The sequence below is a fragment of the Thalia democratica genome, chromosome 5, assembly GCF_965202585.1.
Source record: "Thalia democratica chromosome 5, ktThaDemo2.hap1.1, whole genome shotgun sequence".
Taxonomy (NCBI): domain Eukaryota; kingdom Metazoa; phylum Chordata; class Thaliacea; order Salpida; family Salpidae; genus Thalia; species Thalia democratica.
This window is the reverse complement of record NC_139169.1, coordinates 70,299,704-70,371,792: the sequence shown is the minus strand read 5'-3', so window position 1 is coordinate 70,371,792 and position 72,089 is coordinate 70,299,704. Positions and strand designations below refer to the sequence as shown.

At 25.1% G+C, this 72,089-nt stretch overlaps 2 protein-coding genes and 2 non-coding genes across 4 annotated transcripts; 3 read left to right on the top strand and 1 right to left on the bottom strand.

Annotated features, from left to right (window-relative positions):
* Positions 1 to 21,890: 21,890 nt before the first annotated feature.
* Positions 21,891 to 36,100, bottom strand: LOC145836823 (glutamyl-tRNA(Gln) amidotransferase subunit B, mitochondrial-like). Its single transcript, XM_082944595.1, has 11 exons — positions 35,951 to 36,100; positions 32,208 to 32,321; positions 28,846 to 29,020; positions 28,137 to 28,259; positions 27,615 to 27,728; positions 27,100 to 27,181; positions 26,146 to 26,256; positions 25,699 to 25,813; positions 25,252 to 25,385; positions 24,518 to 24,638; positions 21,891 to 22,404 (listed from the first exon to the last, which is right to left on the bottom strand). Exons 1-11 carry the CDS (start codon positions 36,098 to 36,100, stop codon positions 22,129 to 22,131), a joined length of 1,515 nt encoding a protein of 504 aa, XP_082800721.1. The 3' UTR covers positions 21,891 to 22,128.
* Positions 36,101 to 47,729: 11,629 nt separating this feature from the next.
* Positions 47,730 to 51,418, top strand: LOC145836822 (protein unc-93 homolog A-like). Its single transcript, XM_082944594.1, has 6 exons — positions 47,730 to 47,826; positions 48,010 to 48,174; positions 48,597 to 49,064; positions 49,339 to 49,503; positions 50,572 to 50,797; positions 51,148 to 51,418. Exons 1-6 carry the CDS (start codon positions 47,730 to 47,732, stop codon positions 51,416 to 51,418), a joined length of 1,392 nt encoding a protein of 463 aa, XP_082800720.1.
* Positions 51,419 to 69,268: 17,850 nt separating this feature from the next.
* Trnai-aau (transfer RNA isoleucine (anticodon AAU)) lies at positions 69,269 to 69,342 on the top strand. Its single transcript has one exon. It is a non-coding gene; the product is annotated as a tRNA-Ile (tRNA).
* Positions 69,343 to 69,603: 261 nt separating this feature from the next.
* On the top strand, positions 69,604 to 69,677 carry Trnan-guu (transfer RNA asparagine (anticodon GUU)). Its single transcript has one exon. It is a non-coding gene; the product is annotated as a tRNA-Asn (tRNA).
* Positions 69,678 to 72,089: the final 2,412 nt, after the last annotated feature.

The window sequence follows — 72,089 nt, the reverse complement described above, 5'->3', positions numbered from 1 at the left end:
ACATAATATAAATAAAGCTAACTTACAGACCAAAAATTTAATTATAAACTAAAACAGTTTCTTTAGAATTAAAAATACATTATTGATTTTTTAAGTTAAACAAGTTGATATTGTATATGAGTTAATGTACTGACATTTATAAGCTGCTAAAATAGCGTTACATAAACTTGACTCTAAAATACTTTTACAGTTGTTAAAAAATCATGAGATCTGTCATGTTTTTTTATACATTGTTTTTTGTGCTTTTCAAAGCGTATCATTGAAAATTTAAATTCTAAAGCATGCAAATACACCGTAGGTATAGCGTGCAAAACTTGTAATTGTTAAAATTTAATCGTATTACTTTTATAATGCAGCACTATTTATTATTTACACGATTTAATCTACACTTTTTCAAGGGTAATTTAAATTTCTTAGATCGCAATAATAGTACCTTTTTTAGATATCACTCTGGAAGTTTAAGTATTAATGTAAAGTATGTTAGCTCAATGTGTTTTTATAAGATCATACGTAACTCTATTTCTTTGGAAATGAGAACGTTTTTGTAAAAATTTGTAATATTTATTTGTAACTTAAAGAAGTAACTAAATTGCATAAATTACACACATTAACATTTTTACTACTCAGTTTCAATAAGTTTATAAACAGCATAAATAAATAGTTTAAACAATTAAAATTAATAAAATTGCAAATTTAAAACTAATACTGGTTTTAAACCACTTAAAAACTATTTAAAATGTATAATAAATTTTAATTAAACTTCCCTTATTATATAAAGTAAAAGTAGCTGAAACAAGTAAAAAGTTATGTCACTACTAACTATATTAATCTTGATATTTGATACAACTTTTGTAAACTCGTTTTGTTTAAGTACTAAGAATTAATGTTGTTTTAAAAACCATTTGTAATCCACTATTTTAAGCAAAACTCATTGACACCAATAATCAAGCTACTATATAGGTTAGGAGCAAGTATTACTTCGTAACAGTTGTTCTTGGGATACTTTTTTATTAGTCATTCCATTATTTTAAACATTTGTTTACATTTCACCAAAATTTCTCAAGTATGCAAAATAAATTTACCTTGAAATCATGCAACGCTATCACAAAAAAGTTCAATTTTCTGGTTTTTAAAACTTTGCTGATTAATAAATTCTAGAAATATAAGTGTTAGATTGTTTTATTTGTCAACTGTGACTTTTTTTAATTAAAATACTTTGCGAACTTTTATTTATTTGTTTGAAGTGATAAAAATAAAACTATATTTAAAGTCTTGGTTTGCATTTAATTATAGATAAATTATTGTAAACTGAAAATAAAATGACTATTTTTGTTATTTTTAGTTTTTAGTTGATAGTTTATTTTACTTGCATTTACTGATCTTTTATTATCGTACAAATTGTTAAATGCTAGTTTTATGCTTTTTTACTTATTAAAATAAAAACTTTTTAAAGTATTTCCTTATTCTTTAAAAATTTAATAGTTGGTCATTGTATAACATGTTAAGCATAGTAATTAATTAAAAAAAGCTCATATTTAAATCTTTACAGTAGATTAAACTTCACGTAGTTTAATGAATTTATAAAGCAAATTACAATACTCTGCCAAGTATAATGTTGTTGTAGTAAAATATATGCTTTTAAATAAGTTTAAAGTTATAAACTTTTTGCAAATTGTTTAAGTTATTTCTTACATAATTTTAAAAATACTTTATTTTTATTTACTAAGCTTTTATTAAAATTTTTAATATTTAAATTATATAAAGCTACTCATATAATTTACAACGATGAAGCTTTAAAATAAGTACACTCAATTGTTAAAAGTAGCCTTATTGCATTCTGTTTTTGATCAGCAGTAATTTTAAATTCGTGAAATATAACCGATTATACAATGATAATAATATTTAACAATTATAATATTTGAACTTGTACAGGAAAAAGTCATTGTTCGTTTGTTATTTTCCTATGGCATCAAATAAATAAAACAATCGAATTTTTTTTACGAATATCTTGTTTGAAAGTTTGTATTAAAAAGTGTTACACTACCCTTTTACTTCATTTTATTTTTAAGATAAATGATGATCTTAAAAAATACTAAAAAATGTTCCATATAGTTCACACGTTGTTGCTATCATTTTGCTTTAAATATCGCCTCACAACAACTTGACTTGCAGCAAATCAGTGTTTTTTTCACTTGAAACTTGCTTACGTGAATTACCTTTTTTTTCTTTCTTTTTTCAGCAACTTGTCTGTTATTCAACTGGTTTTAAAAGCATTGAGCCTTCGGCATTAGCATTTATTTCATGGTAAATTCCTTTTCAATGGCCTCACATTTAATTAAATTTTACATTTGTGTTAATGGATTTTTACTATGTTCTATTACTATTTTTCTTGCGAATTAGTTTAAGAGATTTCATAAAAGTTTAGTCTTTCTAATACGTATATTTTTTTATTAATCGCCTGATGATCTATTTAAAAGTTCAATATACTTTGTTTAAATACTTTTTACAGATAGGTATGCCATAGTATTTTTTATGATTTTTTTTAAATTTTTTTAACACAGTATTTTAATTTTTTTAAGTTTTAGTTTTTTGAAAGCTGGTAAGCCGTTGAATAAATTCTAGTAACTATCAATAAAAAGCATTAATTGAAAACAAAACAATACTATACCAAGTAAAAAATGGTAATCATTAAATTTTACCATTCTTAAAAAATGTGAAAAAAACACTAAATTTATCATATTTTATGGTTGTTGCTTGCTTACTGAATAGTAGTTTAAAGAAATAAAAAAAACAATAAATAAACACAAAAATCATTTTTGTTTCCAATATTCGAAACTGTTTTATTTCTATTTATTAATAAGTAAACAAAAGCAATTTAACAACACTGGTTGTGTAGCAAGGTTTACAATTTGAAAAATTGTTATTGTTTTATTCATTATTCTGTTTGTTTATACTTTTCCATCCCAAAATATCTTGCAGGTGTAGTCAGAACTTGACGCTTGTTTACGGCAGTTTGAAATTTTCACCAAATTTTAAAGTTTAGTTTTGAAGGCTTCCTAAAAACAAGTTTTAATAAATAATTTATTTAAGAATATCGACCGCTCCATTTAACAATTAAAACTATTTAACTATAACAGTTTCTAGACTTTCTTAATTAAGAGTACAATAAAGTTTACTGTTTAATTAGTAGTGTTGAAACTTTAATATGTTTTATATAAATTAATCTAAATTTTTTTAATGAAAAAATTAGTAGATTGTTTGAAAGAAGCTTAGCTAATTAGTATACTATACAAAAAAAATCTGTTCAATTAAAAACAGACATGTTCTTGACATTTACGTTAATTAAAACACTTAATCTTTTAACACTCTTTGTTTAAAACTATGTGCTATTCTTAAAAACTTTCATTAGGTATGTAAAATATTTATTTATTTATATTATTGAAAGAATCCACATGTTACATAACTTGTTATTTTTTTAATGATCATTTAACTCTAAAATAGTTTTTGCTAATTTTGTAAATAAATCAATGTAAAACCAACTAAAAATTTTTCTAAAAGTAAAAAGTTTTAAATTCATGTTATTCTTATTATCTTTGTTTATTATAAGTAAAAAGTCCGAATCACTTTCTAAAGTTTGGAATCTCATAAATCAAAACCTTCAATAAACAGTTTTGTTTACTTAGGTTCATGTTACTCGATAAAACTCGCTTTGATTTATAATACTTTGCTTCAAAAGCGCTTAGAAGTCACCAAGTTTTCCCATCAAGATTTGAAGCTTTTAGACCACGGTTTTGGGTTATAACCTATAACTGTAGATAAATCACTTACATGTAATACTTTAATCTTTAACAAAAGGATTTTTTTTTAGCTTTTCATGTAAAAATTCATATTAAATACTTATATTGAAAGAAATCATAAAGTAGATGAATGTTTGCTGTTATCAGTTTATTTCAAAATGTTTTATAACAACTCTATGCTGTTTAAATACAGTTTTTAGCATAAACTTTACTTTGGTAAGTTAGCCCAATAACTATATTTTTATTACATAGACATAAGTCTTAAGTAAACATTAAATATTTTAATGTAATCTTACTGACCTTTAATTTATTTTAAAAGTAAAAATTAGCCTATGTTAGAATCAATTTTAGAGCTATTAAAAGTAGTTAAATATTTAATACTACAGAGTATACCATACAGTTAAACTGTTTTCTTTAAGCATACTACTTTCCTTAGACTGAAGTTATTAAAACATTAAAATTATGTCACCTTTATGATAAGGTAATTTAGTTTTTGTATTTGAGGACTGTAATAATAATATTTATCTTAGAAATGAGAACAATCACAAGTGTTTTATCAAAATCATTTTTGTGAATAAGAATCACGTGGAGTAAATATATAAAAATCTAAATTAAATTTGGGTGAATATAACGCAGTATTTTTGTGTAGTTATAATGTTTAAAACGACATTAGTTTAATTGTAACCATATTGCTACTGTATTAAAATTTATATAACACTTTAGATTAAAGATATAGACAAAAGGTTTATAAAGAAGTTTCTGTAACTAATGGCTTGCATTTCAGTATTAGACGTGCATAGTTCTTAAAATAAACGACAAATCAAAGTCTTTAAAAACAGTATTATAATAAAAGTTTTTATGGTAATTTGAATATAGAAATTAGACATGAAGTATTAATCATTTATTTAAGTCGCGGTATATATTCAAGTAAAAACAAATTTTTGTAAATTTTAAAAATTATTTTTACGAAATAAAAAATTTTATGGTACTTTCAATTTAGAAATTAAACATAAAGTATTGATTATTTATTTAAGTCGCGGTATGTATTAAAGTAAAAAATAATATTTTTTGTATATTTAAAAAAATATTTTTACTAAAATAACGAAACAATAGAAACAAAGGCTAGTTAGACTTAATAAAATGTAATAAGTTTTTAAACTTTATGGTTCTAAATGGCTTTTAAAAATAGTACTTTAGGTTTCTTAATCTGAAGATACACATTGTATTGTATGCATACTATGTTGGTACTGTTGATGAAAATTAACTAAATCTTAATTAACTGACATGAACAAAAAAAAAACGAATGTAATTAGGTTGTATTGACTGAATAGATAATGTACAACTGTATTGTTTTTAAACGGCTTAAAATATTATTTGGTATTAACTTTGCTAAAAGTATAACATAGTTTATTACAGTCTTTTGTCGAAAAAAATATAAACACATTACTAATAAAACTTTTTAAAAGACTTCAATACTATAAATTAATTATTTTCTTCAACATGCTGAAAGGTTTACCTTTTCTTTTGCTTTTTTTAGTAAATATTAAAATAATTTATTTGTCAACTTGATATATTGTTTAGATTATACTTAGGTTATCTAGGGTCTTATGTGTAACTCTAGATATCCTTAAAGCGTTTTTATTTGTTTAGTTGAGCTTTATAAATGTTTTGGTTTAATTTTATTAGTTATTTGTTTCTGTGTCAGTTATATTTACGTAACAACTGTATAAACTTGATTTTTTTTTCTCAGCTAAGGCTGCTTTGAATTAACATAATTAATAAGTGACTTAATTTAAATTTTAGGTATACTAAACCAATAAGAAGTTTTTTTTTCAAAAAATTACTATACATCATAACTATTGTTTACTATTTCAATTAGTAACGAATTGTTTTCATGGAAGCATCTTCAAAAAAGTATTGGAGAATAGTGGTACAATATTTTACTCATAAAACAATTAATATTGACCAATTATTGTTTAAAACCACAGTTTAAACAATTACTTGTTTTTAACTTTTATGATTTTTCAATTTATTTTACAAGCAACCTACTTTTATTAAAACTGATGAAAGCACTTAAGTTAAAAAACCGAAACTTTTTGTTAATACTGACATTATAGAAGGGTTAGACATTTCCAAACACATTGCCTATAAAGGGGTTTAAAAGAAACATTTTGTCCTCATATGAGATTATGATAAAATTAATGATGTTGTTTTTAATTATAATTTTAGGCGTTGTCGAAACAGCAGCAATCAAATATCATATTTAAATAAAAGTTGTTTTTATTTTTATTTTTTTAATTTTTCAATATCAGCAGCACAACACTAGGTTTAATATTTATGTTTCAAAGCTTTTGATGACTATTGTGAGGTTTTGACGATAAAAATAGTTATAAATAAACATAATACACTAGTTTACTGTTGTTGTTTTATCTATTTTATTAAATAGTTTGCGATAAAATTTATATTTTTATTTAAACTTGATTAAATATAAAGCTAATCAAATTATCAAATTAATATTATGAATATATTTTATCTAAGTTATCCAAACATGTTTATTATAACTTATTAATACAGTGTTGGAACATTATAAATAATTGTTAAGTTAAGTTATTTGGATAAAAAGAATTTTAATGCAATTTTATTACTTTAACAAACAGGTTTTGATTTATGTATCAACTATTTTCACAATAAAGAATGATAGGAACTGGTTATTTAATGTAACATTTTTGTTTGCCCCCTTAAACTACTTTGTAGATGAACTTTTATACTTAACTTTTTAGTGCGATACTTTTTGACCTATATCTACTTGAGCTTAACGTACGATCTTTTTAAAAGTATTGCAATCTTTCAATAATAACTTTACTAGTTCAAAAGTTAGTAAAAAATCTTTAGAAAAATAATAATTTTTTGAAAATGTAAAATAAACGTATCTTTTAAAAAGAAAATACTTTTTGACTTGAATCTACTTGTACTAAAAGTACGATCTTTTTAAAAGTACTATAATCTTTAAAATAAATTTACCAATTCAATAGGTAGTAAACAATCAGTCTTTATAAAAACAATAATCTTTTGAAAATATAAAATAAACAAATCTTTTAAAATAAAACAAAACCTTAATACCAGTAAACTTTAAAACTAATTGTAACATTATTATTTTAGTCAGACATTAAATAATAATTTTTTATTAATTTTATTTAGCTTTAGTTTTATAAAAACATGTTTTTTACAAAGATAACACACGATAATGACATAACTTTAAAATATTACGACATGTAACATCGGTAATTCGCTAACAACATTTTATTTATATCATGTTAAGATTGTATCTAACATATCAAGGATTTTAAATGTAAATCAATATGTTCTTGAAGCACTTTTTTGTTGAGTAAGTCCATGAGAACGTTTTAGTATAAAGTTTTGTTTATAAAACAAACATGTTTTACTGCTTTATGTGTCAATTACTTTAATTCAGCAAATCGTGTACTTCTATTATATATATTTTTTTTTGTATTGAATTCTTTATCTTTTATTTAAAGCTTTATTTAGATAAACCAACTTTTTGACTTATCTGAAAAACTCTAAACACTTGTTTATAATTTTTTAGTTACTTCATTAAATATTGAAGTTCATTTAAAATAAATTCTTAAGCACACCTAAAAAACATTTCTATGAAAAACTTTATAGAAATAACGGAAGGGACATGCGAACAATGTTTCTTTAAAAACAAATTTAACATAAACTGGTTATTGTTCTAAACCACAATTAAAATAATTACTTCCACTTATTATCATGCATGTTCTATTAGTAAGTTTAAAACACACGTTTTAATACAATATGTGGTGAAACCAAAAAACTAGCAAATTTTATAAAAAACTTTTTTTTTGAAACAATTACATCATCAAGATATTTTATTTTGCTGCAAATCGTTCCGGTTTATTATTATCGTGAGTGTTATGACAACCACCATGTAAAAAACAGGTCATTTTAGTTTGCTAATAACTGTTTCAACAATGAATAATTTAAATGCTAATGAAAGAATTTATATAAAATTTTATTTTGATTGATTGGTAGAGCAGTTTCATTTATATTTTAAAGTTTAGTTTAAATTACGAAACCATTTACTATTATATTGTCATTTTAATTTTAAGTTGCTGTCATTTAAAAACTACTTATAAGAATAAAAGTAATTTATAACTATTTTTATATCTAACCGTCTAACTTTTCTTTTAGAGAAGTTCGTAGCTTTATATTTTTTAATTTACTTAATAAACATACGTAAAAATATAAAGTTGCTTTAATCTAAATTTAAATAAATTTTATTATTTTTCTAACTCAAGTCTCAATTTGCATAAATTGACTTTTGTAAATTGTTACTCATTTACCATTAGCTAATTTAATTGAGCTTTATTCAAGTTAAAGTTCATAGATTTTTAGAATGCTGATTATTTTACTATCATTATATTAATTTACCAAACTAAAGCTACTTTAATCTACTTTAACTAAACTTAAGATTGTTTTAATTTGTTGGGGTTGTTATTGAATTTCATGCATTTTAACAATTGTACAGTTTTGTCATAGTTTTTATCTTATTAGCATATTAGTTACAGCATCCCATAGTTTTAAACTATTTTTAAAGCTACTTAATTTAATTTTGCATCTCAAATTACCTTTTGTTACCTTATATAACCTCTGCCTCTCACAAACTGCTTGACTAATAGAATATTAATGAATATTTTAATGAACAGACTTACTAGTCGAAATATATATTATATACCAGTAAGTTTTAACAACACAGCTTTTACTTATATTTGAAGTAAAGCTATGAACTTAATGCCCTTAAAAAGTTTGCGATAAAAATAGAAAAATGGTTAAATATATTTTAATTTTTTATTTCTTTACAGTAAAACTAAATAAGTTAATTTTAAAGTCCTTATTGAATTCGTTTAAAAAGTTATGTATTGTTTTTTCGATATTTTAAAAAATCCTGTAGATTTTATACATGCAAATCTAATAAGGACTAAATCAAGTAAGGTGTGGTAAGTATTATTGAACTTTACAAAACTGATAATAATATCATTATTATATTCACAGCATTCTTTTAACAAATAGTAGTACTGCTGCTTAAGTAAACCATTCTAAAACAATTTTTAACAATGTAAATGAAAAGTTTAACTGTTTTTTCTTCTCTAAAAGCTTAAAAAAAAAATTTAAGTAAAATTAATATGAAATCCTACAAAAAAACCACAATTATCTTTGTTTTTCATTTACATTAGTATAATTTTAAGAACTGTTTAGATTGAACTTAATAAGATACAACTTTATCTTACTTTGTTTTTTGAGTTGAATAAACTTATTATTTTATAGTTTGTTTGAGAAAAATTCAATAATTGAACAAAATATTACTTTTTAAATCACAGCTGCGGAACTTAACAATGTATTTAAAATTGTAATCATATTAACTATGACGTGTAAAACGATTAAAAGAAAAACTTACTTGTAAAATATTTTTGTTTGATGATTTCATTAATATATTTTTAGTTTTTTATATGAAATAAGTTTCTTTATTAAATTAATTTTAAATTATAATTTTCTTTACATTCTTACTTTATAAGTAAAATTAATAAAATATTTGGTTAAGACATAAGAACAATAAAAGTGTCAAGGTTTTTTAAGTTATAAAAGTATTTTATCTCTTATTTTACGGCATTTTGCAAAGAAACCTAATTTTGTTTTTGTATTAACTGTGATTAAAAGACAATTTTCTTACCTGCAAAAACAATGTTTTTAAATTAACAAGTTAAACTCTAAAGACTTGCAGACGTTGCTTGTAGAACATTGTTATTTAAAACTTGTAAATTGTTTATTATTGTTAAGATTGACGTCACAAAATAAGTAATAAAGTTTATGACTACACATAAATTATAAAGAGAAGAGTTTTTAAGAAACTTTTGATGTATAAAAACTAAGTAAGCTTATATCTTAATTAAAATAGACTGGCTAAACAATATCAATTTGAATATAGTTATAGTCGTATTTTTGTTAATATTCTACTATTACTAATTAACTTTTAATTTTAACATATAATAAAAAGTTTTTTAAATTTTAGAGTAGAATGTAGAAACATATATGAAGGATAAACTTGTAAATTAAACAAGCTATCGATGTTTTTCACTTTTTTAACAGTTGTTTTGCGAATAGTGTAAAAACACTTACTTGATAACAGTTTAGCTTACATATAATTACAGATAAATATTTTTAATTTTTGTTTTCTATGTTGTTAATACTCAAGCTGTAGTGAAAGATGAAGCAAAATTGACTCTTTATTGTTTAAAAAATTGTAAAAAAATGTTTATGTTAGCAAAACTAAAAGTTTTTCAATACCGTTATTAATAAAATAAAATAAGTCCACAGATAGTTTGTTACTCATTAAAGTTTCAATAATAACTTCTTAAGAACTATTTTAACTGTCTATTAAAGTTTATTTTATTCTATTTATAAAATTAAATTCAGATTTTATCTTTGTGTTAACTTAAATTTCAAAATCTTCGTTTGTTTTATTTAAAATCAATTTTATTTTGCAAATTTAAATTGCATACAACATTAGCAATATTTCTTTACTTTTAATAGCGTGAAACAGTCTTTTTTAAGCTTGTCAGCAATTTACTATCAAATTTACTCTTAAACTAAGTATTTTTTTGCTTTCAGAAGCCACAATTTTTTTTTTATTATAAACTATTTAAAAGTAGTGTTGTAAAATTTAGTTCTAATACATAAAGTGAATTTAAAAAACAACTAGCGTTCAAAAAATTTTAAAAATTGTTTTTTCTTCTAAAGTTGAGTTTTGGAGAAAAATTGCAACACTTTTGTTTTTTAAATGTTTTAAAAATTATAAAAAACAACAAGTTTGCAGTTTTTGATAACAAAAACATATTTGATTTAAGAGTAATTTTGATAGTAAAGTTCTGACAACCATAACAATAAACTAACTATTTAGATAAATCTTTAAGAAATAGTTTTGATTTAGTAAACTTTAAATGAATTAATTTATTTTACTGAAACTTGCAACAAATACTATTTGAAATTGAAGTATAGTTCTGACATTTTATTTTGTATACGTCAAACAAGCTGAATTGTAAGAAATATTTCTTAAATTGTTTCCGTATTGCCTTTTTTTGAATATTGTTAATAAAAAATGTGAGGCTTAATAGTTTGTTGACAACTATACGTTGCGCTTTTTAGTTTCACAAACTCAATAGTTAAAAATTATGGCTGCTTTAATGAACATTCAAACATAAATAACGGTAATAAATAAAATGCAGTAATTTAGGCATCCCTAAAGAAAAACGATTTAGCTAATATTTTCAACATTTTATGTTGAAGCGTCTAGACTAGAGCTCGGCAGGTCAAAAAGGAACGTTTTTTTATTTGCTTTAAAAAACATATTTAAATTTTTTTGAACAAAAAAAAATTAGACGATAGAATATTCTTCAAATATAATACTAAAATTTATTTTTGTGTTTTCGAAAATATTAGTATATTAAACTAGCTGAATAAAATTTTTAAAGTGGCCCGCGGGCCACAGTTTGCCGACCTCTGGTCTAGACTATTTGCTGAGCATAATTGCTTTATACTTGAGTGACAGACAGACGTATAACGACACTTTATCCAATAAATTCATATCATTGCATGTGAAAAGCAGATTGTTTTTATTTATTTTACAAACGCCTTATCAGGTTTTAAGAAAATTTAAAGACAAATTTTGTTTAAAAATCTGCTGCTTATTTTAAAATTACTAAAACCGATATTTTTTAAACCTTATCATTTAGTTAGCTAACATAAATCAAGAAATTAATTACTTTCTAGTATTATCTAATAGAAAACATGTATTGAATTGAAATATCTTTATTTCAAAACAAATTCATTATTTTTTATATGTTCAAGTAGAGTTATTGAAAGTATATATTTTAAAATTTATTTTTGCTTGATACATTGATTTGATAAAAAAAAAGCCTATCAGTATAATGTATTTGTGTAGTTACTAACATAAACTTGTAAAATATTTTTTTAAATCAATATTCATTAATTTAGTCATATAAATTTGTTCAAACAAACGTGTATAATTGAGTAAAGCAGTAATAATGTAATATAGTTTAATTTTTTTAATACATCATTAAGCGCAAAACATTTTAAAAACTTGAAAAAAAAAACTCTTAGTTGTTCAGCTATCTTTGATGGTCTTGAATAATATTGTGTAATGTTATTATACAAACATTATATAACATATTGATAAATAATCAAAATATACTTTTTCATGCCTATAACCATCTAAAGCTCTCATCTAAACTTAGAATTTATGATATTTTTAGACTACTGTAAATACGTTTTGTTCAGTGTAATTTTATATAATGAACTTGTTGTTTATGATAAAGAAGTCAGTTACCAGTAAAATTTTATAAATATTGGAAGAATAGAAAGTGTACAGATGATCTAGTAAGCTTTTTTACATAATTATTCTCTTTAAATTACTCTTCTAAAAGTAGAATTTAAAATAAGTACAAGGATCGTGTTATATAATTTACTGTTTTGCTTTAGAAAAAAGAATTTTTTACGCTTGTTTACCATCTAAAGACAAGTTATAGTAGAATTCAAGTGTATTTATCAATAGTGAAATTTTAAATACAACCTTATAAAAAGTAATTTCGAAATCTTGATAATGTTGTAAAGGTGTTTACTTTCGATTTTGACACACAAATTACCTGCGTTAACATTTCTTATCTAATTAATTATCGCTATTAAGTTTAATTAACGTTTCAATTCTTATATGAGTCAATTGGTTAGCATGATTGTATAAATAAATAAATAAAACCTAATATGACCCGTTGTTATTACTCATGATTCATTTTTATATAAAATAAAATATAATTTAACTTACTTGTAATTTTATTACTAAATCTTAATAATATATTTTTTTAATAAATATCGTTTTTAAATTCTTAATCTGTGTAATATTTTTTTTATTTTTAAAAGACAAAAAGAAAACTTTTAGTTGTTAATAATCAGTATTGTAACAAAATAAATGTACTTGAGCCTTAAAAAGCTTTTAAACTAAGAAAAAACAGGAAATTAGTTTAACTTTCTCAATTAAGTTTTAGAATACTTAGTTATAAAAGTAAATCATTCTTTTAAAATTTGTAAAAAAGGCATGCTTTAATTGTGTGAAGTAAAGTATTGGTATTTGTTTTTACAAAATTTATGTTATCAATGCCAAATAACGGAACACAAGTATTTTTAACACTTTATAAAAGTTTCTAAAGTTGTTTAATATTTGCTTTATTAAAAGCTGAAAAAGTAATTTAAAAACTAAAAAAGTGCAATGCTAATTAATTGTTTTCTCGCTTGTTTTAAGAAAAATGTCAAAACTTCACTTATATTCAATTGATAATGGCAATCTTCAAGTGGTTTTATGAAATTTCACAGAAGTTGCAAAAAGCTACAAATGTTTTAATAATAATTACGTAACTTCAAACGAGTGTTTTCATCAATATAAACTATTTATTTCCTTTCATCTCTCACATATAAAAATATCAACCTGTTTCAACTCAGAAATTTTAACCTGTTTAATTACATTTCTACACACATCAATCGCAAGTCGGTTAAATTGTGTGAAAAATATTAGTTTGAGGTTTTATTTGACGTAAATAAATAATCTATATCAAGCTATCATTCACTGAGGATTAAATTGAATGCAATCTGTCTTTCATTTTAATTTTCGGCAACAATGTTCTATTTGTTTAACGTTATTACAGTTTTGCTTTTTTTGATCATTGCATCATTTTTTAAAGTTCAAGCAAAGTTATAGCATTTTACAGTTAAAGTTAAATTGTATAAATAATATTAATAAAATAGTAATACAATTAAAAGTTTATTATGAAATAGACCTACTAACTAGTTCTACTAAAAATTTACTATTGACATTTAATTGACGAACTTACGTATAAAGTGTTTAACTAACGAGTCCTTTTTTTCAAAACTAATACTGATGGCTTTTCGATATTTGAGTCTTTCATTTCGATAGCTAAAGTATTTTTTATGATTTTTTTAGGTAAATTGGTATTAGTTCGTAGTAAGTTAATTAACATGTGCATAATAATAGAAACAGCCTTATTCTGCACAAGTTTAAATACTTAAATAGGCTCATGTTTGGTTTTTCTGCAACAACAGCTAAAGGATAACATTAATACATAGTTATTTCCGTTAAAAAATTTTGTTCTCACGTTAATACAAACGATGTATACAGTTAACAGTGATCTTTAGTACTAATAACAATGTTGTATATGTTTTACAGCTTACTGTTTACAAAAAAATATATATTGAAGTAATTTACTGTACACAGCTTTTATTAATGTGGAAAATCATTATTATAAAGTTAAAAGAAGGTTAAATTCTAAAACTAGTATTTTTTTTCGTGGTTCAGAAATTTAGGTTTCAATTTAAACTTTGGACATATATAAATTGTTGTTTTCTATAAAAAGCTAAAATTTAGACAAAAATCATTTGAAATTTATCTTATAATCTTAAGTTTTAAATAGGTAGGTTTAGTAGTTTTTGAAATTTATGTTTTTAGTGTTTTCCGACAAAAGTATTTTGTTCGACTACAGTTTTGAACTTACAACTTATGATTGAATCTAACATTAGTTAAGTGAAATAACTTAAAACTAAGACAAAATCCTGTTGTTCATTAATTTTTTACTTGTACAAGGTTTACTACGTCTGAATTTCCCTGTAACACTGTGAAAGTATGAAAATATTAGTACTCTTTTCTTTTTTCCAACTAAATTGTTAATAGTTTATTACACATTGTGTGTAAGTATGTTTCCTAAATTATATAGCTAAGCAGTTATAAATAAATAAAAAGATAAAAAAATGAGTTTTTATTAATTAATTTAAAAGCATTACTACTGTACTTCAATATCTTATATGAGTATAAGTGTTTTAATAGTTTTATATTTAAAAGAATAAAAGTAAAAAACAATTTTTTATGGTTTATAATATTGTTACAACTTTAAAACGTTCTAAGTACATTAAAAGTAGTAATTGATGAAAAACCGAGAAAACTTTTATTAGTAAAACTTTTGAATCGAGAATGAAAACAAACATAATATAATAAGTAGTTATTTGCATGAGAATCACAGGAAGCAATTTGAACTCTGAATACGAGTCGAGCGAAAAAATTACAGAGTTTATACCGTTTATAGGGAGTTTTTATATGTTGATACATTTTAACTTTTTAAAGTCCAAAACTTACACTTTTGGTGAAAAAAATTTATGTTTTTATGTTTTTCTCAACAATAAAAAACCATAAATAAGTTTTTAATCGAAAAAAAAAAACTATATTCCACTCGTATTAATATTTAGTATGTTTCTTTTTCAAGTTTTTCTCAACTTTAAAAATACCTGTACAATAGACAAATGTTTAATAAATTTCTACAAATTTGTAATGTGATGATTAATTTTTTTTACTTTAATAAAAGAAGTAAAGTGTTTATAAATAACATCAAATAAAGTAAAAAAAAACACATTTAACTACTAAACGATAAAATAAAAAACTACTGATATGTGTATGTTAAGTTTTTATTTAATTGCTAATTTATTTCATGATTAAGTTTGTATGTGATTATTTGTGTTGACTATAAAAAGTCTCATTTTAGTTTATAATATCTTTTTTAAATAAATTTATAGTTGATCAAAAATCTAAAAATTTGTCATGTTTTATTATATACTTGTGTTTTATGCTTTTAAAAGCGTATCATTGAAAATTTAAATTCTAAAGCATGCAAATTCACCGTAGGTATAGCGTGCAAAACTTTGTGATTATCAAAATTTAATCGTATTATCTTTTTTAATGCAGCAATGTTTATTATTTACATGATTTAATCTACACTTTTTAAGGGTAATTTAAATATCTTGGGATGCACTGAGTGTACCTCTATTGATTATACTGATGGAATTTTATTTTTGTGTAAAATAACTAGAATCATTGTGTTTTCATATATTTAAATGAGTGACATGTGTGTGTTAAGACAATTAACTTTTTCACGCTGCGATCATTCTTCTACAAAATCAACTTGTAATTGGTATTCATCGGCTATAAAAAGCACAAAAAGACTTTAAAGTTTTGCCTTGAGGTACGCATCTATTAGCTTTGTTACTCATGATTTTGGCTTTAAAAGTATTTAATTTAAATTGTTTGCGACCTTTTATTCATCTGTTTGAAGGAAACAAAAATAAATTAAGATTAGTTTACATTTTGTTATAGTTTAATTGTATATAAACCGAAAACTAAATGAATATTTTTATTATTCTTTAGTTAGTTGTTAATAGTTTATTCTACTTGCATTTACTAATTTTTTATTATCATACAAGTTGTTAAATGCTAGTTTTATGTTTTTTATTTATTACTAATATTAAATCTTTCGAAAGTATTTTCTTATTCGTGTTATTATTATTTAGTATTCAGTCAATTTTTCACAAGACAAGCATAGTTTATATAAAATGCTTAAACTTTTAAATTTTTACGGTAGATCTGACTTCAAGTAATTTAAGAAACTTATAAAGCAAATAACAATACTCTGCTAAGCACAATGTTGCTGTGGTAAAGTATATGTATTTCAACAAGTTAAAAGTTTAGATATTATTCTGCAAACAGTTTAAGTTAATTTTTACATATTGAAAGACACTATTTTAATAATAAATATAAAACTCTCTAAACTATTTACTTATTTGTTAAAAACTAAATACTCGGTCATTGCAGCACAAGACAAGCATAGTAGTTATAAATAGCTAACTATTTTTAATTCTATGGTAGCTTAAACTTCACGTAATTTATAGAATTTCTAGAATACATTATCATTAATATCGCTGCTAATAAAATATGTTTTTTTTCAATAAGTAAAATTTCTAAATCGTTATGTAATTTGTTTGAAATTTTTTGAACTTTTTTAAACACCGCTTTATTTTTTATATACCAAGCTTTTTTCAAAACTTTGATATTTGAAATTAAAACAAATCTACTCATATAAATTACGATGATAAAGCTTTAGAATAAGTCTACTCAACTGTTAAAAGTAGCTATATTGCACTCTGTTTTTGTTCAGCAATATTTTTTAATAGTGAACTATAACTTGTTATATAAAGACAATGTTTATATATCGAACATAACACTCAAATTTGTCCAGGACACTATCAATGTTTGTTCTTAGTTTTTCAACGGTATTAAGTAGATAGTGCAGGGGCCGGCAGGGAGTGGGTGCTTGCGGGCCAAATTTCGAATTTCAAAATTCTTCGAGGGCCGCAGTTTTAGTGTCAGTAAATAATCTATCAGTTTTAGTCACACTAATAAAAACTTTATTCATTTTATCATACTAAATGACTTTTAGCTATACATAAAATGACAATTTAGATTATACATATTTAATGGAATATAGTTTACATTGACTAAACTACTTAAGTCTTACTAAACTATTTACTATCTTTAACAGTTAATTAGTTTAACTTACTATTTTTATTATTTTACTTACAACCTAACTCAAACCGAGCTTGAAAAACATCTATACGCCACGTTTATAAATATTTAACATTATTGACCATTTTTTCATATTAAAAAAATACAAATTGTTGATAAAAAATTATGCGTTTTCAATGGTTTTCCCTTCTGAAAAATTTTAGTAAATAATTAACAAAATGAATTTTGGACCTATTTGTATTTAAAAAACACTAAAAACAAACTTCTAACATAATTAGTGCTTAAATGATTTAAAAAGTACCTTTTTAGTAAATAATTAGTCTTTTAAATGGTTAAAATTTTAAAAGCAGAAATATCTGAGTTACATCATACCAGCCTAAGTTTATTAAAAGTTTGAAAGCCAAAAACTTGCTTAAAAAAAGCTTAAAAACTTATGTAAAATTACATAGTTATAAAAACTAAACAATATTTAAAGATACTAGTAATAATTACAATTAATAAACTACTTTACAGTCATAAATACTATTCTAAGAATTCTAAGATATATTTAAAGTATTTGAAATAAAATTTTACATACACCTGAGTTTTTAAAAAGGTTTAACCTAGTGTGAATTTTTCAAATTTTCAAACTAGGATGTTTATTTGGCAACCCTGTTTTTAATAAAATTCACGAAATAAAGAAATAACGAAATTTATCAACCGTGAAATGAATATATACCGCAAAAAAATTATTGTTATAAGTAAGCTTGAATAGACATTTAAGTTTGATAAATATGTTTAACAAAAGTAAAAAAAAAATATTTAGCCATTACGGAAATAGAAGCTTATTGTTTATTGAGCATTGTAACAATAATCTATTGCTTTATTTGCATAGAAAATATTGCAATTAATAAAGAAGAAATGTGAAATAAAAGACGAACTATAAGAATTACAAAACATTGGTTAGGAGTTATTGCTAGAAACGAAAAAACAAAGCGCTTAAGTTAGTTTACAACATAGCAAATGATTACCTTCATTAACTACAGACTGATCAGAAAAAATTGTTAAGGCAAATTATAAACTAGCAAAAGTTATTACTTAAAAGGAGACACCGTTTAGAATTGAAAACTTATTCAAATTATGTTTGCGGTAGTAAAAACTTTTTGTTTATCAATTCAGATGACAATAAAAAGTCGTATTTAGGAAATATCTGAAGATTATAAAGCCGCATAAATCAAATTAAGACTTTAATCTATATGTTAAGATGAGAGCACTGATACAACAAATGCTGCTTATCTGAAAATATTTATTAGAGGTGTTTTAACTAACTTAAGTATTACTAAAAAAAATATTTTTAAATGAGCATCTCTGTACATTGATTTAAAGTAGACAGAAAACTTCTATATAAATAAACTTTGTTAAAACCAAAATGACTAAACCTTATTTATTATTGTTATGCTATTTTAATAGTTTTTGTGTACATTTAAATATAACATATAATGGTAAACATCTATAAGAGAAACTTAGATACAAACCACATGATAAAAAATACCTAAATTATAATTAAATAACATTTTAGTTAACTACTGTGCATTAAGATATTGACTATAACAGTTTCTGTATAAGGTTTTAAATACAATAAAAGAACAATATACTGCAAAACTATACAAATTTGATTACCTACAAGGGATGTTAAAGATAAGAAAATTTAAGTAGTTTGTCATTTTATTCAAAACTACTATTATTACTTATCTTCTAAAAACTTAATTTTTCCTGTGTTGTATAAAACAATATTTGTGCTAATTTTAACCCCGAAAAAGAATGTAAACAGTTCTAATTTTGCTTAAGGTTTTTAAGAAATTTCTTCCAGGTTTTTGAAAATAAAAGTTTTTTATCTAATTTTAGTATAAGATTAAGTTTAAGGAAACACTGTCTAAAATAGTATAGCAACAATAAAAAGATACTGTTAAGCTACTTTAAGTGTGTTTTTTAATAAAAAAATTGATAAAAGCATAAAAAATATTACTATGATAAATTTTTTGTGCATAACAAGTTTCATTACTCCACATGTAAAATCCTTTAAAAATTTAGGGATTTTTAAAAATTCTCAAGTTCGAGGTTTTTCCAGATTTTTTAGCCTAAATTGACGAATTCCAAGTTTTTCTAGAATTCAAGGTTTTTCGGCAACACTGATTGTTCACTTTTATGTGCATACAATAATATATATAAAAATTCAAATTATAGCAGCTGCAAGACTTAAAGCTTAACATATATTATAATTAAAACTAAAATTGTGAATTGAACAAAACATACGTCACAATTTTACCTTACAACCGTGTGGCAATGTTAAATTTTTTATTTGCTTAAATTGGAACTATTTTAATGAAAAACAAACAGAATAACAAATTTACCATCCCTAGATCCAGTTTGTATTAAACAGGTAGTTCCAAAAAGGAGCATCTGTCTACATTAGTATGCAACGAATAGAAATTATTTACATTTGCCAAATTTTTTTTTAATGAAAATAAATACCGAACAAAAACCATTTTAAATAATGTCATATATATTGATTTAAGAATGTCTGTACACACTTAGATATTATATGTAGAAATATTATAATAGAAAACTATGCTTAAACTAGAGTTAATCTAATTTAAAATAAAAAAATGGTTTGAAAATGAGCATCTATGTACATTGATGTGTATATGAATTAATTTAAAATGCGCAGAAAACTTCTAGAACATCAAAATTTGTTAAAATCCTTAAAAAAACCTTATTTCTTTATATCTTAAATGTTTTTGTGTACACTCAAATATAGCATATAGTGAAAAAATATATAAAATAAATTAGTATAAAACTTTAGATGTATTTTACAAATTAAACAAAACACCTAACCTGTAAAGAAATTACAATTAAGTTAGTTACTGTAAATTACTTTTGTACACAATGGAAAACATGTTTTTTATTTCTATTTACTAAATAGGTATTGTAAAATAACTAGCGGAGTCTAATTTGACTTTTCTTTATCAGATCATAAGTTGCTATTGTAAAATAAAAGTTATTATGAAACTGAGAAAAAAAACACTGCTCAAATTCTAATCTGTATTCGCACATTTTTAAGCCAAAGCCGTAAATTTTTTTGATTGTTACAAAATATTATATTGGGACTTGAAAAGAAAATTATAAAATAAAACAAATTACAGAAAAAAAAAATAGCCTAAAATATATTTTTGCTCAGCGGGCCACATTTACATGCTCGCGGGCCGCATTCCATTCAAAAAATTAGCGTGCCCGCGGCCCGCAGTTTGCCGACCCCTGAGATAGAATAATCTAATGATTAATGATGTAATAGTGATTATATACTTTAACAACATAAGTATATACTTATGTGTAATTAGTTTTGTTAATTTAAGGTTATTTTTTTGTATATACCTTCATCAACAGATTTAAAAGATAAAAAAATTTCACACATAATTTAAAACTTTACTTAAGTATTCAGATTTTGGTAATTAAAAACTTTATTGAATTTTTGAAACCATATATATTGAAATGGATAAAAAAACCTATAAGTGAACAAATAATCACGATCTAACTATTAAATACAAATATTTATTTAAAATACTTCAAACTTATGTTAAAAAATAACTATTTTTTCTTAGTTTGACTACTTAGAATTAAGTTAAAAGTTTTTAAATTATTAGCATTTCTCATTTGTCTGATTCTCAAATTAAAATTGTAAACAACAGTTTAAAGTTAAGTTTAAGGTAAGAAACTTTGTTAAATAGTATAAAAACATTTAAAAAATATAGTAAAGCTACTTTAAACATGTTTTTTATTAAAAAAATTTTTGATGATGACATTTTTTTATTATTATTATTTTTTTTTTAATGGTAGATTTTTTGAGTCAAATCGAAATTTTACAACTGAACATGTTAAATTTTTTTAAATTCCAGGTTTTAACAGGTTTTTTTAGTGGTTTTTGTTCAATATTTCAGGTTTTTTTTGCCTAAATTGTCAAACTCCAGGTTTTTCCAGGATTCCAGGTAAAGTGGCAACCCTGTAGATTTGCAGTTGTTGTTTAATACAAAATATTCATTTATTGTCATGCCCAGTTTTTTTTTATATACTAGCCGTAAGTATTATTTAATATTAGTATTAGTTAGGTTATTGTTATTATCTATTTACTATGGTTTATAGTGTAGGTTTAAAGTACACTATAACCACATAACTATTATAAGTAGCTAACACAACATTGTTTAAGTTAGCAGCGCTTCTTTCACTTTAAAAAAAATATTTGAGTTCTTTTCTAATTTTTCTAATTTAAAAAAAAAAAAATTATAATAATAAAGATCAAATTAAAAAAAAAATTATTAGAAGTTAATGTTTTCATACTGCTTTTGATTTTTATTGTTTTAGAATTTATTAAATTTACAGCTATACACGTACAACTTGAAGTATAGTAAAACAATTAAAAAACAACAAATATTTAATTAAATGTACTAAAACTTACAAATTGCCTATGCCAGATATTAAAATAACACTAATCAATTTTAACAAAACCGTAACTACACAAATGAAAACATGATGTGTTAAAGGTTTGAGATTTCCTCATCAATAAAATCTCATGCAAAAACCGTTTAAGTTATTTTAATTTCAAAACCATAATAAAAGTTAGTGAACAAAAATACTTTATAAATCAAATTCGACTTTATTAGACAAAGAAGTTTCATTATAATAAATAAAAACTAGTTGCGTACAAATTTTAATCTAACAAAAAATAAAAAAAAATTTAACTATAAACCAAAAACAATCACTACAATTCGAAATTAACTAGCAGTATTTATCTAAGCTGAATGTGTTTAATTTTTCTTTCAAGTTCATTCTAACTAGTTTAGCGTGGGCGTTGCCATCGGATTTCGAATAAACCTTCTTGCAAAGTCTGCCCAACAACTTGTCCGACTTCTGCTCAAACTTCTTTTGTTTCTTGGCCTTTCTGGTTACGAGTACCTCGTTGATTTCTTGCAAGTTTTCTCCAATCACTTCTGTGCACCATTCGTCTATTTTGTTTTCATCGTTTATTTTGTACCACTTGTTTTCCTCCACAATCTATTAAAATGTTTTTGTGTTGGTGTAAACTAAAAAAATAATCTTCTTAATAGTGTGCTGGTATCAAGAATGTTAAAACTTGTAAAGAACAATATATAAATGATGCTGTAACAAAATTCAACAACATTTTTGATAAGTAATTTTCAGGTTATTAGTATTAACAAAGACCAAGCCAATCAAAACATCGGCGAAAGTCTGCAGAGCAGAAGCCTGGACTTTCGTATACCGTGACACAGCTCAAGTTTTTGAGGTTGTGACTTACTGACTGATGAGTCCTAATTAGGAAAAAACCAGTCTCAGTCTACCAAAGGCTTGTGGTCTGATGATCGAATTGGTATGATCAACCCTTTTATGAAGAAAAACATACTTTAACATTGACAATAACCAAAAAAAGACAAAGTTTTAAAAGGAGTTCTAAAAGTTGGAAGAACAAATTTAAAACAATATTTTTCATTATAACTTATTACTATCTTTGTAAAAGTTCCTTCCTCCCTATTAGTTTACAGTATTATTGTAACATGTTTATATTTTGATATTTTTTGGTGATGATATTATACAAAAAATTTGTATTTTGTATCAAACATTTATAATGGTGATAACTTTTTGGTAAGTTATATTTCCACGTAAAAGAGCTCAACTGAAAGCAGCAAACAATTTCAAATTCATAGTTTTTTATTCAACACAGTGTTTCATACGTAAACATTAATATAAATTATTTATTCTACTTTACAAAATTTATAAAAAGATTTATATTAACATCAAGTTGAAAAATTTCTTACTTATTTTATGTAAAAATTTATGTAAAAACAAAAAACCTAAACATGGAAAACTTTAGAATTGTTCTTTTTTTCTGACTACAGATACGTATTATTGATTAATAAATTACCAATATAGTTCACAATCATAATTAAGAACTTATTTGACATTGTTAAATATTGTTAAAAAATAATAAAGTTTTTGTTTAGGTTTTCCCCAGTTTAAGAAAAAAAAATTTAATGATTTTACAGTTTTTTTGTTTAGGTTTTCTCCAGTTTAAGAAAAAAAAATTAATGATTTTACAGTTTTTTTATTTAGATTTTCAATTTTCATAGTATTCCACACATATTGATACTAACAAATAGTATGTACAATATAATAATACGACAACTTTAATATCTTAACTAAGGCGTTGATAAAAAAAAAGATTTATTAAGATATAGTAATACTGACTTTTAACAAAATTTACAAATGCTAACAGATATCTTTTAACTTTTGACCGATTTAAGCTTGTTCCAGGAACTGTAATCTAGTACAGTAACCTCTCGGATCTTTACGCACTCGTGACGTTACGCACTCTCGTTTAGTTACGCATTTCAGAATTCTACAAAATTCAGAAAGTTTTTTTTTTTTCAATATTGCACAAATTAGGTTTAATGTATATTTTTAAATTAAAATATGTTTCTGAATGCTAACACACATCTATATGTCTTTAGACTTTGTAAATTTATGTTCCTTGACTAATTGATAAACATTTAGTTATACCTCAGTATATCAGAAGTTTTGTTAACAATAAGAGATTAAATCAAAATTCTGGAATAAAAATGACTGTGTTTAATAATAAAAGTAAAATTAAATAATGAGAGTTTAAAACACAAAGAAATAATACAGCAGTCTTGCCCTATATATTAATAAACACCATTTTGTAATTGTATAGAAATTCTTAATTATAATTTGGAGTTTGCTAAGTAGAATAGAATATAAATGTCACATATAAATAAAGATAAAGATAATTTCTACTTATTATTAAAATAGTAAAATTATTTCTACTCGTATTATCATTATTTTATAGAAATTCAAATCCTTTTTTTTAATATATGTATAGTTTTATCTGTTGTTTTCATATTTATAAATGAAGTAAACAAATAGTTAAAAGTGGGAAAGTGCCCAGTCTGCTTTTAACTTAAAGCAATATTAAAATACAGCCATTATAGTGAGTATATTTGGTACCTCTTGTTTCTTTACGATCTCTCATATCTTTATGCATTTTTCTGTGGACACAATGTGCGTAAATAAGCGAGAGGTTACTGTATACTTATACTGAAAACTTAATCTTTTTAAACGATTAATATCTAACTTGTAGTGGAGTCTTGTCGGAATTGAGTGAAAGTTTGAAAGCTTCACCACAACTTCTGCCGTCTATTTGGTATGTGTGAGCCAAATTCAGCAAGTCCGATAAATCATCAGCTTTCAATGGGCTGTTTATGTAGAGATAGAAATTATTTTTAGGACATCATAGTATTGTTGCAAAAAGTACAGTTAATAAAGTAAAAACTATTGTTTGTTATTAAATATCAAAATACACTTTGTATTGCACAATTCACAACTTACATACCATATTTTTTTTATTATAACTTTATTTTTAGTTTGCAAGGATAAATCAGCAGGAAACTTTTTTATTATATTTTGTACCTTAAAATTATAGTTTCAAAAAGTTAAAATTTTCTTCGCAACTTAAAAAAATATATATATAGCTGTTCAGAAAAATCTACAAAGTTTTTATGCACATATAATTTAAAACGTTTTCAGGTTCAAAACCTTTCTTCAATAAATTTTCATAGACTATTAGAACTAAAAGCCTCAATGCGTTTTAAAATTATATGTGCATTATAACTTTGTGGAGGTTTCTAAATAACCATTTGTTTCTTATATACTTGATGCCGTAGAAAAATTACAAACAAATATTGACTGTGTCATGGACAGGTTTAAGCGTTATATTCAATATATAAATCTTGCCTTGGTTAATTAAAAAATAACAATAAGCTTTTAAATAATGAACATACATAAATACATATTAAATGTAAAACTTACCAAGTTTTGAAACACAATTTATGTTTTTCAAGATAAGGCAGCAAGTTAACTCTGACAAAATCAAAAGTTAATTTCTTATCGAGTGCAGGCTGATGCTCTATCATGGCAATGTAGTAGTCTGCCATACGGTTTTCCTACGAAACATATGTTTTGGACTTTTTAGATTTTGTGAAACTTTTATCTAGTCACAGTAAAACACTTAAAAACTTAAAACCAATTTAACAATAATATAAATATCTAAAAAAAAATTTTGGCATACAGCATCGAAACAGTCAAGTAAACCCCTTAAAAGGGTTTTTTTAATTTAAATAAGCAAAACATATTGATTGTAAATCAAAGTATCTTTGTATTTGTTCTAATTTTAAATGAATGTTTATTTTCTTTAAAATAACTTAGTTTTTGTTGATTAAACAAGTATTCTTAATTTAAAAGCAAAAAAAAACTTACCAGAATAAAATCAACAGCATCTTTACTTAAATTAAACTCAACAAACAATTTTTTTCTGTATTCAGTTGGTAACTTATTCAAGTTTCTTCTTAAATTATCAACATTGACTGCATTTCTAAAAAGTAAAGAGTTTAAAGAAAAAACTTTAATAAGCTTAATTTATTTTTAAATTTTTTTTTAATACATTTGAATACAAAAAATAATAATTCTAAACTTACACAAAGATACAACTGATAATTGGACTTTTTAAAACATTTTTGGAATCAAAGCAGGAGTAAAAAAAACTCTAACTTAAAATATTTTTTAAGTCCACATACAAGTTCTAATAAAAAAAACTAGTTGAATTTTGTAATCAGATTGAAATATTAGTACCTACCTAATCAGATATAAACAATTAAATAACAAACTGCTTAAGAATAAAAACCAATTTAAAACAAAACAACCAACTCATTATTATGCATGGTACTATCGTTATGTAGCAACAAAGGAGGTAGATTTCCATCATACATGAATCTGTAATCGTACGAAGTTTCCTTTTTTCTCTGACTTTTGGTTGTTCTGTAAGTAATATTAACAGTTTAATTTACAACAAAAATAACTGTCTTTTAAATACTATGCAAAACAGATGTAGTCGTTTTTATACTAATTTTTTTTAAAGATATGCTTACAGTTGCTTAGTCCTAATCAAAATGTATTTATTTCAAACTAAATTTAGGAGTTGAAGCTAAAAAGATATTACTAGTTATTACAATAAGTATTAAGGAAATAGAGAGGTCCGACACATTTTAAAAAAAATTCATTGCCTATTATTTAAAAGCTTAAAGGATAAGCTACAGTTCAATTCTTATTAAGATGTTAATTAGTGACAGAAGCTTAGTTCAAACTGATCATAGTAAAATTATATAAAACTATAAAAAAATATTGAAATATTTGACTTACATACAAAAGCACCTTATTTTCTTTTCGTTTAATAAAAATAACCGTTTGTTCAAAAAATAAACTCAACTAGACTACTTTTTACAAAAAAAAAATAGAGGCTAAATTATTGTAAGATCTGTAAAAAGTAAAATTACCAAATCTGGCCGAAGTAGGACTATGTTTTTCAAAACTTTGAAACTTTCCTAATGTGTTTGAGAAAAAGGTTAAATGTTCATGGTTCATATTTAAAAAATAAATCTTAATTACAACTATTTTTTTAAGTTCAAAGTACTTAAGGCATGGCTAGAAAATCTTTGATTTTTAAATATATTTTTTATTTCATTTTCAAACATTTCTCAACAAATATTTAAAACATTTAATTAAAATAATATACAAACAAACTCTTAAATAAGTTTGAATCTAATTTAATAAATACTTTTTCTGAGGGTTATAGTATTTAAAAAACATATTTTTAAAACTCACCCATCACTAGTCAGACCTCTTGTTTCTTGCACAACTTTCCCACCATTTTTTAATATTCCTATTTGACGTTCTATTTCATAATCTATAAAATACAGCTTCATAAAACTTTCTACACTTTTATGTTTAAAATAAAAGCAACACTGGTGGTCTAAAAAACTTTTTAACTGTATTAAGATCTTGGATAAAAACTTATGAGTTATTTGTAAAAGCTTCTAAAGTTCTTCAAGCTCAAATAAAAGCTCGTTTAATTATACAATATTCAAAAAACATAAAGAGAAACAGTATTATAAACAAAGTATTCGAAATAAATTTTTGAGACAACAGAAATAGTGTACACCGTATATTATTTTAAACAATGGTATCAACAAAAATTAATTATTTTTGATTAATATGTTGGTAATTGTTTAACTTTTGAACTACTACAATCTTGACGTTTCTCACTTATAATAAATGCTATTTTAAAGTTTGTTAAGCACTTAACAAAAACTAACTAACTGATAATTAAACAAACTAACCAATAGCCTGCTTGATGCCAGAAAACCTGTTGATATTTTTCACTTCAGTCCTCGTGCCAAGCTTATCAGTGTCATCAGAAACTGAAATGTTCGCATCAACTCTGAATTCTCCTTCTGTTGTTTAGCAATTGTCAAATGTAAACCTCATCAAGTCAAATAGTACAACTGTTTTATAGATTTTTTAATGCCTGGGAGAAGTTATCAGAAGATGAGTATAAACATCATACTTTATAAAAGTAAACTTATAATTTATATGTATTCTAAAGACCTTTTAAAAGTTTTTAGTATTGAGGATATTTTCTTTAAAAAATAAGCCTTTTTTTTACTTTTTTTTTTGTTTAATATAAATTTTAATAATGACTGTTAAAACCTTCAAAGTTATCATTTACTATTTGTTTTATAATGGTTTAATTCAATAAATCGAACATAAATCAAAAAATGAAGTGTTGTAACTTACATAAAACTTTTACTTTATTTTACAAATTGCAACTTTGTTCATTAACTTATTAGTGTACATCAAACCTTCCATTTTAGCCTTGCAAGTTTCAGCGTACTGCAATATGAGCATCAGCTCCCTGACGAACGAGCAAGCTTCGTCTGACGTGCGAAACGATGGTGACGTCACTATTTCAACTAATCCCACTCCTGTGTGATGTAATAATTAGATTTTGTTGATGGCCCAACTTGAGTGAGGGTATGTATTTAGTTGAAAATTTATAACTCATAATTATTAATTTGTTTAAAACTAACATGAATAAAGTAAAAATGAATGTATTAAAATGTTTGTGTTAATTTTTGTAATAAATAATTTTCTTTTTTATGTTTTATCATATCTACATTACAAAACGGCTTACAATTACATTAAAACTTTTGTCAGAAAACCTTACTCTGTAGTATTTTTGTGTTTAAGCACGATAAATTATTTAAAAATCTTTTATAAAAACTTAAATAAGCTTTGAGGTTTTAGTACTTATACTTTAGCTTAAAGGTTTAACATTTTTAAAAGGTGTATTGGATATACACTTTTAAAAAGGTTTTATGAAAATACTCTCTAAAACTTAAAAAACATCATAGTTTGAGAGTATAATGCTTTTCTTTGTTGTAAACATACATCAAATTTAAACTTTACAAATTAAAATAAGTGCTACTTAGCTCATTAATCTGCTTTTAATAAGAAAGCTTACAATATTTTACAACACAACAAACAAACTTAAAAATTCATGCAACGAACCCGCTCTGTTGAGGCAGATCAAAGATTTGTTGTTTTCGTGCAAGGATTTGCCGCTGTCCTGTTCAATTTGCACCTGCTTGATGTCAGCTTTCTTGGTCACTTCATCACTTGTCATGTACTCAACGTACCCACCATTGGCAATCGGGTGCCTCTGCTGCGTTATCTGGTATCCTTGCTGTGAAAAATATTTACACTTCGTTTATTAAATAGTCAAAGTAGCATGGCAAACAAAAGTCAGTTGAACTAGTAGTTTGTATCTTAAAGGTATCAAGTATCGTTGTGATTTTTTTAACTTGATTCGATTAACAAGTACTTTAAGTGATCAAAATCTAAGCTATTACTATTTTTTATACCATTATTTATGATGACTACTTGAGAGCCTGTGGCAAATACCAATAAAAACTAAACACCAGGTTTATATCTTAATACTTGTGCTGATTGTTGTAAACTATATTTGTTGTAAACACTGTAAACACAAATATTACAACCAAGCCTAAAATAAACTTTTGGGTTCTAGTCTGAGTATATATTTGTTACAAAAGTATACATTGTTTGTTACAAATGCATGGTAGATTTAATTTTTTATTTTTTTATTATTTTTATAAAATTTTTTACACATCCAAACAATTCTTTTTCGTTACAGGTATAAGGTTTCCACTCTTTGAGTTAAAAAAAACCATACTAAGTAACTAAAAACTGACCTGAATCATCCTGAGTTTTTTCAGGTGCTTAAAAAAAAATTTCAACTTTTCAAAGTTAAAAAAAAAAAGTTTTTTTATAAAATTGGTTATGAAATAACTAAGTATTGCAACTATGTCAAGTACATCTCAATCAAAATCTAAAATAAACCGCCTGAGATTTAAAAAAAAATTAAAACTATCCTGAGTTTTTCCATAAAAAAACAAAACTTTTCTGATTCACCCTGAGTTTAAAACAAAATTTCAAAAAACTCTGAGTTTTCCTGAGTCATCCTAAGATTTCCCTAAATTATCCTGAGTTACCTGAGCATCCTGAGTGTGTGGCAACCCTGCAGGTAGAAAAAAGTAAAAAATAACATCACAACAAAGTAGAAAAACTATATTGAACTGAGTTGCTTTTCAATTCAAAATTGTAAATGAAAGATAATAGTTCTTTTGAAAAGAGTTTTATAAACTAACTTTCTAAATATTTTAATAAATATGAACTTATAAAAAACAAACCTTGGTCACAAAACAAAAAATCAATTGACTGAATTTATTTTGTTAAAATAAAAATGATAAGATATTTATCTAAACTAATTACTATAAATTACAATATACTTAGTTTTACTAAAAGTTTTTATTTATTAATGTCATATTATTAGCAAAACTTTTAGTTAAAACTTTTATTAAAGGTTTTATTGGAAATAATTTAAAGCAAAGATATCAATATGCAACTTAGAGTGGATCTGTTGCCCCTCAAAAATGATGTTTTTAGTAAACCTTAGCTTTTGGTGCGTGCCAAATCACATAAAATGACAGTAAAAAAATAGCTTACTAGCTTTTACCATACTTAGGCTTTTTTTTATTTTTCTCAAACCACCCTATGTAAATTGTATGGGACCTTAGAAATTCAATCTTCAAGTTTATATCTGAAAATTTTTACACAACCATCACAAAAACTCATTCAACGGGTTTTAATACGATTTGAAGAAAGTATAATGGAGGCACTTCTTGATTTTCTCATAAAAAGTAACAAAACATGATAAAAAGTACAGAAAATCAAAAAATTACTTCATAAAATTTTATACAAATTGTCTTAAAATGCATACAATAAGTTTTTGTAATGGTTGCTACATGTACAAAAAAAATCCGCCAAAAACATGAAGGTTTAATTTTTAAGGTCCAATACAATTTACATGAGGGTTGTTTTCAGAAAAATCTAAAAAGTGCAAATATGGTAAAAGCTAGGAAGCGCAAATCTTTTTGTGCTTTTTTTTATGATTTACCACACATAAAAAGTTGCACTGAGCTTTACACTTAGATTGGAGCAACAGATGCACCCTTATACGCACAGTTTATTTTAACCATAAAGTTTTATTAAAAATTGATTTAAATAATTTCTTGTAACTCATGAAAAAAATAATGATAGAAAAAATAAATAGCATAAAGAATTTAAAACAGTGGTGATTAAATAATGTACTTAAAAAAACTATTTTAATATCACAATAATATTACAAATTTAGAGAAACAGCAACTTTTTAAATAACATAAACTGTACATTAATTCATTGTTGATATAAAAAGGTTCTAGATCAGGGCTTCCCTTGGAGGCCATGACAGATACCTAGGGGGCCACGAGCAGCAAAGGGGCAGGAGGGGGGCCATGAGCAGTGAAGGAGCCACTGGGCGGCCATGAAGTCATAACTTGAAACTTACACTAGATATTTCCGAGTTGCAGATGAAGAGCATAAAAAAGGTCTTAGGTGTTTTTAATGGTAGTTTAGAAACTTACACTAGATATTTTCGAGTTGCAGATGAAGAGCATAAAAAAGGTCTAAGGCGTTTTTAATGGTAGTTTAGAAACTTACACTAGATATTTTCGAGTTGCAGATGAAGAGCATAAAAAAGGTCTTAGGTGTTTTTAATGGTAGTTTAGAAACTTACACTAGATATTCTCAAGTTGCAGATGAAGAGCTTAAAAAAAAGGTCTTAGGTGTTTATAATGGTAGTTTAGAAAATTACACTAGATATTCTCAAGTTGCAGATGAAGAGCTTAAAAAAAAGGTCTTTAGTGTTTTTAATGGTAGTTTAGAAACTTACACTAGATATTCTCAAGTTGCAGATAAAGAGCAAAAAAAAAGGTCTTAGGTGTTTTTAATGGTAGTTTTTGAGTAATCTTGTTGAAGGGGGCCATGGTTTTTCTACTTTTTTTAAAGAGGGTCATTTGCAAAAAAGTTTGGGAAACCCTGTTCTAGATTAATTTAAAAACAAACTATTTTTACAAAAAAAAATAAATCCTTTTAATTTAAAATTTTAACACCAAAACAGAACTGCTTTAAATTAATCTAAGTCTCTTAAGAAAGTCTTTTCTTTAAATTTACTTGAACACCTTGTAAAAAATTAAAATTTCATTTGTTGTAATTAAATAAAAATAATAAAATACACTGAAACTTATTTTTTTTATTAATAAACGAAAAAGAACTGTTTTGAATTAATCTAAGTCTCTTAAGAAATTCTTTTCTTTAAATTTACTTGAACACTTTTTAAAAAATTAAAATTTCTTTTGTTGTAATTAAATAAAAATAATAAAAAACACTGAAACTTATTTTTTTAAATTAATAAAAAAATCACTAATATTTTTAAAAGCAATTTAAATAATAAATATCTATCTATTTCAACTTACTGGCATGTCACCATAAAAATAGTGTTTTCTTTCAAATATTGACCTGTAATTTACTTGACAGTTTAAAGCAAGACTGGTAGCAACTGCTAATTCAACACTTCGCTTGTTAATTACCTAGAAAAAAAAATCTTCTTGTTAAAGATAGTATTTTTCAAACAAAATACTATTTTTTTTAAGTTTATTTCAGTTGTAAAATAATTAAAAAACGATTATAATGTATAAGAGTTACATAAAGAAACTTTGAATTAACATAACTTTTTTTATACTTTGCAACATTGTCAGAAATTAGAAAAAGCTTTTAACATGTAGCATGGTATTTACACAATCTTTTCTTTATACTAAAAACAGTTGCTGTGACAAAAACGGTTACATGACAATTCTAATTTGGACAACTCAAATTACGACAATTAAAATTTGAACAACTCAAATTAGGACAATTCAAATAAAAAAAAATTAAAAGACTCTATCTCAAAAATTTATATAAATTTGAAAAAAAAATGCCTATGTAGATCTTATTAATATTGAAAAGTGTAAAATATTTTTCAAGATATTTTAAAACTACTAAAAATAACTATATTTTTACTTTAATAAAGCCATATCTCAAAAAATGTTTAATGTTTTGCACAAAGAAAAAAAAATAGCCTGTTGATATTAATATGATTTACATATGCATGTTTTATTTTAAACAAAAATAACATACATATTTTTAAAAATTTTAGTCGTTTCAAATTTGTATTAAGAATTTGAATAGTTGTGCACCCAACTAAAACTATCAATCAAAATAAAAACCTTTAAACTAATCTAGCTTATAAATATTAAAATACAAGTCGTTTGATTATAAATAGTTATAAAAACAGTTCACTAGGCAGCTAGGTTAAAATTGTTCTTTGATTTGTTTAGTTGTGTTTATGAGTTTAACAACTTTTATATTATGTTTTATAAAATAATTTTAGACCATAGACAGGGCATCTACCTTCACATTCACTGATCTGAAGCCTTTTTGAATGCATACCAGTGGCAACCTTATTGACGTTATAAGGGAGTAGAGCAACGCAAACTACCATACTACAAATGATCTGCCATAACTACATGTTCTGTTTAAATGTTTTTTCTTCAATACTAGCATAACAACATGGTTTAATAAAAATAACATTTGAGATAGTTCATTTTGCTCTGCACCCCTCTTGGTGTCATCTAACATTGCACTTAGTTTTAACTATAAACCATTTTTTATAGATAAAAGAGTTTAAATTAATTTTTGATATATTTTTTTTTTGAAAAAGCTGTAATATTTTAACTTTGGACATTTTTTCTTCTCAATTTTTTAAAATTTAAAACTTATCTAAAAGTATATCTATACTTTTATTTTTGAACTGTAGACATCATATTTTCAAGAAATGTTTTTTAACCAGTTTAAAAGATTTCTTTAGTTATATTTTTTGATATTCATTAATATTAAATTTAGACAAAAATAACTTACAAAAGTAGCTAATAAAAAAACTAAAACTTTACTTGGTAAAATTATTTTAATACTAGTAACTAAAAAAGCATATTATGTATTTAAAATAAAGGAGAAATTAATTTGTTTGCAAAAATGATGTTGTTAAGGGCATAGGGTGGTCCATCTTTATTTTTGCAAATTAATCTTATTTTTATTTAGTTTTATCTAAGTTATTAGACATTTTTAACCACTTAAAAATATTAAAGTAATTTTTGAGATATAAGCAATATAATTCAGTAACCTCAATACGCTCCTAATGTATTGGGCACAAACCAAAGAGGCAAAAAAAAAACTATCTTACTAAGAACCAATATTTTCTTTTATTTTTTAACCAATTTTCATCAAATTTTTACAAAAAGGAAATTTTTAAATTAAAAAAATATTTAATGCAGCAATTTTTTATTTTGAAAAAAAAAAACTAATGTTTTTTTACAAATATTAAAACCACCTATTTTTATGTTTTTTTTTTTATCAAAGGTTTTTTTATATTTTTAAAACTGCAACATTAAAAGTCATGTAAACTATATAAGGCACATTTTCTGATAGTTTGAGGTCTCTAGCTCAAATAATAGGAGAAGATAGATTTTTAGTGTTTTTTTAATAACCTTTTTTTTTTATGTATAAAAACCTATTAAACTTTTATATTTTGAATACTTATATCTTGAAAGTTAAGTGCAGTTAAGTGTCAACAGATATCGTTAAAAAAAAACCAAATACACTGATTGAAAATTAGTTTGACCCCTTCCCCCAATGGAATTAAGTGTAAAACTAAAGTAGTATGTAATGGATACCAAATTACACCTGATAATTGTGTTTGATAATACAGATCTTGAAAGAACAAAAGAGAAATTTAAATGTGTAGCGTAAGAATATAAAATAATTAGTAGAATAGCAATTCTAAAGACTCACACTTGCATCATCACACTATGTTATTAATTATGAAATAAGACAATAAGAATTCAACAGGTGAAAATATATTAACTAAATATTGTCTGGGTATATATTTACCCTCAGATAAAATAGTATATAAATATGATAAATAATTATAAAATAGTTTTAACAATGAGTTGTATAAAAACACGCACCAATCATTGTACCAACAACATTGTACCAATAATATAAACGCAACAACTTCCTTGCAGACAATGCTAGTATCAACATGTATTTTCCCAGAACTTTATTTTATTTCATTTATTTATTTATTTTCATTAATTATCAATGTTAAAATTGTATAAGTTTTTTCTTATGTAGAGTTTTTGACATTAGTATTTCGTGCATGGTTTTCTATATTGTTAGTGTTACAACTTTATGATCTTTATATATAATATAACCACTCATTTGTAATTCCTAGATTATATATGTAGTATAGGTAGCATTTAATAGTTTAAGTATGATTGATTAATATTCATCATTTTTAAGTTTTATTACGGTTTATAGTTGGAATTGAAGATACACTAAAACCATTTCATTTTATTTATTTAAGTAAACCACCATCATTTCAGCAAGGTTTAAAGTTCATTAAGTTTATGCAAAACAATAAACAAAAAGTTTAATCTTCTTTTTTTGGAGCTTTAAAATATTCAAACATATACCAACTCAAATGGTAAAAAGCTAGATATTATCTAAAATACAAAAATGTTTAAGTTTTGATGATGGGGTATGTATATTATAAATTACAAGTAGTTGTAAGAACTTAGAAAATTGATAAATAATCTAACTGGTTTCAGTATAAATAAAAAATACAAGTATATAACCCAAACTATTTATTTTTTAGTTTTTGTGTTCAGTGTTGTTTTGTTTGATGTTTGTTTTTATTCAACAAATTTACCAAGGATTAGATTTTTAAATTTTAAGTAAAGTGATAATAATGAATTACAACTATTGTTGGTAAACTACAATTTAATATTTATTTACTACAGATTTTTTTTAAATTTTCTCTAGGCTTTTTAACTTTCTTCCAGATTTTTATAACATAAGTTTTCTCTCCCTTTTAGTGCAAAATTAAAATTAAGATTAAAAAACAGTATAATGCCTAAAAGTATGTTTAAAAAAAAACACCAAATACAAATATTAATATAAAGCTAACTATATAATTTCAGCTCAATATTAGAGTGACATTATGCTCGGTAATTACTGAACATTTTACTACTATAAAATTGACTTTAGTTTTAAAAAAAAATTGTATATATATCACATGCACCAACTTCTAGCAAACAGTAAAATCAACTAACAAACAACATACAGGTAAAGAACCAGGCATTGAGGCATCAAGGTTGGATACACATGAATTTGTGGGGGCCAAAAATTTTTTACCAGCCTTTGAAAACAGCTTCGAGCTGGTGTTTAATTGAGCATGGATTTCAAGTCCAATAACTGGAAACCATTTTTTCATTATTAATCTTAAATTTGAATTTATATTTTGTAATTTGAACAAGAACACAACATATCATGTTCATAAAATATTACATTAGTAAGTTTAAGTACTTCCCCTAGGCTAAAACTTTTAAACTTACTCTAAGAAACAACTTCAAGGAGCTATGCGTTCACGAATCAAATTAAGGCAGGACAACCCAAATTAAAAAAATAATATTATTTAGAACCACACCTGTAAAAATTTCTAATATCTTAAAATTAAAAATAAAATTATTTTAAGTATTTGTAAACTACATAAGTTTAGTTTTAATAGTGTTATCACATCTATTTGTTTTTTAAGTAGCGTTCATTAATATACTAAAAAGTAGTTTTCTGGTCGGTGGACGAAATAAACTGAAAAAAAAAATTGCGTGCTAACAAAAAACTTCCACAATGACTTTATAATTTGCCAAACAAAGTAATACAAAAATTTAAATTTTTTACAAAGCAAATTTATAACCAAAATGTTTGATTTTTTAAACAAGTAGTTTCTACTAAAAACGTGTCAAAAGAAAATAATTCTAAAAACATAAGTTAAAGTTATGAATTTAATAAAAGCATTAAATTGCAAATGAAAATAAATAAATCAAAAATGTACCAATAATACTAATAGTAGTGCAATAAGTTAATAAAACGGTACATTGCTTCCTTACTTATTTGGTTCCTTACTGATCCGGCCGATTTTAATCGTTAAGCAGACTCTTTTTTAATTTAACTAATATCAGAGCTTTAGTACAGAGGTCGGCAAACTAAGCCTATATAACAATTGAGGCCCTCAAAAATTAAATCAGCGGCCCGCGAGCTCCTTTTTCACAAAAATGTACATTTTAAAATCAATAAAAAAATTTTTTAGTACTTGTATTTTGTAACTTACAGTTAGGCTCTTAATAAATACGTTTATTAGTGCTATAATATTGCTGTGCTTAGCATATTTTTGATCTGAAATAATGTTTTTTCTACTGATTACTAGAACTTTTTTTAAATAAATGCGGCCCGCGAGGGATTTTTCCTAAAAAAATTGGCCCGCGAGCTACATAAGGCTGCCGACCTCTGCTTTAGTATAAATAAATGTATGTTTTTATTTTAATAACTAAGCAAGCAGTTTATAGTAACATAAAAAAATAATGTTCTAAATTAGTTTTTGTGCGCTATACAAATATCAGAGCTACTCCGAACATCCATTTTTTAATTACAATAGAACCGGATTATATTTAAGAGTGTTGTCAGGACATACCCTAGCAAGCATTAGTACAAAATCGGCCAGATGATACAAAACAACAAAATCCACACCAAAGAGTAAATTTATTTCCGTGAATTTTAGCTGGCAAGAAAGTTATGTCAAACAAACATTCATTGTTTTCTTTTTCAAAGATAGTTCTAATATTAGTTCAACTGTTCACAATGTGATTTGTGTAATAAAAGTAATTTTAAATTTTAAAAGTTTTGTCTTTTTTAATTCTTTAGTTCGTTGAAGGTAGTTAATTAATATATAGCATAATAGCTTAATTTAAATGAACTAGTTGAATACAGATTTTTAAATTTAAATAAAAGTAACTTTGAATACATTAGATGAAAATAATCTGATTTTTTTTACTTTTTAAAAAGAAAGATAAATTTAATTTAGTAAGGCTTCAAAACACGAATTTTAAGTATTATTTTTACTTATTTTTTTTGATATTATAATTAGCTTTTGTAGCTATTAAAAAATTGTTTTATTTTATTTTTATTTCAAACAATTGTTAAATTAAAAAAAAAGATTTAGTTAGTTTATGAAGTGTAAAGGTATTTCAGATTTTACCTGGTGTTTAATTTTTTAATTTAGCGTGAGAAAAAAAAAAGAAATAAAATAGCGCATTTTTCATGATTTAAACTTAAATTATTTCATTACAATAATGTTTCATGATCATGATAATAAAATGAGAGAGTAACATTTGGAAGTTTGAACTTATGTTTATCAAAAGTATCAAGAGTTGCTTACACCAGCATTTCATGATCATGAAATAAGCCAATAAGAGCCTAACGTTAATGTCCTTGGAGCGTTAGGTTTTATTTTGTATTGCATTTAAATACTTGATGTTGATCGTTCTACATCAAAGCGTAAATAGATATAAGTTTGTGGTTAAAATTTTGCTTTTTATGTTAAGCTATAAATTTTTTATCAAGTTATGTTTTTATCTTTGTTATAATAAATAAACTAATTGTGTTAATTTATTTTTTCTTTATGTGTCTTCCAGTTTAAGTGGTCTAGGTTTTGATGCCAATTATCATATGGACAATAAACTTGTAACCGTATAGTAAAATATATAAAAAGGCATAGTTGTCGATTAATAAATTAAAATTCAAAATAAACTAGAACAACTTACTTACACTTAAAGTATTTTTTATCCTAGTTTCTAAATAAATTAATTTTATTGTCCCTGGTATGAATCTTTTATAAATATTTTTGTTTTATCTTTTCGTTAGTTTGTTTCTAACATAAACTTTTACTTAATTTTAGTTTTTAGTTTCTTTTTATGTTACAGACTTGGTAGTAGCTAAAAAACTTTTAATTGCATGCAAAATTGATTTTCTATGCTTAAAAGTCATCGTGCCAAAATGTCGCTATGCAAAAATTTCATCGTAAAAATGTGACGCTGTGCAACAATGCTGCCGTAAAAAATTTTCATCATGAAAAAATGTGCCGTACAAAATTGTATCCTCGTGCAAAAGTGACGCCGTGCAGAAGTGTCACCTCGTGCAAAAGTGACCCTCCGTGCAAAAGAGTCGCCGTGCAAAAGTTTCCCCTCGTGCAAAAGTGACCTTCCGTGCAAAAGTGTCGCCGTGCAAAAGTGTCCCCTCGTGCAAAAGTGACGTTCGTGCAAAAGAGTCGCCGTGCAAAAGTGTCCCCTCGTGCTAAAGTGACGCTCGTGCAAAAGAGTCGCCGTGCAAAAGTGTCCCCTCGTGCAAAAGTGACGCTCGTGCAAAAGTGACACCCACTCATCACAACTAGTTATTATCTTCTTATATATGTAATCATTTTTAAATATTTTTATTCTACTGTAGTTAGAATTACTGATTTTGAAACTAAGTTTCCTATAGTGGAATCATCTGAATAAAGGTATAATTTTTTGTTTTTTGTCAAAAAATATTTATTTTAATTTTTTTAGTGTTGGAGATATTCTTTAAATATATTATAGTTGTAACAGCATGCAAATACTTAATATATAAGTTGTTCATTAAACGATAAGAGCGCTCAAGAAGTTTGGTCTAAGGCAGGGGTTGGCAGGCAGTTGGTGGTCGCGGGCCAAATTTTAAGTTTACAAAGTCTTCGCGGGCCGCAGTTTTAGTTTTAGTGACATTTGAATAATCTTTTGGTTTTAGTTTTAGTCAAACTAGAGAAAAGTTTTACTTTTTTTCACCTTATCATTTTAAATAACTTTTAGCTATACATAGAATGACTATTTAAATTAAATTGAATAAAATTAGAATAAAATTTACATTGACTAATATACTTAAGTGTTAATAAGCTATGTACTTTCATAAGAACTTACTAAGTTATATTTAATACTTTTGTATTTTTACATACAATTTAACTCTCTATAAAAACCAAACTTGAAAGACAATTTATTAGTTACTTTTATATATTTTTTATATTATCAACCCCTTTTTTCATATTTCTAAGAATATTAACTTCAAAAAAAAGTTTATACGTGTTAAATGGTTTACATTCATTAAAGAATTTAGTAATTAGTTAATTTAATAAAATAACTTATTGTATTATAGAAAGCTAGAACAAATTCTTTAACATAATTAATTCTCGAATACTTAAATAAAATATCTTATTAGTAACTAGTCTTTTACATGGTTGTCACTTAAAAAGCAAAAATGTCTGAGTTGTATCAAACCAGCCTAAGTTCATTAAAAGTTTAAAAAGCTAGTAAATCGTTGTAAATCAAGCTCAAGTACCTAGTAAAAATATCATCATCATTAAAAAGTACACAAAGTGTAAAAAAACAAGAAAAAACTACAATTAGTAAACTACACTACAGTCATAAAAACTATTCTGGGAATTCTAAGATTTATTTAAAGTGTTTGAAATAAAAGTTTTACACACATCTGAGTTTTCAAGCTTTTAAAATAGCCTGTTTGTGTAGCAACCCAGTAAAAACAAAGTTCACAACATAAAGAAATAACGAAACTTATTAACAGTAAACAAATTACATGCCAAAAAAATATAAGTCAACTGGAATGGACAATTAACTTTCTTAAACATTTTTAACAAAAGTATAAAATTTAGTGAGTCATTAGCGAAGAGAAAAACCTCTTTTTTATTAAGCATTACAGCAATTCTTTATCTGCAATAAGAATTAAATATATTAGTTGTAAAAAAAAAGACGAGCAACAAAAAAAAAAACGTTAGTTAGGAGTTATTGCGAGAAACGATGAAAAAATAAATCACCAAAGTCAGTTCCAACAAAACACATGATTATCATCAGTAACTACAGAATTATCAGAAAAAAGTTGTTAAGGCAATTTATAAAGTAGTAAAATTAATTAATAATAATGAGATACCGTTTATAATTGAAAACTTTTTTTAAAGAATTTTTGTTGGCAGTAATGAAAAACTTTTGTTTATTTCTTCAATGACAACAAAAAGTCCTATTTAGGAAATGCATTAAGGTTATAAAGTCGCATAAATCAAATTATGACTTTAATCAGTATGTTAAGATGAGAGCACTGATAGAAAAACTATTGCTCATCTGAGAATTTTTTTTAGAGATGTTTTTTTAACTTTGACATTTAAGTATAATTTCTTGATTTAGTTCAAACACGAAGCACAACAATCGGTGAAATTTTACAAGTAAAGGTGCAATGCACCAAAAGTTTTTAGAAGTACAATTCCTTCTTTTATTTTTAGTATAAAGTTTAATTAAAGTTTAAAAAGTGTCCTATAAAGTAATCAATATTAAAAAACTCTGTTAAGTTACTTTAGTATATTTTTTAATAAAAAAAAATGTTTATTTGCTAAATTTTTTGTGTCAAATCGAAATTTCACTATTTTACATGTAAAAATTGTTTGAAACTCCAGGCTTTTTCAAAAATTCTCAAATTCAAGGTTTTTTCCAAAATTTTTAAGCATAAATTTTCAAGTTCAAAGCTTGAACTTGATATATTATAACATATATTATAAATGAAACTAAAACTTTGGGTGGAGCAAAACCTACATCATAAGTTTAATTTACCACTCTTTTCAGCAAAAAGCCAGCCTGAATTAACAAAAACATTCTTGATATTTTTGTATACAAAAAACAATTCTAGTCAAAAACTTATAAAATGACTTAGTTGGCCTGAGATTTGAAGTCTTCAAATAGTGATAGTCTGAGTGTGTGTCAATGTTTATAAACTATCCCTAAGTCTAGTTTATATTAAATAGGTAGCTCCAAAAAACAGCAAATGTGTGTATTGATATGCAAAGCATAAAAGTTAACTTAGTTTGACAAAATTAATGTTTGAAAAATGAAAATGTATACCTAACAAAAACTATATTAGTTTATGTCATATATATTGTTTTAATTGTGTCTGTACAAATTTAGATATTACATGTAGAAAAAACAAACTTAGAAAATTATGTATAAACTAAACTTAAACTAACTAAAGTATTTTATAAAAATTGGTTTAAAATATGAGCACTTTATTAAGTTGGTGTGCATATAAGTTAATTCAAGTGCAAAGAAAACTTCTAAAAAATTAAAATGTGTCAAAACAAAACTTAAATGAACCTTTTTTTCTTATTACTATGTTATTTTAATTGTTTTTACACTAAAACATAACATTTACAAGTAAAGAATATATAAAAGAAACTTAGGTAAAAAAAATATTGGAAAGATTATCTAAGCTATAAAGAAATGACACTTTAGTTAATTACTGTGCATTACTTTTGTACAAAATGGAAAATATTTGCATTTAGTTTATTTGATAAATAGGTATAATATAACTAACTTATTAAATTTAAGCACTTTTTTTCAAATAATTACTTGCTGTTGTAAAATAGAAGTTATTATGAAACTCAGAAAAATATCCTGTTAGAATGCTAATCTATCTTTTTCACATTTTTAAATTAATGTAGCAACTTCTTCTAATTATTTTTAAATGTTATTTTAAACCAAACTAAACAAATTAAATCGAATTACCAAAAAAAAAATTACTTGAAATATATTTTTGCTCAGCGGGCCACTTTTACATGCTCGCGGGCCACAAAATTTTCTTTCGCGGGCCGCATTCCATTCAAAAAAATAACGTGCTCGCGGGCCGCAGATTTACCCTTCGCGGGCCGCAATTGGCCCGCGGGCCGCAGTTTGCCGACCCCTGGTCTAAGGACATGGTGTACGAAAAAAATCTTTTGGTTATTGGGTCGTACACCAGATGCTTTTACAACTTCTCCCAGATAAAAAGATCAAACTTTTTTAGTTAAAGTTTTAGACTTCAAGAAGTAAAAAAATCAGTAAAATGAAAAAATAAAAAGAAAAACTAACGAAGTTATGTATTTACCTAAGTTTTTTTTTATTTTTAGTGTACTCAAAATCTCTTCTAATATATAAAAATAAAAATACAGTCTAAGCCTAAGACTTAAAAGATTTAATATGTGTTAATAATAAAGTATTTAGATATAAAAAGATTAAACTCAACAGTGAAATTTAAAAATTAGTGATTTAGTTTTTTTTTTAAATACGTCGCCTAGAACTGCCCAAAATGAAAAAATAAAATTGGGTTGCTTTAGAATTTTCTCAAAATTTTTTTAACTTGAACAAATCTACTGCTATTAAAAACAAAAAAATATACATGCCCATAATGTTTGAAAAATATATTAAACTTTTAAAGTTTGCTAGATTAACGACAAAACTAGTAAAAACAATTCTGATAAGTATGATAAAGTTACTAATTAGTAATAACTCTTTTTGAAAATTAATAAAATTGCTACAATAAGTAATGAAAGATAGAAAAAAAGCATAAAAAATCTATTCTTAAACAGACTTTTTTTTATTGAATGATTTTCTATTTTAAATTCATCAAAAATTGATCTATGCAAATCCTTAAAATCACTTTGCACCAACAGCTGGTACAACTTCTGTCGTAAAATTGGTCTGGAGCTTTAAATGCAATAGAATATTGGCTTTCTGATTATTATATTTAAAAATACTTAAAAATATATGTATTAAGTTGCTGAAATTCAATTGTTTAAAACTTTTTCGCTAAACTTTTAGTTTCATTAATTTAAAAATGGTTGGTAAATGTTACAGTAAACAAAAACATTTTACCTATATTTCAACCAAAAATTTAAGGCTTTTAATTATTTAGTAAGTAAAATTTATACAAAACTAATTTATTAGAATATGACCCAACTTAGCCAACAGTTTTAAGAATTAATTTATATTTAGCGTGGCGGTGCAAAGTTAACCTTACAACTAGTGTTTTATAATCTACTGAGACAAAAACAGATAAGGTAAAACATAATGTAAAAAGTTTGTTAAAAACAAGACATCTAATTGTATAGAAAGTTTAGTAAAACTTCTACGAATTAAACAATAAAACATAACAAAGTTAGTTTTATAGCAAAATATAGTTTATGAAATTACCTAAAGTTTAACAAACTATTCTTTGAGTAGCCTCAAGATACACCTGTTAAAAATTCTGATAATCTTTATGTTATTCTATACTTATGTTAAAACAATTAAAAGTTTTTCTTGTTGTGTTGTTTTGTTAAATGAAACCTTAGCACTTTTTATTTTTACAAAAATGATGCAATTTATTGTACATTACCTCTAGTTTTGAAACACTTATTTGGAACAATAGTAAAAGTTTTGTAAATCTTAGTGTTTTTTTACAAAAATCTTAACGAATTAAAAAATACTTCAATAGCCATAGTTTACAACAGTGGCGTAGCGTTGTATTTTGGTCAGGGGGTGCGCAAATTTTTTCTCAAAAAACCCCCTAACTTAAAACTTTTGTAATTAGCTATAAAAAGATCTTTTTATAAGTGATATAATTGAAATAAATTAATAAAGAAAAATAAATTCGAAGTAACTGCTTTAAAAAATACTTATATATTACAAAATTAAACAACTTAAAACAAAGTATAAATTTCATTATAATTACTTATACTTGCACAAATGTAAACATACTAAATAAAAATTTTTTTTACTACTTACAGTAAACTTATTATCTTTAAAAATGGATATATTCAATAAAACAAAAGTATCTGTTTTATTTACGAAAAAAAATATCAATCTCTTTGATATACAATACAACAGTGATAACAACTCCTCATTGCATATTATATGTTACACAAAATTATTTTTTAGTAAAAGAAAGTGAAATTTTATAAATAGAATTGATTGCTCGTTTATTTAATGTAAGTTAGGTATTAATGCTAGAAAATTAAATCTGAATTATAACAAAGTTAAAGCAAGGTGAACTTAGCTTATTGCTTTTTTTTAATTTAATGAAATACAAATTAAAACTTGTCAAAAAAGAAACATTAAATACGTCATAAGGTTATACTACCGCGGTGCACTAATTAGTTGCGTACTTTTTGAGTTTAAATTCTTATGAAGTTAATGAAGTTATAAAATTTTTCCTTGTGGAGTTTTTCATCAACATCGGTGCGCAAGCGAAAGTATATTGGGTAATTTCCTTAACTTGTCAATAATTGGTATTCAAAATTTCGTTTTACTTTTCGAATACTAGATAAAAATAGTTGAAAAAAGGCAATTTAACAGAAAAAATAAACAATAAAGTATAAAGATATTACTTTTTTTTACTTTTTTTCTTTTTTGGGTGGCACGCATGCGCCAGTGTCCTTCCCACGCTACGCCCCTGGTCTACAAAAAATATTATTTGGCTGATATTTCAAATCCAAATAAAAATTTACTATAAAAATAATTGACTTTAAACGAAAACTATCTAAATTTTGTCTAATTTTTTTACGTTAACTCGCAAGATAAGACTGCTGAAAGTCTGTAATATTATATGGTAGACAGCACACTAAATCCTAGCAAATTTTTGTTTATAAGCGCAAGACTGGCAAGAAAAAGATAAAATTGACATAAAACTAAGTTAGAAAAATATTCTTAGTTTGTATTTTTGTAAGCTAAGGCGTTTGTTGCTCACGTTGTCACTTCGCGTAAATCGTAGTCGATTACATTATAATGACAATTTATCTTTTTGTTTAAACTCATATTTTTCCAATAGTATTTATAGTTTGCAGTTAAACTTGTAAATGTTTGTTTTGGCAGCTGACTAACTAAATGCTGAAAAGTCTACTTAATTCAGTTTAATAAGTATTAAAAAGCTAGCCAATTAAAAAAATGGTAGAAAATGATTGTATTATAAGCAGTAAAAGTTTGGACAAAAAGGTCTGACTCTGCATTTTTTTTTGTCAAAATGTGAGAATCCATTGCATTTACATTCGCAAACTTTCTAAAAAGTTATACTCTGTAAACTAACTTATAAAATTAAAATTAAGTTAATAGTTTTACATAAAGTGATACAAAACAATTTTTATTTTGTGATATTAAGCTAGAAGATACACAACTAATTGCTTTTTTAATAATCATTCGAATGACTTATGCTTAATAATCAAGTTGGTAAAATTTCGATTCTAAGCATAGGAAAATTTTTAAAGTAGTGTAAAAAAGTTAAAAGTAGATATAGCTTATAATGTTAAAAATGTTTAAAAAATTAGTAAAAGAAACTTTTAATGTAAAATAATGAAAATCTTAAAACAATTTTTGGGGGTTGTTGTTTCTGAGCTTAACATATTATTTCTATTTTTTGAAATATAGCCACTAACCATATAAAGCTTATTAGAATATTACATTAGTTTGTAAGAATATTTTTTAAAGTACATATTATTTTTATTTGTATATTAAATTTGTTAGCATACTATAAACTAAAACTTAACATGCTCATTTAGTTTTTCTTTTTTCACAAAAATATACTTTAATGTAAATATATATTGTCGGCAATATCTACAAAAAAATAATTAACTTTTTCAGTTAAGAAAACCCTCTTTTTTCTTAACAAATCTAACTTTGTAAAGCTTTTTTATGCCTTCTACAAGAATTCATATATAATATGCGTGGGTAGTGAGTAATAATATGACTAGATAGAAGTAACGACATTCATATTAAGTTTTACTTATTGTCTGACTATTTTAATTAACCTTACTTAATCTTTTTTAAGCTTGAAGTTTTTATTATTTGAAAAGTGATGTTTTGATAGAATATATAAAATATTTTGACAAAGTTATATATAAATGAAGTAGTTATATTATCACCTAATTAACTTTTTGATTATTTTAAAGCATTACTTACCAGTCCGTAGTTTAGTTTTGCTAAAAATTTGAACTTCTCTTTAGAATTTATTTAACTAAGACTAATTTTTAAATTATAAGATTTTTTATGAGGTTAAAAATAATCTATAAACCTTTAAAGCAGATTTTGAAAAGAAGTTTATTTTTAGTTATTTTAACTTTTTTAGAGTTTTTAAACTGTCTATTTCAAGAGGAGTTGAATATTTTTAGTACACTTTGCAAGTTGCACAACAGTTACAGTATTTAGTAAGAATAATTTGATATTTATTTACTGAATTTTAGTAAACTTTTATTTTATGATAACCAACAAGGTCTTTAACTATATACAAATATATTTCAACGATTTTCTTCAGTTTGCTACAATTGTTACAAAATAAAGAAAATATTTAACTTATACAGCCTTATAATTGCATTAGAAATTAGTTGGTACAGAATAACAAAAAGTAATCAAAGTTTAAAACAAACAATCAAACATAACTTAAGAGCTTTAATTAACTAAACAAGGATAACGAATAATCAAATTCTCTCTATTTACACAATTATGGTTTATTTAAATGAATGTATATAGCTTCAATTTTGATGTGGTCATAAATTTTATTACAAGTTCTTAATATTTTAAATTTCATTTCATTGTAACTTTTTCCACAATTTTAATTTTTTAAATTAAATGTTCTGATAGTGAGGACCTTTTCATTGCATTTGAAGTTGCTATACTGATTGTCTTTGGTTGGTTGCTAATATGGTGACTTACGCACTTTGTAATGTGCTCTTTAATTTTAGTTTCAAGGTGCCTAGAGGTTTGACCGATATAGCTGTTTAAACAACAGCATTCAAACGTATGAACCACGCAATTTTTGTGTTCGTTAAATATTAGGGTTTTACCTTTTGGTCTCAAAGCTGAACTAGATCTAAAAGTAATTCAGGTTTGGCAGCACGATAAATTTTTTCTGTTAACTTCTTTATGTTTCTTTCAATCTGAGAAACTCATAAATCATAGAAGTTTTTAATAATTAATTAAATACAAGTGTAAGCTAAACTTTGATACATTAAACTTAAGTAGCATTTTATTTTGCGTATATTTAAAGTTGTATTATAAGTTAAACTCGTTTACGTATTTAATGCTAGTAATAATTTAGTAAAATCATTAGAAGAAAATAATTTGATAAAAAAAAATTACTTATTACAAAAATTAAAATGTTGTTTTACTATAATAGTTAGTATTTGATCATTAAAAAAAAGAAATAGGTAAAAACTGTTTATGGATGCTAAAAACACTAAACAAAAATGCTTGCAAATGCTGTTTCTTGGATCTTTTGGAATGCTTTTTAGTCTTTCAGCATTTATTACATTACAAGGTAAATATAAAATTCATTTACAAAGAAGATATTTCAAACAAGTAAAAATTTTCTTCAAAACTATTTTTTAGTATAAATAGAGTATTTAGGTTGTTTATAAGTATTTTCCATTAAAATTTTTACTTCCATCAACTTAAACACTTGTTGTTTATTATAAATACAAACTTCAATTTTTAAACAAAGGATTGCAAAGCAACGTGAACAAGGAGGTGGGAACGACTTCGTTGGGAATTCTTTACTTTTCGTTCCTGGTCGGTGCTCTCGGTCTCCCTTCAGTGGTCATTAACAAAATAGAAGGTCACGTGGTCATGTCAGCTAGTGTCGTTTGCTACATGGCCTACTCTGCAAGTTGGTTTTGTAATACTGATTTTGAAATTTAATGTTGTTTTATATACTATACTTGGCTTAACAAAAACTATTACTTCTATTAGACAATAAAAAAATATACAAGTCAAAGACAATAAAGTTAATCTAATGCTAAAGTAAAATAATACTTTATTTCAGAATTATAAAAAAAAAAACTTGGAAATATTTTAAATAACTATTATCAGTTTAAATCAAGAATTTTAAAACTTACAACTGAAAAAAAACTTAAAAATTTAAGCCTGTAAAACTATTAAACCTAAGTGTTGAAATCTAAAATTTCACTGTAAGCATTCGAGTTGTATAGTCAATTTATTCTAGTCAATCACCTTAAATAAAAGTTCGTAATCACAGTTGCAAAAAAAAATTAAAATTCTACTCGTGTTAAATTAATTACTCTTCAACAGCGAACTTCTACCCGGTGAAGTGGTTGATCTACCCGTCAGCCTTCTTGTGTGGACTCGCAGCCGCGTTGCTATGGTGCTCCATGCGTTGTTACGTCACCCACGTATCAACGTTGGATGCGCAACTGACCAATAGGAACGTGAGTAAGAGGAAGAGTTTTTACAACGGCATTTTTAGCGCCATCATAAGCCTGACCTTCATCATCGGAAACGTGGTCACCGTCGCCATAACGACCGATGAAGCGTCCAACGTCACTATGGCAACCAACTATACGCGTGAGTTGTCGCAATGCGGATTGTATTACGAGGAATCTGGGTCTTCCGAGGGATCCAAAGAGCTGAGCGAGAGTCAGTTTTATTCACTTCTGGGGGTTTTTCTGGTGATGCAAGGGTTGGGGGCTGTGATGTTGTTTTTCCTGAGAAGGCCTGAAAGTAAAATTGCAGACGAAGAAAATTATGACTTTTTTGAGGGTTTGAAGTTTGTTCATATTTTTTTGTTTTTATACTTTCTATTAAATTAAATTCATCCTTTCCTATAAATCCTTAAAAAAATGCCTTAAGTTTGGTAAAATCTTAGTTTACAATACAAATGTCTTCCTACATTAAAACTTGTTTAAATTTCACTTTATAAATAGCTTTTAAGGTTGTGATAACAATCTGTTCAAAACTTATCTTCCTTTGTAAAATATTTGTATTGCCAAACAACTAATTAGAAATCTAAAAATTTATTGAAACAACTATAAAGGAACAAAAGATACGAAAACAGCTTGGGAACTATTCAAACTGATGTTTAAATTGATGTTAAGTGATAAAGCCGCCCTACTGGTAATTCCTATCTCAATGAAAACGGGATTTTTAAACGGATTTGTTTTCGGCCAGTTCACAAGGGCTTGGATAGGCTGCTCAATTGGTTAGTGTTTGTTAATTGTAAATAAAAACATTAATAATGTGTTTGGTTATACATTCATGTAAATATTAATAATACGAAACAGTTTTATTCTAGGGAGGTTTTGGAACGTAATTATATACCATTTGCAACTTATTATTAAAAAATTACTAATTTTGTATTATGTTTTTTATTTCACATAGCTTTTCAAATTATACTAGTTTCATTCTCCAGTGGTAAATGTTAGATGAAATTTGAAAATATTTTGGTTAGTAAACAGATTAAAAAATCACTTTAAATCATGAAGTATAAATAAATTCAAATAAATACAAAATTTAGAGATTAAGCAAGTAAAACTAAAGTAAAGGTATGTTTAAAAATAAATTGTTAATAATTTAGTTTTCCATTTAATGCTATTTGCGTATCTAACTTAGTTTGCTTTTTCTCAGTGTGGCTACGAATATATGATCTACATATCTTATGTAGAATAAAGGTTTTGTTTTTGAATTTTTTTGTAATTGATGATTTTCTCTACAGCCTGGAATCAATATTGATTGAGGAAGAGCGACCTAATTTTGTATTTGTTTGAATTTATTCATACAACAAAATTCAAAATTATTTTTTAAGCTGTTTACTAACCAAAATATTTTCAAATTTCATTTAACATTTACCTTTTGAGAATGAAACTAGTATAGTTTTGAAAAGCTTTGTGAAATAAAATATAAAACAAATTTAGTAATCTGTTAATAATAAGTTGCAAATGGTATATAAATATGAAACAGTTTTTTATATTATAATCTTTATACTAGTTTTGAATATTTCTTAGTAACTTAAATACCAAGATAGTACTAGCGTAAGAAATTAGCTTATCAATATTTAAATTTATATACATACTTCATAAACTGAATTAACTTTAAGTAGTAAATAATCAATTTGAGTGGTTTAAAATTATTTCATTAAACAGCTGGTTTTAATAAACAAGTACTAATTGAAAAAACTCTTTATGCTATTAAAAAGTTAAAGTTAGAATATTAAAACGAAATCAAAACTCAGCTAAAAATCTAAACTTTCAACGAAACTTCATCATAAAAGGTGTCGTCCACGTGGCGAGGTGCATGGCGGTTTACGGGGCGTTGAGGGTCGCGACCTGCCTGGTCAGCGGACAGGTGGCGAAAGTGACCTCGATTTCAAAAATGATCGGTTTCGCCGCCGTGTTTGAAAATACGATCTTCGCGGTGCTGCTCGTGTGGCAGCCGGTGCGCGATGACGTCAACTCGTGGGTGTATTACGTCATTTCTGGAGCTTTTGGATTTGGCAGGTTTGTTAAAGTAGTTAAAATTATTACTTTTTCATAAAACTTTCTGTAGTGTAACTTCTTTTGTTTGTTTATAACTCTAAAACGCATACTTTAATGCTAATAAAAAATAAACTTGTCAGTTTTTTTTATCTTACTTTTACGAAATAGTTTTGCCAACATAAATATGTTACTAATAGTGTTTACTAATGCGTTTGATAATTTCAACTAAAAACATTTTAAAAAGTACTTTTTAAGGTCTTTAGTTTTAAGCTGCAAAACTAAAACAGCAGCAATGCTGTGTTCAAAACACTAAAAAGAAACAAAATGGTTCAAGCACTGCTTACTATTTGTTTAATCTGCTTCTTCCACAGGGCCATCATAGAAAGTCAGCTTCCAGCCTGCTACAGCATTCTGTGGCCGGAAGGAGACAGCATCGCGGCCAGCAACGCCCTCTACTACTCGTTCAGGTCCCTGGCAACGTGCCTGATGTTCCTTAGCAACGGGTTGGTGCTGCCACGCAACCAGCTTGTTGTGCTGTTCGTCGTGTTGAACTTGGGCGCGTTTTGTCTGATCACGGCGCTGCGCTTGAACAAAACGGGTTCGAGATTTTGGAAGAAGTTGCTCGAACCCGAGCAAGTTTGAAAAAAGTTTTTTTTTTATATTTTAAACACTGCATATAGAGTTTTTAATGTTTTAGAGGTGCAAACAGCTTTACTTAGATTCTGCATTACTGTAAATTTAATTGAAAAGAATAAAAAAGTTCGTTTTTAAACAGTTAAAAAAAAGTTCTGCACAACTGTTTGTTTTTATAGTTATATTTGATATCTTTAATCTTCAAGTTGCTCAAATGTACTTTTTTCTAATTTTGTTTTTGTATGTTTTTTGATAATATTTGTACTATGTTTGAAAAAAACTTAACTTTTAAAAAGAAAAATAAATATTCTACGTTTAGTAAAGTAACTTTAAAAACTTGCTAAACAAATTACTTTTAATTAAAAGTTTAAACATATAATACATACTTTTTTACACTTAAACATTTTTTTAACAATTATTTAACGATTTTTTATAAATAAATAGCTAAAAAAATCCTTTTTTTTTACAAATAAGTTTTTAGCTAATCACTGCTGTTAAAGGGCTAATCAAAATTTTATTATTTCAGTATGTTGATTTATATTTAAAGACCAAGTTTTATTTTGTAAACACTTTTTTTCTAAATAAAAAAGTTGATTGGGCAAATTTGTTTTCTTAAAATAAGACTTAAACTTTACGTAATCTATCATAAGCCCGTTAAGCAAACTTGATACCTTATAAGAAACTTTAGGTATCTAAAATAAAAATAAAGTTGCAAACAAACATAAATTAAAGTTGTTTTTGATAAAACTTTCGAAGTTGAAATAAGTTTGACTGTTCGCAAACACCAATACTAACTCATAAGCTTGTCTTTTTGTTTTAATCTTACAGAAAAATTAACGTCTTAAAAGAAATTGTTTGCAATAGTCTGTTCTGCAGCTTGTAAAAGACTACCGATTCTATTACAATCATATAGAATATGCTAGCGAAACATACGTTACTTAATGTGCTCTAGCACCTGTATAAAATTATAATTAAAACAGTACTTAAGAAATAACTATTATATAATAAAAAGTATTTACGTTTTTTCGTAATGTTGTTGTTTATGTTGAAAAATCTGAAACTGAGAGGTAAACTATCACTAAATGCTTATAACTTCTAATTTTTACGTGTTAATTTTTATCAACTACTTACTTACACTATATTTTAAAGAACTTGTACTTTTAGTTCAAACTAAAACACTTTGTTTCGGTTGTAATTAATGTTTTTTTTTTTATTTCTGTTAAATTTCAAACTTACGATAATCTATTTTTCCCAAGTGTGTAGAACTTTGATGATATATATAGTTTATATATTCTTAGAATAACGAAACTCACAAACTCTTGTTTAATTTTTTAAGGTTTGGTTTCATGCTTAAAACCACTACATATAAATAAATATAACTCATTAATATAAAAGTTGCTAAGATTAGGACTTATAGATCTGAAACATGCAACATTTTAAGTAATTCAACATCCGTAACACTTATGATCGTTGATAACTCTTGTGATTCTTACTTAGATTAATGTTGTATTTTGAAAATTACGTTGACAACTTCATAGACTGAGTTACTGCATAGAAATTACGATTGAACTACTAGTAAAATATATAAAACTGAGCAGAAATCTTACTAATTATTAGAATGAATTGTTTTTTTTTCATACATTATGCAAAAGTAATTGTGTTTCCAAAATATGGTGTGTAGCTTAAAACCATAATTACTTCTAACGACGGCAAACTAAAAATTTAAATTTAAAAAATTTTCTGCAATTTATTAATTTTAATCATAAACTATTTTGGTCGATTAGTAAAGGTCAACCACATCCATTGACCAATTTAACGATAAAGTTTTAGCTTAATTAGATATAGCACATTTAAAATTTCCGGATTGCTTAATGACCTAAAGATTCTTTCAATGGTAAAGTTTGTGAACAACTCAATTCATCAGGTGTAGTCGTTTCTATGTGTTTGGTAGTTTATTAAGATCGGGTAATAATTTATAGTTTTCAATAAAAATTGCTACATACTTACATGTTATTATAGTTTATTAACGAACAACAAAATTATTTCCTAAGGTTTTAAAATTTCCTAAGCGAATAATAAGAAAAGCATCAAACAAATATATTATTAAGTTATATCGATAGAAATAGTCTGTCAATTACAGCAATTAAGACTCCCTACTCACTAAGGCTCTTCATCAAATTTTTCAGATCCTCGCTCATCATCTCTGATTCGTCCAGACTCATCAGTTTTGCTTCACTGCATCTATTTGTGACGTCACAACTACTAACGCCATTTAGTGACAACGGAGAACTTGATTTGCTCTTTGACCTCGTTTTTACTGGTTCAGTGTCCTGAGAAATTTTGAACATATTTGAAATGTTTGAGATGTTTAATTAACTAAAAGTCTTGTAAAAAAAATACTTTCTCAGGTGCAGTTTGCAACCATCAACATTTTGGTTTGTAAAAAATTAGTAAGTTAAAACTAATCATTTAATACAAACTTGAATGAAATAATATTTTCAGTTTGCATTTTAAGCAAGTTAAATTATTCACCAATTGTTGTTTAAAAGTCTTAAAACAACAAATATTTTATTAGGTAGAGTTTGCAATCATTGATTATGCGTATAGTTAAAAAGTAAATTGCTCAAATAAATGTAACTATTTCACCATTAAAGAAATACTATAACTAAAATAAAAGTAAAAAGCAGTAAAAGCATATATGAAAATAATCTTTAACTTAATAAAATACTGTAATTTAATAAATTCTAACTTCGTAAACTTTATTGAAAACTTATCGCAAGCTTTAGTGATATAAGTTGTTTAGAATTATTTATAAAAAGCTTTATCAATAAATATAAATTACTAGTAAACAATGTGATTTTTCATTTCGTGCATTACTACTAAAAATTTTTTATAATAAAAGTAATTGAAATTCGCAAGCAAGTATATTTTCTTTCACGATCAAAATTGTTTTTAATTTGTCGCAACAAAACAGGAATGTAAAATCAAAGTTTCAATTAAAATGATTATTTAATGTATATGTATCGATTATATATTTCCAAGTATAATGCTTGTGTTTTGTAAAACTGTTTAAGCTAGTATAGTATTTTTAAACTTAATAACTTTTTTGTACATGTTTCTAAGTATTTTGTATATTTACTAATTTAAAATGATGAATATTTTTATAGTGGTTTAAACTCCGAAGTGAATTAAAAAAAATAGTTTCTATTTGTACGTTTCATAAAATTAACTTTGTGGTTTAAACTTATTAAATTAATTTTTCTATTTGCAGGTTTGTTTTGTTAGTTATATTTGACTACAGCTTTCAATTATTAAATTGTACTATTTGACACTAATATTTTTATTTAGTTCTCCTTATCTTTGATATAATTAATGTCTTTACTTAAACAATTCATGAGGTATTTAAATATTCACCCGCAATAAAAATTGTGGTTAAACAGTTAATAAAAATATACATTAAACTCACTTCAGAATACCTCTTAGTTTTGATTTATTTTAATAAAAAACTATAAACAATTAAAATGTATAATAGTTTATACGTATTATACTATTAATTTTCGATTCAATATACACATAAACACTTACTTTTTTTTCTTTCTTGATAATATCATCACTGCATTCTACTTTTACCTGCTGACTTGAAGGACTCGGTGTGTTTCCATGGCTCATTCCTGAGTCTTCGAAGTTTGATTCTGAATTTAATCAAACGCTTAATAATTCATGTACTTGTTATTAGAAAGTCAAGTTTTAGAAAATAGCACTTCAGACTTTAGTCTATAAACTAAAACATATAAGAAAAATTGTCTACCTATAAAATATTTATAACACATATAAAAGCTAGTTAAATAGCTTAAGTTTACTGGTTTTAAATATTAACTATAATTTTTTTAACAACAAAAGTTTCATTTTTTTTTAACTATTCAGATGTAGTTAGCACAACAAGTACTAAGTAAGTTATTCTTTTTTTGTTTATTAAATTTAGACTGAATAAACTTAACTTCTTTTATTGTAACAAATGTTAACTTTTTTCTATTAGTTATAATTTAGTAATCTATTAAGTTGAGAAGTTAACAATAGTTAATAAAAAACATGTTTTGTTTAAAATAATTTGTGTACTTGGTTTAATGTATACATGTTATTATACAAAGTAATTCTACCAGTGTTATTAATTTTTTACTAAACTAAGTTTATTTAATTTTATATTCATACTCTTTTTAACCTGATTCAATTATTTCAAATTTTATTTTTTTCTTTTCGTTTAGTTTTAAATTCATTGGAATTCCAGTCGGCTTACTGAATAAAAAAATACTAAATGTAAATCACTATATTAATAAATATTGTTTCTCGAAAATCAAATAGAAGTGATATTTTTAAAATGCTTTATTCACTATTACGGCCAATGTTTTAGCTTGTTTTTTATAAAGTTTATAAATGTTATGTTTATTGAAAACTAATAATAAGCTTAAAGAATTAAAAACAAGTAATTATTTTGATTACAAAACCTAAAACACAAAATCTTTTTTTTTTCGTTTTATAAAAGCTTATGCAGCTATAAGCAAATAAAAAAATTTAAGACGTTTTGAAAATTTAAAGTATAACTACCACAGTTTAGAGTAATTTCCGTTCTGGTTATTCCCCACGCTGAACTGCTGGTCGCCATGGTAACTACCATTAACCGTCTTTGTGACGTCATTGTGCTTCATGTAACTGAGCATAATTTTTGAGAAGGAGTAAGCGTCCTCTTCAGTTGTGGGTGCTGGTCTGTAAAAGTAAAAACTTTCTGATAATAAAATCTAAACATCAAGTGTACATAATGCAAATTTTGCATTTTTTTTTAATCAGCTCTAACTGTATTATTAAATAGAAAAATATACAAACCTAGTCAAAGTATTTTTCAAAAACTTTTTTAATTAATTTCGGTATCTAGTAACCTTTAGAACTTTTTCTTTTGGTTTTAATTACATTATTTTTTTACTAAGCGAACGATAAACTCAAAATAATGATTTTAGGATTTGTTTTAATTTAGTTACTCACCTCTTGCGCGTTTGCATCATATTTTTCAGCTGAAATTCAGGGCTCGAATTATGGGAAGCTATATGATGCTGTAAGTATTTATAATTTCTTTTTTAAACGTTTAACAGTGTCGTTTTACAAGTTAAAACTTATTATAAGCAACTTCCTACAAATTAAATTATATAATTAAATAAAAAAAAGTTTAATTCAAAAAAATTTTCAACTTAAGATAGCTTAAGTATACTAACTCTTCTTTCAAAATAAAGCAACCGTAGATAATGAAAACTAAGTATTTAACTAAAATATCATCACCATCGATTTATTAAGTAGATACGTCATAAAATCAAAAGTTTCACATAAATCGGCTATCAATTATATTTTTAAGCACTTGAGAAATTTGAAGTCTTTTAATCTAGTGCATAAAATATTTAACCATTTAAAAATCTTGACTGTTTTTACCATAAAGTTAGCATAAAAAGAAAATATTTGTTGGTACTGGCGTCCATTATATATTGATTGTAATTTTTGTGTAAAGATAAAAACGTAATAAGAAAGTTAAAGCTTTTTGTCGCAAAACACTTTTTTCAGTTTTAAAAAGTTACTTAAATTTTTTATCATTTGCAAAAAAATCATTTTATTTTACAAAGCTTAATTTTATTATACTTTTAAACTAAAAATTAAAACTACTAATTCCGGTAAGATATATGGTTAATTGATATCATGCAAGTGTATGCAGTTTTATCTAATAGTATAACAGTTTATTGCTAAAAAAGTGTGTTTAAGCTGAAATAAGACTATTTTGGATCTTAAATATAACGAACTTTGCTACAATTTACAAATGAGAAATTTAACTATGTACAAAAATTAGATTTTGCTAAAAAATAATAAATTTAGACAATTTAGAATTAATATGAAACTGCTTTTATTTTAAATTTACCTTCAATTGTTCTGGTCTACCAAATATTTTATCACAAAGTGTACATTGGTAAGGTCGTTCTCCGGTATGAATTAAAATATGCCGCTTGAGGTGCTGTTGTCTCCCAAATACCTTGTTGCAATATTCACATCTGAATTACAAGTATTCGTGTATTTAAAGAACTGTTGAGTTACAAGTGTGTGTCTGTTCTATGTAGTTTGTTTATGAATAAAAAACTTAAAATAAAGTTGAAACGGTGTGTACAAATTTTATGCCCTCTTTTAAAGAACTATGAAATTTATTAAGCTACTTTTTCAGTTACTATATGAACAATCAAAAAAAAGTTGACGCTTGAACACTTGAAATTACGCTTTGAATTGTTTTTTTCTAACGAGAATAGTTTACAAACATTTCAAAACAAATTAATACTATTTTTAAGTTTTTGTATACATTGATTTTAGTATTTAAAATAAATTAATATAGAAGTATATAAAAAATATAAAAAAAAGTTAAATTTCTTTAACTTTTTTTTCAGATTTCGATAAAAAGTTTATGAACTAACTCAAACTCCGTTTTTGGTTTTTCCTTTTCGCTATTGAAGCTAAAGCCGTTTTGTTCCTCCATTCTTAAAAAGTTTATAACTTTTTTTATATCTTGCTTTTAAACAACTATTAAGGAGGAACTATTTAGAACAAAAAATTTTAAAGTTTGTATCTTAAAACTTGTTTATAAGTAAAACAGTTTTAAGTTTTTAAGACTTTAAATTAATTTGAGTAATAACTTGTTTAGTAGTAAAGCTTAAAAAAATATGTATACAGAAATAACTTAAGTTGTTTAAAAAAACATTTAAGCCAGAATTTAAACCGAAAACTAGCTACAAGACTTGTTGACCGGTTTGACTAAAATTTTTTGTAGTTAAGAAAAACCCAAAACACTCTGTTTAAAGAAATTGTGTTCGCTTATTTGATTTCCTATCGATCTTAAGTGTATCAAAAAAAGGAATTGTCTGTACTTAAAGATTCAAAAAATGAGGAAACAAACTATAACGTATATTTAAAAACTTTGAGTTTTTACATTTAGTTTCATTAAAATCTAGTTGTACAATACGACCAAAAAAAAAATTGTAACTTAAAAAGAAATTATAATAAAACGTCCTTAAGTCATGTTTAGAAAGTTTAGTCAAAGGAAGTTTTCTAAAGAAAAAACAGAAATAATAAAACAAAGTAACACTTCTGCAAACAGCTGCAAAATAGCGATAAAGTAGTTCAAAAGTTTAAAGGGTTGTGTTTCAAATTTTTATTACGTTTTAGGACAACATTTTTTAAGAGTTCATAAATTGAGTTTTAGATATGAAAACGATAGTCAAAAAGTACTAGCAACACTTTCACCTTTTATTTGACATATCAACTTATCTACGAATAAAAAGGACAGCTGAAATAAATTGTTTGATAAAAAAGATATAAAAATAAGATAAATCACTAGTTAAAGCACATGAAAGCATGTGTTCAATGTATTTCAGCATAAAGTTGCCCTCAGGGCGCTACTGACATCACAGAAGGGCCACGGAAGATGTTCGGACCAGGCGACTGTTACGTAGCAACCGACACTGCCTAGCAACGGCCCCGGGCGGTTTTTGTCGAGTCTTTCGTTGCTTTGTAAGTATTTTTGAAGATGAAAATAGATTGAGCTCGTTATATATTTCATTAATACTTTTTATTAAACTGAAATTTTGTATGATGAAAAAACTTTGCTTTTTCTTTTAAAGTGTTTTGCTCGCGGCAAATTTCCAATAAGTTTGTGGAATTTTATGGCAAACTTTTTGAGTTTTGATTTTTGTTAAAAAAGCCTTTAATAAGAAGAATAATATGTATATCAATACAAATACAAACCGATTTAATTTGAAATAAGGTATGTTACAAAGCAAACATTTTTAGATTCTTGTTTTCACGATTAAAGCTTCATCTTAACTTTCAAAGAAAGTTTTATATTTTTCACTGAACAATTAAGAAAAATTACTTTTTTAATCAACTTATAAACTTCAACATCTTATTAAAAGTATAGTGAACGTTTTAAGTTTTTTACAATAAGAAACCATTTAATTGAGTGGGATATTTTTGATGGTAAAAAATCTTGTTAAAAATCTTTTTTTTTTCTGAACTCAAAATGTTTTTGAGATTTTTCAGTCTAATACTAATCTTGAAATTTTTTTGTTACTTCACGGCATCCAAAGTTAAAATTACATGCAGATATTTAAAACTGAAAAGTTATATTATATTTGCTTTAGGCATAGATGATTTTTTTAATAAAAATGATTTATATGTTTTTGAATTTATTGAGTTTGAAGTGTCAATTTTTTTACAACATTTACATTAAATATAAAGTAGAAGCAGTGACTGTTAATTTATCGTTTAACAAATACAAGTAAGTTAGCTATCAACACACACTAAAGCTACTAATTCTATTTATCAGTCATACCTTCCTTCATTCTTCTGGTTATTCCCCAAATCTTATCCATTTTTCTTCACCAAACTCAGAGCACCAGGGACGTTTTCCTGAGATGATTTTGGTGGCCCGTTGAGAAGGTTGATTGAGTGGTGTATCTGGTGGTTCTGGTCGGCGTTTATGACGTTCTGCTCATTTCTCTTGTTGCTGAAGTAGTCTGCTAACGATTGATGGTCGATCGTCGCTGTTTCGAAACTGTCAGCTGTTAAAGAGGGTGTTAAACTTTTAGGTATATTGTGAAGATAGAATGCGCTGCTTTAAATTATGTTATTTAATACGGTTACAATCAAAAGTTAATATGTTTCAAGCAGTTTAAATACATATTTAAAAAATTCAAATACAATTATTGAACTAAAAGTTTTTAACTATACATTATTTTAAAGGACATATAGTTTTTTGTGTATCAGTTAAATATCGTGTACTTGAGTTCTAGCTTAAAAAAGAGATAAGGAGGTATTTTATAGTTGAGCTTTATTTTTTAGTACCAAATTTTAGTAAAAGTTTTCAACAATGCTTTCCTAGTGACATAGTTTAGTCTAAACTGTAATTTAATTATGATATTTTACATAGTTATTAATTTTTAAGAAAGTAGTTAGAATATCTAGTTAAATTAAATGTTTAAGTTTTATTTAAAGATATAATGTAATTTTTAACTTATTTAGTACAGAAGCTTAGGAAAGAAACACTTACATTTGATTGGATAATCCAAGTTAACTTTAGGGCGCATCAACGTTGGTATTTCCTCTTCCGTTTTTGGAAAATTTTCAACTGACGTTTTTCTTTTTTTTATGAATAAATGATTTAAAGTGACTTTATTGAATTAGAAACTTAACAAACATCTGTTTTAGCTTTTAAGTTTTCTTAAAAAAAAAACTAATTGAGTAACAATGTTGACACTTAATAAATCTATAATTTATTAACAAAAACTAACATAGCAAAATTTTCATTTGATTTTTCAGCTTTATACTTGTTAACAGCATAGTTTTCGTTCAAATTTGGTGTAATTCCACTATTGTGCGTCAAAATTTCTTTTAGTGAAACTGTTACCTGGGAATTCCGGGCATTGTGGTTTATTGATCTAGGTTTTCCTTGACTATCGAATACATTGAGATCCTATAAAGAATAAATAAATAGCCTATCAAAATGTGCGCGCTAAATAAACTCTTTGTTAAAATAAGGCTTACCTCAAAAAATATATAAAGCTTTAGTTGGCTTTGAAGAGAGAAGAAAATTTTCATATAGAACAGTTCAAACTTAGTATTTGATTAATCAATTGATCAAATTATCTTATCAACCAAAGCTTTAAATATTTAAATGTTTTATATTTTTCTATTTTTTTAATGCATAAAAAATAAAGTTTAAGATAAAAAAGTAAAAAAAAGGGTTTTCAAAGTTCAAACAAAATATCTCTCTTTATAATTTAACCGTAAAACATTTACTTGTTGAGTATACATATTTTGAAGTTTCATTACATTAAAGTTTATATAATAGTTTGATAATATTTATGAAAATTCTAGGTCATATTTATATTAAGTTTTAGCTTTTTTTATGACATAAGAAAGTCCAGGGTTAGACTCTCTAGACTTTTGCAGAATATTTTTCTTTAAACTACATTAACTAAGAAAATAAACAAATAAAAATTTATTTAACTTTAACAGTATTTTAATATCATAAGATTTTTGTGACCCCATAAACTTTTTTAAACTTTACTTTTTTGTTTTCAGATAGGAAGTTTTTGTTTTCCTAACAATAATTTCAACTTAACAATAATAATTGTTGTGATAAAAAAAAAAAAAAAAAAAAATAAGTATTATTTGAAAAACTACAATGAATCTTCCACACAAGCCCTAACTTTATTTTTTTTTATAAAAAGTTATTTGCCCCACAATTAATTTTTATTTTAAATCAAATATACCTTATGAAATAACATAAAAAAAAATGCAGTCAAATTTTTTAAGTAACGCACATTGATTTTAAAATTGTGCAATAAAGTAACTTAACCCAGGAAACTACATGAAAGGAAACTTTGTGACGTAGCTATTTCCTGCTATTGCATATTTTTGTTTCAGTTTATATTGCATTTTTTTGTGGAATAAAAAATACAATCTAGGTTTTAGAGAAAAAGGCAAATGTTTGTGAAAAATCGTCTATAAATATTTAAAAGTAAACTACTACTTATAAATTTTTATTTTTTTGCGTATTTAAAGTTTTAACACGTAAGAAAATTGCTTAACGATTATTTGATTTAAATTAATACCAGATTAAGAGCGCACTTTTAATATATAATTTTTATACTTAACCAATAGAATGCTTATTTAAGTTCCTTTTTTTCTTTTTAACTATACCGCACAATAAACAGAAAAGTTTATTTTGCTTAAATTAGTAAGAAACAGTGAAGAACTGTGAAATATTTAGTTTTACTTTTCTTAGCAGATCATGAATTTAAAAAAGAATAATTGGTTTGAAAGTTAAATATTTATAAAATGACTTAATTTATACAAGTAAACTAATATATTTAACTAAGATGAAGTGTAGATGTAGAATATGTAGTAGATGAGATTGTAGATGAGTTCACTTACTTTTAAAACTTAGTTAAAAAATTAGGTTTTTTAATATTTTACGTTATATAAAAACTTAAAAATTTTTTATTCAGTTTAAATATTTAACTTTACATAGAGTTACAACGGTACTTTAATAAATTGAGCACACAACTACAAATATAAAGTGCTTATGTGAACGAAGTTGAATAATATATGTACCCGTTCTGTTAACACTAGTAAAATTATTTTTATTATTTTATTGATTTGTGTTAGTTTATCTTAAAACAATTTTGTTTCGATTTTCTTTTAAGTAATTCACACTTCTTACCCAGTTTTGACGTCTTTGACTGGATGTCGATTTCTGAATTTTTGTCGCAAGCTTGTCCATCAACCACATTCTGTCATGTTTGATGCCCGTAGCATGCCCGTGCGTCTGCAGAAACTCCTGACATTTCTGGTACACGAACGGACTCTGCAGGAAGCAAGCCGTGCACAACGTCTGTTGAGAAAAGTCGATGTTTGAGCAAAAATTAAGTTGTCAGAAAGAGTGTTTAGTTAGCAGTGTTTGTTGACAGATTCTGTTAGTTTACAATTGTCTTTAGATATACATGTAGTTTAATAGGTATGTTTAAGGTAGAAATTAGCTTGTATGTTGTTTATATCTGATGGCTGTGTGTATCGAATAAACTTTGTTTTAGAATTTTTATATAATAAAATATAACTGTAAAGGGTGTAAAATATACATTACAGTTTCATTTATTTCGCAAAAGAGCAGCTATACCATTTAACCACTGTTTAGTTGTTCACAAAGCGCTAGACTCGAAGGCTGGTGTTTTTGGTAAATCTAAGGGTAGGCTGAAGGTAAAACTTCATATCATCTTTTGCAGATAGCTAGAAGTTAGATGAAACCGGATATATTTTTTTTCTATTAGTCAAAGCTTTAAACATGTTTTTTTTTGTAATAAGTATTTTATAGTTGGTTTTAAGCTTTTACAAAGCTTAAAGTTAAGACGAACTTGCTTCAAATATTTCAATTTTTGTTATGTTACAAAATACTATTATCATTTTTCTACTATAAAATACATATATTTTAAATGGCAACTAATACGCATTGCATTTACAACACAACAAAAGTCACTTTTTTCTTACATCATTGAACAAAATACTGTTGATAATTTTAACTATACTTTTACTTTCCTTTCACTTAAAAATCAAAGTTAATTTTTAGTGCTGCAAAATATGTTTAACTTTATTTTATTAATCAAACAACCTAAGTTTATAGCTTTTCCTTGTTTTTGTAGAAATTAAAACAAAGACAGATATTTTACGGTGCATAAACAGGAATTCAAAAAACAACTATGCAGGCGTAGAACTAGTATTTAAACTTACTAATTTCGGCATACTTGATATATTTAGGGATGAACAAAATCCTAAAAACTAATATCTTTTAAATAACTGTTCAAAATATAGGTTTAATCGTTTGTTTGTTTATATTATTATTTGTTGTTTTGTTGTGTATTTTAGTTTACTTTACTTATTTTAGACTTAATAATCACAAATATTATATAGTTTTATAACAGTCGGATTTAATATTAAGTATTTTACCTATTATTAACTATTATCGGTAGAAAATGTTATATTTTATTATATTTTAATTTAATGAAAACATGTATACACCTACTTTACTCTATGCTTCTATGCTTTCATTACAGTAATTAATTTTTTACAGAACCCATTTGAAGTGTGTTGATTTGTTAACAAACAGAAACATATGTTGCTACAATAAAGGAAGATTACTGTACAATTTGTTTTTATCTATTAAATAGTTAATTGTAATTGTAAAATGACTTTTCTGATTAGGAATTGTCGGTAGTGTCACGTTATTTTATAAATAGTGCTTACAAAGCTTTAAAAAAACACTTTAAAATCAAATTGTAACGAGTTATATAAATAAGTGTTTAAACCTTAAAACACAGCAATACTTAAAAAAAAACCTCAAACTCAAAGTGTAGCTGTAACTTTTGTATCTTTTTATATTTTATCATATCATCAACTATTTTATATTCAAACCTCCATAACTGTGTTCTGACTGAGGTAAAGGTGGCCAGTGTACACATAAACGAGGACTTTTTGGAAACCGGTCGGATATACGATATCAGGAATGTCAATTGTGATTGGAAAACTCGCTACTTGGAGCTTGCTCAGAATTTCCCTGATTATAAAAGTAAGTTAAATTATATATAAGGCTTAGCAAAATTTACAGATATAAAAATTTTGAAAACGCAATTTTTCATAATTTTTTACACAACAAAAAATAAAACTATTGGTTTAAGTTATTTCATTGTACTTACTTGAAATATCCTAATGAAGCAGAGAGAACATTTGCATGAGATTTGAATTCAGCTCCTTGCACTTTCACTGTTACGTCACAATGAATTCCCTTTAATATAAAATTGTTTAACTTATTTTATAGTGCATAAGCTACAAGTTCTATTAAAGTGTAACTACAAAAACTAAAAATTAAAAACATTCAAGTTTTAGATAACGGTAAAATCGTTTAAAATAATCAAAAAATATTTAAAATAATATTAAGTTATAAACCATTTTTATTTTCTCACAAAGAAACCATTTATAACATTTTATTTTAGTTTTTTGCAGTCTTTTTTTTTATGGACTTTAAAACATTAGACTTCTACAATAGACGAAACACCTTCATACGTTGATTGTTGAGTTCCTGAAGGAAATGAGCGCTGTGTTGCGAGTTAGAACAAGTGTAAACCCGTGCAGCTATATCCATAGTATTTGAAAATTGTTATTTATCTATTTGTTAGTTATAATTCTGTAACATGTAAAAAACATGAACTATGTCATGTTTAGCATTTACTGGATTAAATTGAAAATGTTTTGTAAACAATATTTGTTTTATAAAAATAATATTTAATGATCTATACACATGATAAAGTTAATATTTATGTATCATAAATAAAAAAATATTCAGAAATATAATTAAACTTTGCTATATCAAGTACAGATGAAAAGTTATATTCTTTTGTAATAACTGGATATAAAACACTTTATAATATAACTTTAAGTTAAATAAACAGTTTTTTAACGGATTTTTAACTACACGTATAAACATCGGAAGTAGTTAAACTTAGAGTCTAGCAACTCTTTGCGCTTTGCTTAAAAGTTACGTTTTGGTGTTTAAAAAGTCTCTTTTGTATCATTAAACAATAATTAGTAACTAAAAGTGTTTCAAACAAGTTTCATATGTAAGGTTATTTGATTATTAAGTTTCGATCTATTATCTCGCTTAAGTTTTTATAATTTATAAAAATTCATAAACTTAATAGATTTTTAGTTTTAAATAACCTCGTATTACTCCAAAACATGAGTAAAAATAAAACATGTTTTTTAACCAGACATACTATGAGCGAAATTCTTACACAAGCTTAAACAAAAATACATAAATTTATTAAAAACAAGTTTTTTTTCACAAATCATGCACTTAGTAAAGTGTACAACTTTCTTAAGCTAAAACAGTATCTTGTGTAATAAACTACCAAAAAACAAACAGTTGACGTTTTGACAATATAACACTTTTAAAATTCTAATACTACTTTATTGGTTTATTACCTTTCTAAAATGCTATATGTAAACTGTAGTAAATATAATTTTGTGCTTTTTTATATAAGCTTTAGAAAATGTTTGAAAATGACCTTTAGATAATGGCATGTGTATATAAGTAGAAGATTACTCTTAGTAACTGTTTGTTTTTGTAGTTCTCGTAAAACAATTTACAACTTTTAGTTTTACGTTAACTCTCAAAAAATATTTAAATAAAAAGTTCAAATCAAAGCTCATTATGGATACAGGTGATACTATAATTCTATACTTTTATAGCTTCGTGTAGTTTTAAAACATTAACATCGAACATTTTTAAAAAAGTCAAGTAGCTACAAAAAATTACTCATTTAAAAACATTTAACGATTATAGTTAAATTAGAAAAAAATTAATTGAACGATTTTTAACTGCTAAGGTATCATTAAAATAAAAATTAACTAAAACAATAGTTTATTGTTTTTTGCCATAAAATCTTTAAGAGTTAAATATTTACAAAAAAATGAACTCTGCCACATTCTAACTAGCCAGTCGAACCTCCACAATAAACTAAACAAATAAGTAAGTGTTTAAAGCTACTGAATAATAAGTAAAATGGTAGTAAATATTCAAATGAACCGAAGAAAAAAGGCAACTGAGTTTTAATAATATACAGTTTAGCGCTTTAGCACCACACAGGGTAAAATTTCTGTTGAAATTGATAAGTGCTCTCTTTTATTGCTTCAACAGACTATTTTTTACTTAAGTCTATTTGAACAACAACTGATAATGAATTAAGTTATGAAAATGTTAATCAAGCTCAACTTCCTTTAAAAAGCACTATCAATTAATATTAAAAGCTAATTTAAGTATAAATTAAATCTACCCTTTTATTTTTTCAAGTTTGTTCTAATTAAAAATATTTAGGACACGTAAGTTTAAGCAAAACCAATAATAACACTTTCTTTTATACTTCTAGTTTCAAAATTAGTTTTTAGACTTTTCGATCTTTGCAAGTGTTACTTTTATAACTTTGTAACCAAAAACTTTCCACATAACTCATAATTTTAACTTTTAGCCTGTAAGTAAATGTGTGCAATACTTTTGAGTTTGTTAAGTTAGGGTTTTGTGATCAGTATCTTGAAAAGTTTTCAAAAAAAAAAAAAAGAAAAAATAGTTAGAGTTTGAAACAAGTAAGTTTCTATAAAAAAATTCAGCAGTTGTATGTTGAAAAGTAAAAATAATATTTTATTGATTAGTTCATTGAGTTTAATACTAAGGCCGTCGGTAAAAATTAGTACAAATTATTGATTTTGAAATTTTATACTATTACTAATCTTTTTTTTTTATGTTGCACTACATTTTATATGTTTCTCTGTTATGCAATTTACATTCATTTATACCTTCTAACAATTCTTAAAAAAGTATTTTTTATAGTAAAATGCTTATACTCTGTACTATAATTTTTCAACTAAATACATTTTGATACAGTATAAACTTTTGATTTTCCGAATTTTGTGATACCCTTTTTCAGGGTTCGTGCGCGAATTTTTTTTTATTTAGCCTGACTGAGACCAATTTAGCCTGACATTTTTTCAAAGTAAGGAAAATCCCCTTAAGAAGTCATTTTAGGTATTGGGGGGTCTTGATTAGTACTATTGTAGCTTCCGACTTTAACTAGCTTTATCTCGAAAATATTTAGAGCTTTAAAAATCTGCAAAACGCAACTCATAGCTAGTTACAACTCAATAAAATAAGACTAAATTGTGAAAAAAGTGATTGATCCCCCCTATGCCCTTAACATAACAAATTCAGTGATAAGTTTTAAAATAAGTGTTATATCTAATCTTTTACTAGTGTAAAAATTTAATATATATTACTAAACACAATTGTTCAATTTAATTAAGCACTAAGTAAAAACATTATAACCAGAAGATTTATAATAAAACAACGTACATTATGTGTTTTATTAAAATTTAAAATGAAACGCTTTCACGAGTATTAAAATTCAAACAAACAGCTAAGTTGTTGAACTAAACTGTAATGTTTAAACTGTATTTTTTTTTATGAATTTTAATAGTTATGACGTATACAATCTACTCAAAACAAAATAAGGAAGATTCTTATATTTTTTTAGAGATTCAACAAAAGGTTTTAAGCATTTATTTTTACAAGTACTGACTGATTTTGTCTTTAATAACTAAATCATTATTTAGAAATAAATTCTCATTTCAATTTGATTTTAAAAAGATTTCTCAACTTATTTTAATCAAAAATTTTCAAGCATTGAATTGAGAAAAACTTAAATTCTCAAATTTTTAAATAAAAAAACTGATTTAGCCTCACGTTTTTCAACTTTTTTCAAAAAAACTGATTTAGCCTGACTTAGCCTGACGCGCACGAACCCTGATGATAATCAATAAAGTTTAAAAAGTGATTAAATAACACAAAAATAAAAATAATTATTTGTTATTAATGTAAATTTAACTAGTGTATATTTATATGATATCTTATGAAAAATTATCAATGTGTATTAAGACATATTAGAATTGTTAAATGAAGTCTTTTTTTTTTGAAAATCATCGTACATTGGAAATAACTTATAAAACAAAATTAAATAAGTGCAAATTAAACCATCTAGCTGTAACTAAAATGATACACTTATCAACTTCTTAAAAATGAAAACAATAACTAGTACTTAACTTTTAAATCCAATTAAATTTGTAAAGCTGGTTTGAATTTAACACCTTACTCTTGTTACTAATTTTTTTTACACATATAGTTGTAGTTTAAATCTTAGTAAGAACTAATCAATATGAATATCTTAAAAGAAAGTATTTTTAGATTTGTAAAGTAAGATTACAATTTTTTTCGCAAATATTTAATTTTCAACATATCACACAAAATTTTGAATGAACTGTTTTACAGCAAAAAGTCTACTAGATTTTAGTGTTTTTTAATTTTTATCAAATTAAATATAAACGTAAACACCCATAAGATTTTTTAGTATATAAATTTTTTAAATGAAAACATTAAATAACTTACAAAATGTATATATAATTTGACAAAAGTATTGTTAAAGCTTTATCTTATATTAAATAATTCTACAAGGTTGTGAAACATCATTAATTTTATACCAAAACATAACTTTAATAAAATTAACTTAGCCTTAAGACTTCACAGTTGTATGATAAATAGATTTTTTATCAAAATAATTTCTTATGGTATTGTTGCGTCATAATTCGCTAGTCAGAATTATAATGCTGAGGAATGCAATCTAAACATGTGGCCGGTTAGCTCAGTTGGTTAGAGCGTCGTGCTAATAACGCGAATGTCGCGGGTTCGATCCCCGTACTGGCCACATTTTTTCCTCGTTAGTATAGTGGTGAGTACTCCCGCCTGTCACGCGGGCGACCGGGGTTCGACTCCCTGACGGGAAAATTTTTGCATACTTAGTTTGTTAGAACCGGTATTTTTATCCATTCATTATTTAATAATAACAATTATAATATCATAAAGTCTATCAAATATTTTTTTTTAATTTATCTAATAATCTTCTAACAGGTGTTATACGAAAGAACATTTCTAAGTATATAAAGTAATTAATGAGGTATAAGAACAAGTCTTCGTGGCGCAATCGGCTAGCGCGTTCGACTGTTAATCGAAAGGTTGGTGGTTCGAGCCCACCCGAGGACGTACTATTATTTGTTAAATATTGAAAAATGCGCAAAATTTTTACACTGAGCGTGTTTTCTCGCTTTCACACTTTTACAATAGTTTTAAGTTATTTTAAACGTCCGATTCTTTACATTGAGATTCTGTCTTTTTATTTATACATAAGTATTTATTATCTTTTTTGTTTTTCAAAAAGTTCGTTTTAAATTACTAGTTAACCTTCAATACAAACTCATTATTAAGTAACTAACATTAAAGCGGATATACAAAAGTAGTAGAGTGGCAAAAAATCCTGGAATTTTGCAGAAAAATTGCAAAAAATCCTTAAATTTTTTTAATTATAGTTTTTTAACAACTTTGATAAAATAAAAAATTTAAATTGTATCTTTCTTAGACTTAAAAAAAAGTACAGAAGTTATAATTAGTAATCGATATATTATTAGTTAAAATATCATTTTAATTAATGAAACTACTTAATTACTTGCATTTTTGTTGCTTTGAATGTCAAGTCAGTCAATAAGAGCCTATTTCTGACTGGTCTAACTGAATACAATTTAGATTAAGAGAAAATTAAGAGCAAGAGCAAAATAACAGCAGAGCCAAATAAAAATGTATGATGTAATGTTTTATGCCCAATGTTACTTATATTAGATGTTGCAAATTTTGACATACAAGTTTGCCACGGATCGAGCTGAAAAATCTTTTTTTTGACTTTTCTAAATCAAACTCTTAATAAAAATCTATTAAAAAATACATAACTAAAGACTGTGCGCGAAATTTTTTTCATTTAGCCTGACTGAGACCAATTTAGCGGGACATTTTTTCAAAGTAAGGAATATTCCCTTTAGATGTTATTTTAGGTATTAGGGGGTCTTGATTAGTACTATTGTAGTCTCTGACTTCAACCAGCTTTATCTCAAAAATATTTTGAGCTTTAAAAGTCTGCAAAAAGCAACTCATGGCTTAGTTACAACTCAATAAAATAATACTAAATTGTGAAAAAGGTGATTGACCCCTTCTATGCCCTTAACATAACAAATTCAGTAATAAGTTTTAAAATAAGTGTTATTTCAAACTACTACTAGTGTAAAAAATTTATATATATTACTAAACACAATTGTTCAATTTAATTAAGCACTAAGTAAAAATATTATAACCAGCAGATTTATAATTAAACAACGTGCATTGTGGTGTTTTATTAAAATTTAAAATGAAACGCTTACAAGAGTATTAAAATTCAAACAAATAGCTAAGTTGTTGAACTAAACTGTAATGTTTAAACTGTTTTTTTATGAATTTTCATTATTATGACGTATATAATCTACTCTAAAAAAATAATGAAGATTCTTAAAAACTATTTAGAGATTCAAAAACAAGTTTTAAGCATTTATTTTTACAGATACTGACTGATTTTGATTTTAATAGCTAAATCATTTTTTAGAAATAAGTTCACTTCTCAATTTGATCTTAAAAAGATTTCTCAAGTTTTTTTAATCAAAAATTTTCAAGCATTTGAATTGAGAAAAACGTAAATTCTCAAGTTTTTAAATAAAAAAACTGATTTAGCCTGACTTTTTTCGCACGAACCCTGGTAACTTTTAACATAATGTTTATATTAGACATAAAATTTTGCAAGCCGCTTTACTATATTAATGTATGCTAACATGCGGTTTTTTGTTTAGCACTAAATCACAAAAATTTAACCACGGAATTAGTACTACATTTTGTTAGCAATTTCATTTTTACCAGCTTGTAGAAACTTATTTAATACTTTGTCGACTTATTTTCTTAGTAAAAACTTTAATAATCAAAAATAGTGGCCGACCGGATCTCACTCTAAGGCCGTATGTTATCCACTTCTACTCTATGAAAAATGATTGAACTAAAAATCAGAAGTTGTCGGTCTAATTACCTTTAATCATTTACTAAAACATAACTAAAGGTAAGAAACACTGAAATTAAATCTAAAAGGTAAGCTCTGAATCAAAATAATCTTTACAAAACATTAGAACTAATTTTGTTGAAATACACGTAATAGGTAAAATTTTTGATATAAACATATTGAATATTTATATGCATCTTGCTTCTGATGTTTTTGAAAAAAAGTATTCTATATTTTCATGATAACTATAACATAGTTTAATTTAATAATTTTATGATAACTAAGATTTAGTTAATTCGAATTGTTTTTCAAAACCAGGTTTTTCCAAACTTTATTTTTCAAAAGGATTTCTTTAAATAAATTCACTAAGCTATGGTCCCCTCTACTAAGATTTCTCAAAAAACTACCATTAAAAAAACGGCTAAGACCTTTTTTTTGCTCTTTATCATCAAATCCGGGATACCTAGTGTAAGTTTTAAATTATGACCTCATGGGCCCCTAAATTTCTGTGATGGCCGTAAAAATTAAAATCAACGTGCTTGAAAAAAAGT

Bases quoted from the DNA above. Each gene is read 5' to 3' on its own strand.
- LOC145836823 (XM_082944595.1), bottom strand. From the start codon at position 36,100: ATGAAAAAATGGTTTCCAGTTATTGGACTTGAAATCCATGCTCAATTA. The intron at 32,322-35,950 runs GTATGTTGTTTG...TTTTTTTTCTAG, and splicing joins CAATGCCTGGTTCTTTACCT to GTAATTAACAAGCGAAGTGT. The intron at 28,260-28,845 runs GTTCGTTGCATG...TACATCACACAG, and splicing joins GATCTGCCTCAACAGAGCGG to GAGTGGGATTAGTTGAAATA.
- LOC145836822 (XM_082944594.1), top strand. From the start codon at position 47,730: ATGGATGCTAAAAACACTAAACAAAAATGCTTGCAAATGCTGTTTCTT. The intron at 48,175-48,596 runs GTTGGTTTTGTA...ACTCTTCAACAG, and splicing joins CTACATGGCCTACTCTGCAA to CGAACTTCTACCCGGTGAAG. The intron at 49,065-49,338 runs GTTTGAAGTTTG...ACAACTATAAAG, and splicing joins AAATTATGACTTTTTTGAGG to GAACAAAAGATACGAAAACA.